At 33.8% G+C, this 72,089-nt stretch overlaps 6 protein-coding genes and 1 non-coding gene across 9 annotated transcripts; 2 read left to right on the forward strand and 5 right to left on the reverse strand.

Annotated features, from left to right (window-relative positions):
* Nucleotides 1-1,923: 1,923 nt before the first annotated feature.
* LOC131602570 (probable E3 ubiquitin ligase SUD1) lies at nt 1,924-8,253 on the reverse strand. 2 transcript variants are annotated; one of them, XM_058874717.1, is made up of 9 exons: nt 7,590-8,253; nt 6,755-7,447; nt 5,308-6,075; nt 5,006-5,217; nt 4,566-4,913; nt 4,135-4,292; nt 3,890-4,053; nt 3,644-3,790; nt 1,924-2,734 (listed from the first exon to the last, which is right to left on the reverse strand). In XM_058874717.1, exons 1-9 carry the CDS (start codon nt 7,926-7,928, stop codon nt 2,231-2,233), a joined length of 3,333 nt encoding a protein of 1,110 aa, XP_058730700.1. In that variant the 5' UTR covers nt 7,929-8,253; the 3' UTR covers nt 1,924-2,230. The 2 variants fall into 2 exon arrangements, with proteins under 2 accessions (XP_058730700.1, XP_058730699.1); XM_058874716.1 differs by having other exon boundaries at nt 4,135-4,295; nt 7,590-8,252.
* An 11,746-nt stretch (nt 8,254-19,999) lies between these two features.
* TRNAV-CAC (transfer RNA valine (anticodon CAC)) lies at nt 20,000-20,073 on the reverse strand. The gene has a single exon. It is a non-coding gene; the product is annotated as a tRNA-Val (tRNA).
* A 12,115-nt stretch (nt 20,074-32,188) lies between these two features.
* On the forward strand, nt 32,189-36,782 carry LOC131602571 (filament-like plant protein 7). 2 transcript variants are annotated; one of them, XM_058874719.1, is made up of 5 exons: nt 32,189-32,473; nt 33,203-33,306; nt 33,478-35,756; nt 35,874-35,934; nt 36,070-36,782. In XM_058874719.1, the coding sequence occupies exons 2-5, from the start codon at nt 33,208-33,210 to the stop codon at nt 36,535-36,537; spliced, it is 2,907 nt and encodes a 968-aa protein (XP_058730702.1). In that variant the 5' UTR covers nt 32,189-32,473; nt 33,203-33,207; the 3' UTR covers nt 36,538-36,782. The 2 variants fall into 2 exon arrangements, with proteins under 2 accessions (XP_058730702.1, XP_058730701.1); XM_058874718.1 differs by having other exon boundaries at nt 32,191-32,473; nt 33,197-33,306.
* A 727-nt stretch (nt 36,783-37,509) lies between these two features.
* Nucleotides 37,510-39,228, forward strand: LOC131605489 (protein MAIN-LIKE 1-like). Its single transcript, XM_058877836.1, has 3 exons — nt 37,510-37,677; nt 37,757-38,434; nt 38,566-39,228. Exons 1-3 carry the CDS (start codon nt 37,510-37,512, stop codon nt 39,226-39,228), a joined length of 1,509 nt encoding a protein of 502 aa, XP_058733819.1.
* An 857-nt stretch (nt 39,229-40,085) lies between these two features.
* On the reverse strand, nt 40,086-44,208 carry LOC131602572 (PKS-NRPS hybrid synthetase cheA-like). The gene is made up of 3 exons (XM_058874720.1): nt 41,647-44,208; nt 40,393-41,566; nt 40,086-40,271 (listed from the first exon to the last, which is right to left on the reverse strand). The coding sequence occupies exons 1-3, from the start codon at nt 42,885-42,887 to the stop codon at nt 40,113-40,115; spliced, it is 2,574 nt and encodes an 857-aa protein (XP_058730703.1). The 5' UTR covers nt 42,888-44,208; the 3' UTR covers nt 40,086-40,112.
* Nucleotides 44,209-44,336: 128 nt separating this feature from the next.
* LOC131602573 (small ribosomal subunit protein uS9-like) lies at nt 44,337-45,019 on the reverse strand. Its single transcript, XM_058874721.1, has one exon. The coding sequence runs from the start codon at nt 44,961-44,963 to the stop codon at nt 44,532-44,534; it is 432 nt and encodes a 143-aa protein (XP_058730704.1). The 5' UTR covers nt 44,964-45,019; the 3' UTR covers nt 44,337-44,531.
* A 9,760-nt stretch (nt 45,020-54,779) lies between these two features.
* Nucleotides 54,780-56,113, reverse strand: LOC131607412 (caffeoyl-CoA O-methyltransferase). The gene is made up of 4 exons (XM_058879420.1): nt 55,936-56,113; nt 55,607-55,831; nt 55,368-55,499; nt 54,780-55,266 (listed from the first exon to the last, which is right to left on the reverse strand). Exons 1-4 carry the CDS (start codon nt 56,011-56,013, stop codon nt 54,973-54,975), a joined length of 729 nt encoding a protein of 242 aa, XP_058735403.1. The 5' UTR covers nt 56,014-56,113; the 3' UTR covers nt 54,780-54,972.
* Between the last annotated feature and the right edge of the window lie 15,976 nt (nt 56,114-72,089).

Raw genomic sequence — 72,089 nt, forward strand, 5'->3', positions numbered from 1 at the left:
TTAGCAATTGAATTATTTTAATTTGACAACAAAATTGGTCTTTCAAGCTTATTTTCATTTTGAAAGCTTTGTTATTTTAGCAATTGAATTATTTTAATTTGACAACAAAATTGGTCTTTCAAGCTTATTTTCATTTTGAAACTACAACAATTTATCCTACAGTAACTTAGAATTTTAATAAAACATTTAAAGTTATTTATTATTAAAATATCACTTAAATATAATATTATTTTTTAAAAAAATTAATATTTTTGGATATATCATTTTTAAAAACTATATGATTTTAATTATAATATTATATTTAATGATAAAGATTTAAATAATTAGATATCAAAATTATTCTTTTAATTTATAAAAAATAATTATAATAATTTCTAATATTTTTTTCAAAAAATTTCTCATATAATATTTTAAGATATGTTAGAACTTTTTTGTCTCACAAATATGCAAGAGTTAAGAATTGGAATCAGAAATTTAATCTAATCCTTAAATCGAAAGATGAAATCAAACTCGTACAATTGAAAAATACAAGTTCTACAATGACCAAGCAAGTTAATCAAAAATTTTGTTCGTTTGTGTTTTTATATTTATATATAATCATTAACCTTTAATTTAAAAATAGAATAAAAAAATCAAAATTTAAAATTAGTTGCTCATTTTTTTCTCAGGGGTCCATTTTTATTATTCGCCCCAGGCCTCTAAAAAGTCAGGACCGGCCCTGCAAAACACATTACACTAGAATGAACATCGTTTGACATGTCGCAAATGTCCACATTAACGGTGTAAATTCCTCAATTGACTTTAAGAAAATGAGTACACCCCTTCTTAAAGATCTTAAACATACTACATAATCTCCTACCATACGGTGACAATTAAAAAATTGTGAAGATCGAGTTATCGTTCACTATCCTTTGACAACAAAAGAAAAAATGAGTTCAACAACTTTAAACTGAAGATAGATGTAAATTTAAGGATTATGTGAAACATTTTTCTGTTTAGAAACTAAAGTTTCAATGAGATGGATGCGACAATTTTGAAATCGGGCAAAAGATATTATGAAGACGTTGCAATGTCCACTTGAATATTGAAATGTAATGTTTGATCTATGCAACATCACCTATGTAATGTTTTTTTATATTCTCAATAAAATTTTGGGTTAATGAACTTTTTGGTCCCTCTAAATATTGCAGATTTCGTTTTTAGTCCCTCTAAAATTTTCCTTTAAGAAATCGTCCCTTCAAAATTTTTCATCTAAACTATTGGTCCCTAACGTCAAATTTGCTAGAGATTAGCTACGACTTTAGCCACCGATTAGCTACGAAATTTGACGTTAGGGACCAATAGTTCAGAAGAAAAATTTTGAAGGGACGATTTCTTGAAGGAAAATTTTGGAGGGCTAAAAACGAAATTTGAAATATTTAAAGGGACGAAAAAGTTCATTAACCCTAAAATTTTTATTTTGTCAACCTACACCTTTTATATTTCTTTTTGTTGTTCTGCCTCTATTTTAGTATAATACAAAAATACAACTTTGTATTGTTTACATATATGCATTTTTGGATGCAACACAACTAGACGTGTTTCAGTTTCAGGTTTAATTGTATGTTTTTGAATGTGTCCGAAGATGCATCTCTAAAATCTAGAAACATTTATTGTATTTTTACGTTATGTGTCAGTAATACATAGAATACATTAAAAAATTCCCTTACTTAAATAGACTTATAAAATAACCAAGACCTTTTCTATTTTAAAAAAAATCTAACATTGGCCTGTGTATGGGTTGGAAACCCTGATCAGGATACCTAAATTTTGTATGACAATTGTAATCCCAAAAAAAAACAACACAAATTTTGTTCTTAACATGAGGCACTGAAAATGCTCTAATACACTTAAAATATACGCTGTAAAACAATACACGGTGAATTAACGACATTAAATTTCTAATTAATTATCTTACCATCTATCTTGCATGCATTCTGTTTCTGTTCCAAAAAAAAAAAACTCTACATTTTTATTATCCTACTACTAGCTAAATTATTTAAGATGCACAAACTGTTTATCTCGACTTAAGTACAGTTGTCATGACAAGAAGAGTTAATACTATCCATCAACAAACACGTGTGTATAGAGTATTGTATACATTCATATAAGCTACTCATGAAGAACCATGCCAGCCCGAGACTTAACATATCCTAGAGTTTCTTTCCTTCCTACCTGAAATATAATTCACTCAGCCTGCCTGTTGATTTATGCGCCTCAACCGGAGTCCAACATCCGCATCGTGATCTTGTTGATTTAAATCTGTACCCAGTAAAATAGTATCCTGCACAACTGCAGAATCTTCTGCTTCATTTGCCTTCTCAACATGTTCTCCAAAGTTATGCAATCTCCGGCCAATAAGATATCGGTCATCACGTATTGAATTGTGGAGATTTGTGAACCAGACGTGAAATCTCTTGGCACAAAAGCATAAGAAACTGAAAGAGAGGCATCCCAACCATGCAAACCGGTAGACAGCAGAATTGACTACTAATGGGTACCCGAGTACTGGAAACATACCTCTGGCCAAAACGTAAGGTACACATAATGCTGTCAATAGTTTCATTATGATAGGTAGTACAATCTCTCGTAGGACCCAAAGGCCTTGAAGCCTGGAGAAACCATCATCTCTCACCCTCTCAAATTTTACTCGCCAACTTTCATCCATTAGAGGCATCATGTGGTCCAACATAACCTAATCAATAAACCAAGTCAGTACTAGAAAAACATAAATGAACACAGTTGATTGCTACCATACCAAACCTTGCAGAGACAGATAACGTAACACATTTATGAATAACCATTGACACATAAAACAAAGGAAGTTGGCAAATGATGGATAGAGTCTGAAAAAGAAACAAGCATTATAATATCCCAATTATTAGTTAGATGTGAAAACATTTTGACACTTTCTTTGGTTGATAATTCTCATCAGCTGAATGGAAATCCAACATCTAAAAACTTTAGAAGGTAAGAAACTAAGATCATAGCTCAACAAACTTTTCCCGGTCACATTTCCAAGTAGCATTTCCAGGTAGCGCACTCAGTGAGCCTTTATCCTGAAATAAAACTTCATATATCCAATCATATTCATTTTACTGATTTTATAGAAATTGGCATTCATGATTCATCAACCCTTGCCAATTTAATTCCCCGGAAAAATCATAATATCATTAGTAAAAAAATATCCTACTAAGATAGAAAAAATACATTATATATGGCAAAATAAATTATAGATTCTAACAAACAAGTCCTATGTCTCACCGAATGAGAGTACCACTGGGATAATATACTGCCTATTTCATGCTTTGATGTCAACCTTAACATAATTGGTCCCAAGCCCGTATTAAAGAGGAACCAATTCAAGAAATTTTCTTCACTACACAGGAATTTGTTGTATCAATATATTATGGTTATTACTTGAGTACAGTAGAAGACCATATATTCTAAACAAAATGGAGATCGGTAACATCATAACACTCATTAATTGAATGCATATACCATGAAGCATTTAAACAAGTTAATAAAGGTTTCATACATGAATTAAAACCAATCAACAGAAGATTAACAAGGGAAATGCTCATAATGAAGAAAACAAACTCACCAATCTAGTCCATATCTTGAGAAATATAAGGCCTAATGCCCAGTCTTGATAAAGGAGGAATACTGGACTTTCATCCACTGGAACTCTCATTGGCACAATGACCAAAAGCTCAAAGAGAAGCCCAATAAGAACAGGGATGACAAATATCTGAAACCAGGAAAAAGGTATTGATCATAAAAATGAAAATTTATGCGTTACAATAAAGTTAGGTTCAGTAACATGATCAGTAATAGAAGTCATCCTTACCCATATAGACAAAAGTGCAGAACTCTTCATAACAATACTACACCACTTCCATATTTGGTTCAACAAAACGGAAGTCCTCCTTTTTCTTACTTGCTCGATTGAGTATCTAACTCCAGCAACAGCAGTCCAGATCACATAACTTCCAATGATGAAGGCATACAGATCTATCAAACGAAATAAAATCACAAATATTTTCAGAGTTATGAAGCCCATAGCTAAAGAAATCAGTTCAATCAAATGCTTACCGTTGCACTTAATGCCATGAGTTATAGGAAGACGAGGAATGGAGTTAAAAAGCACCCTTCCCAGTGATATTGGTACAACTACCAGGGAAGAGTTGAAGACAAGGAGAGTCATCCAAGCAATGACAAGTAAAAGAACAATGCGAAGCACAAAGGCGTAACTGCTACAGTCATAGCAAATATCTAATCAGATGATAGCAGAGTAATACAAACACATGCTAATACAAAAAAAAAAAAAAAAAACTAATGACTCCAGTAGAATTCCATGCATTACATTACGCAAAGGCAAAAACCATGAAAAAAAAAAAAACCCATCCTGCCTTCTACTTCCACCCCCCAAAGACAAAATATACATAATTAAATAGATAGACACAAATGAAATATTGGATGATTCATAATCAAAGTTGTAGGATTTTGATTTGTAAGGAACTCACTCAGAATCAGAATGTTCATCATTTTCATACTCCTCTACATCTGCATTAGTGACTCTGTTCAAATCATCACCTGCAAATGGCATCATACCCTGATCGTGTACCCCTGCTTGTACTATCTGTAACCTTTCCTGCCTACCTCGCTCCCCATTTCCATTTTCTTGATTACCATCATCATCAGGTCTAGGCAGTAAGAAATCGGTTAAACCAAGTGCCCAACCAACTGCCGTAAACCAATAACGAAGTAGGGATTTAACAGTTGTCCTCAACTTAAAATGCTCAACAGCAAATGGTATACAAATCTGAAAGAGAAGCATGTTAGCTGGAATTTCGGTGAAGGGATCAGATAGCCTGCAAAAATACACATACTCAAGTTTAACAACTGTAACAGAAAACTTTGTAAATTGTGTCAACTGCTAAAATTGCCCAAGGGGCCAGCTTACGATATTTCAAGTGGAAAAATGGAAGGTGCCATCCTCATTGAAAGTTTAACTGGCAAAAATACCAGCATAACAATCAAACTCCCATAAACTGCAACAGATAACAAAACCCTGCGAGCATGTTTGTGCACAGGATCATCTATCAGATCACGGAATGGATTATAGTTTGGATCAGCGGGATCTCGAAGGAAGTACAAAACCCCATTCCGCAAAACCTGCCGTTCAAAACAAATTCATCATATGAAACAGTGCTTAAAAAAGTTTATCAAAGCTTTAAAGCATTATATCATGTGACAAGAAGTTACCCCTCTGAGAAGGCTGACAAATATGCTAATTTGTAGCATGTACACAATCCCTACAACCCAATGCATCAATGAGCTTGCTAAAGGAGAGGCAGAGAAGAACTGAGCTCTGTGAGCCATTGTTTTCCCAAACATATGTATTGTACAAACATCGAGCCACCACCCACACATCAGGGGAAACACCCCTAGTTCAATAACTAATAAGAAAGCAACCTTTACCATGGTCATCAAATGCCTCATTGCTGCCAAAAACTGCCTGAAGAGAGATGGAATCGTCTCTGCTATAGAAGCAATGCCATAAAATCTTCCTGCCGTCAAAGGCTCGCCCTTTGTGTAACGAATTAAAGCAACAATGCCAAAGTAGCAGAAAATTAGAGTCAATATGAAAATGTATCCAATAGCCAGAGTAGTAACATCAGAAATCCTGGAAGTTCCTACAGACCCTCCTTTTAAGATATCAGCTGAAACAGATGCACTTATATTGTTTGACATTTCACTCAAATCACTTGCATTCACTTTTAGCATTTCTGCAATCTGACCAATTGACCCACTTTCTTGAGTATCAGATGATAAATTTTTAACAGCTGTTAATGCATTTTTTAATGTGATATTTGCTAGGGAAAGAGAAGTGTCTGTAGATGGGACTACCACTGATAACACAGGGACACTGCCAGTTGAAAAGAACCATGATAAATAATGAAGAATGATGCGGCCTAATGAGAAGGGCACAAAGATTACAACCCCAAGGAAAATCATATTGCTTGCCAGCACCTGCATAATGAGCATAGCATTCAGTTCGCAAATAATAAACATAAATAGAAAATTTATTTCATTGGAGGAAGAAATACATTCAGGTTTTTCAAATAAAGCTAATCCAGAAGAAGTCACAATGCACAAAACGAAGAGATTATTGTATCAACGCAATGAGCAATTAAAATTGGAAAATGGTCACCCATAAAATACTTGCTTCAGTTGACGATTCGAGATTTTACACTATGAAACAAGCAATTGCATCAACAGAATGACCAATTAACTAGGACATATATTCAGAAAAGTGAATTAAACTTGTTGCAACAGTGAAAACTCAGCCACAATCAATTTCAGCAAACAGAAGATTGAGGTTTATACAACTACAAGCCCCTATTGAAGTTGGGTGTTAAAAGGTCCTTCAATATGCTCATCCAAACAGGGAAAATATGTTTTCTGAGTTCTATACGCAGTAGGGTGTAAATAACAACAAAAAAAACGTAAGTTTAAAAGGTGGCAAGTCAGGACCAGGATTAAATGGTCATTGAAAAATAACTCAACAAAGAATACCCATTTTCTATGAGTAACTATGAGTTAGATTTTAACCAGGGAAGATTACCGATTTTCTATAGACAAAATAGTATCAAGACTACCAACACTGTGATAAATGAGTACCAAACATTGAATTTTTTAATAGACTTACAGTAAATGCATTTTCAACCAAATGAAAAACAGGACCCTGCATGCCAACAAGTTCATCAAAGGGAACATCCTCTGCTCCATCAGCATCATCCAGACCATCAAACATCTGTTCAACATGAGCCTCAAGACGTGCTGCTTGCATCTCCCATCGTGCGGCGACATTTTCAGCATTTCTTCTAATTACTTGACCTGCTCCTGCAGCTCCTTGTGCTCCACCAGCATCTTCTCCATTTGCATCTCCATTAACATTACGGTTAGCTTGCCCGGGAGGCCTTCTAGCAACTCGAGCACCATTTCTGTCAACTTCTTCATCTCTATCAGCATCCTGTCCCCCCATTTCTCGCAAATGCCTAAAGTAATCTCTCAAAGAAGTGGCCCCAAGAAAAATGAAGACAATGCTTGCAGAAAGCAGGAAACCATGGAGACAATCAGTCAGAATAACAGCTGTCGACAAATGGCTTAAGAATAGCCTCTGGGCTTCACCAAAACTCCTCACAAAAGCTAACCGCCATATCCAGAATGTTATGAAAGGTATAATTAAGAGCCACACAGATAGCACAAAACTCAGACGCACAAAGAATTGCAAGACATGGCAAGCTTTCATCCCCATTCCAACCACAAATTCTTGAAAAGGCAGCCTAGCAGGAGCATTCTCTGCATACACAGGTGAGAAGGAGAATGGATGCTTGCAGACCTGCAGCACATGATAAGCACATTAAAAAAAAGAGTGGTTCATTTTCTTCACAATTAATTTCCACTGTCAAGTTCAAAACTGCTGGCTTTCATAAACAGTATCAAAGATAAGAACAAGAACAATTACGAAAAGAAATGGTAACCTCGCATTGACGAGCGTTGCTATGATTAAGCCACTGAAGAAGACAATCTTGATGCACAAACTTGATGCTACCACTACATGCGCAAGGATACCGGAGAGGATTATCGGCTTCGCCAGGGTTCCGGCATATTCGGCAAACATCCTCCTCATCTTCGTCATCGTCGTCATACTTAGAAGGTGGCGGCGCCGTCGATGTGGTGGCTTCGATCTCCTTTCCCTTGGAGCCGCGTGGAGACGAAGAGGAAGAGGATGTGGAGGAGGCAGACGGAGAATTCGCAAGCGTATTGGCGGCGGTAGGGCTACCGTCGAGGGAAGGCGGTGGTTCGTTAGCGATCTCCATCACGACCGGGGACCGAGTCCGCGGTGAGTCAGAGCGGAGCGGGTCAGAGACCGAGTCGGTGGAGGGTGATAAAAAAAGAATTAAAAAAAAAAGGGAAAAGAGAGAGTTGAGAAAATGATGCGAGATGAGAGGGTGATCGGAGATTGCCGTGAGAATTTTCGGTAATTCCGGGATTGCCCTCGTTCGGCGATTTATATTTGTGTGTTGGTGATGTATATGGTTATGGGGGATTTTGATGACGTGGAGATTTCTGATTAGTGTGTAGTTGTTAATTTTTATGTTAGGGAAGATGGTTATGGTGGTTATGCCATCGCCTGCGTGGAGCTTTTTTATTTTTATTCAAAGGCGGTGCTTTTATTCATAAACGCGTGTTTCTATTTATTTAACATAAATATTTTAAAAAGTAAAATATATTTCTTTAATCTTAATGGTTAAGTATTTTCTTGGTTTTTTAATCAATATTAATATTTAATTAATTTTAGAAAGAATTTATTACTATTAAATTTAATTTTAATATATTTTATTTTAATAAGTCGGTTTTTTTTTTCAGAATTTTATTTTAGACAAAAATTTATAATTAATTATAAGACTTTCCAAAGACTAGATAGTCCTCTCGACCTGACAATCTGTGTGGATGATAAGCAGAACTCAACTTCAGTTTAGTACCTATGGCTTCCTGCAAACTCTTCTAGAACCTCTATGTGAATCTCATATCTCAATCAAAAAGAATACTCGAAGGAATACCATGCAAGCTAACGATCCTTTCAATATACACTTCAACTAACTTCTACAATGAATAGTTGATCTTCATCGAAATAAAATGAGTTAATTTAGTCAATCAATCAACTACAACTCAAACCGAATTATTTCCCTTGGAAGTCTTAGGCAATCTATCCACTAGAAATACCGACAGTGTTCACAAACATGTCGCGCACACAAATATAGTCTCGCTTACAACCTAGGCCTAACGAACCGACCTACTCTAGTACCAACTATGTAACATCCTAAGTCCCTGACGCACATTTTATAAAATAATTAGAGTTTACCTTCACCAATAAGGTGTCACACATTCTCAGCATAAAATATTTTCACAACTTAAACACATCGTAATGGAATTTATAAAACATTTTAAACAACATCTCATAGTCTCAAATAGAATTAACTTCAAATTGAATTAAATATTAGTTTCATAAAAATTTAACAATAAGCTAAATAAATAATTATCTCATCCCTAGTGTTACACTATCAGAACGACACCAAGTACTAAATAGAATGGAGAAAATAATAAACGAATAAGGCACGAGCCATCTTACATACAACAACATCCAAGGCTCATTGGTCTCTACTTGAGTATCTGCATCATTGGCGTAAAGTCAACACAATAAGAAAATAGGGGGATGAGAATACGCTCAAAATATGTTAGTGGTTCAAAAGAATACAATGGTAGATATCATCAATAATAATCATTAACAATTGATTATTCACACAACACAATGATAATCAATTCATAATGCAAGTATGTATGCAATGTGATTCAACTCCTCGACTCTAAATGCATGTGGTACCAAATCTTTAGAATCTCATAGATATGTTACTGAAATCATCTCATCGTTAATCATATTTCTAGATCATGCGACACGCCACTAGTTCCATCTCTGAACTTGGAAACTTTAACACCTAAATCATATATGATCATGCTAGGACTAGAACCTTAATCTATGGAATGGAACTGAAAGTAAGTTATCTACTAAGCCAATTTTAGTTTATGGGATTTATTTGAAAAAAATTTAAAATGTTATATTTTTTTGGCACCCCAAAAAATTTCTCAAGACCCCTCACTGATTGCATCTACATCACTATGCCAAAATCTGAAAGAGATTGAAACATGCAAATTCAACCTCATGGTAGGATTATATGGCCAAAAGGCTTTGCCTCTCTTTTAAGTGAATCTATTCATTATGGCATTGATTGTTGTTGGGATTGTCTGGAGTGACCCCTTGCATGTGATGTTTTTCATGGTTTCCTTATAATCCTCATTTTTATCATTATTTGAATATATTTCCTTGCCTTTCTCATGCTTGTTGACATTTATGTTTTGCTGCATGTATCCTCTGAGATGTGTCTTGCATTGAATGTTATGTCTTTTCTAAGGTAAGTTTGATCTGGATATGTGTTTTTATAAACTATTTTTCTTATATCTTTGACCTTCTCTTTATTCTTCTCTGTGCTACCAGTTGTGTTGTTGTTCCTAGTGTATGTGTTGGATTCTTTTTCTCCATAGATGTTACTTTTGTCATCCTCTAAGTAATTCTCTTTGTATTCTCACTTTTCTTCATCTTTAATGTTGTTATTGACTTTACTAGTACCCTTACTATCATTGTCCTAGCTAATTTTTTGGAATGGTGATAGTCCTTTTGATTTCTCTTGGTGTTACTGCGAACCTTATAGTTGTTATTAGGTAGGTATTTATCCCATTGGTTCTTCGCCTCTATGTTGGTAATATTGATCTTCTTCTCACTGATAATGTTTTTACTATTATCTTGTTTGTGTTTGGTGCTAGGTTTGTTGTCTTTGATATAGTTATTGACTCCTTATTTTGCTTTGTTTATAATATTTTCCGCAAGTATGAATTTATTCTCATAGATCATGGTATTCCTGGTCATCCATATATTTTTCAATTATGAAGATGATGAGAGCAATATTATAATCATCCATATATGTTATAGTCTTGAGAAACCAGTCTTTGAAAGATTAGTTAAAATTATTATTAAATTTAGGGTTAATTGAGAGCCAAACCATACCTGAGGTGTTTATATGCATGTCATAAAACAATTGTCAATGGACTCTAATTTAGACACTAACATTTTGACTCTACGATTAATGCCTAATTTTGGGAGGTAAAAAACCATTCTCGTAGAGTGTAATAGACGATGGTTTTATATTCCTTTGGGTTAGCATTTTTTTTTCAAATGTGATATTACAGCTAAAACTGGTCTTATAGATAACAAATAGAACGGTTTTTATCATATTCTTTGGTAACATATAAAAACAATTCTCAAATAATTTTTAATTATTTCATCTTTTTTTATTACTTTTTTAAAATCGTCCTAAGATCGTTCTCTTATACGTAAAAACTTTTCTTATATATTTAAACTCATTTTTCTCATGGTTTCCCTTATAATCCTCATTTTTATCATTATTTGAATTTGAATATATTTTCTTGCCTTTCTCATGCTTATTAACATTTATGTTGTGCTGCATGTATCCTCTAAGATGTGTCTTGCAGTATTGATTTAATGTTATATCTTTTCTAAGGTAAGTTTGATATGGATTTATGTTTTTATCAATTATTTTTCTTTTATCTTTGACCTTCTCTTTATTCTTCTCCGTGCTACCAGTTGTGTTGTTGTTCCTGATGTATGTGTTGGATTCTTTTTCTCCAAAGATGTTACTTTTTTCATTCTCTAAGTAATTCTTTTTGTATTCTCACTTTTCTTCATCTTTAATGTTGTTATTGACTTTGCTAGTACCCTTACTATCATTATCCTAGGTAATTTTCTAGAATGTTGATAGTCCTTCTGATTTCTCTCGGTGTTATTGTGAACCTTATAGTTGTTGTTAATTAGGTAGGTATATATCCCATTGGTTATTCTCCTTTATGTTGATAATATTTTTATTATTGTCTTGTTTGCATTTGGTGCTAGGTTTGTTGTCTTTGATATAGTTATTGACTCCTTGTTTTGCTTTGTTGATAATATCTTATGCAAGTATGAATTTATTCTCATAGATCATGGTATTCCTGGCCATCTATATTTTTGTCAATTGTGTTGATGATGAGAGCAATATTATAATCATCCATATCTATTATAGTGTTAAGAAACCAGTCTTTGAAAGATTAGTTAAAATTATTATTAAATGTAGGGTTAATTGAGAGGCAAACCATACCTAAGCGATCTATATCTATAACTGTTGTAAATTTTGATGATATTTCAAAAGTTTTAAATAGTTTTTGTCTCAATTTTAAGTGAAAAATAAGATAAAATATTTTTAAAGAAAATTACTATTATCATTTTATTTATAATTTAAAGCAACAATTAATGTGGTCCATAATGAGTTTATTATAATATTGACTTAGTCTATTCTCTTATATGTATATATATGTCTACTCTCTTACTTTTAGATGTAGTAGAAAAAATAAAATACTTTAACGTGATAATCTAACAAAACCTCTATTATTCTTCCTTTTCTTTTGTTGCTCTTTTGTTTTTGGATTACATCTTCCGGTCATCTCAAAGAGTAGTTCTTGTTGTTCTGATACCTCAGATTGAAAATGAGAATCTGGGAAGAACCTGTTGAATCCTGGGGGATTTGCGCTTATGAGGCGGATAAATCCTTAAGGACAGTGTTTTTACACGCCTCAGGTTTATATAATTGTTTATTATTTTGCAGGTCAAAGATCAATGATTACAAGCAAATAGAATCAAACTACATGGGTGATCAAATTCTACAACAATCTTAAGGATTTATTTAATCAATTATATCAAAGTAATAATTTCGGTGAATAACAAATACAATGAGTAGTTGAGAGATTGCATGCATGCTTGAGCATGATACTTATTCTTTCAAGGTACACACATTATTCTCTTTATTTGATAGATATATTCAAAATGAAATTTCTTTGAAAATATAATCAATGCCGGTTAAATATTGACTTTTATCGTCTTGGATAGATAATTATATATTTGAATGATATTTTCTTTATATGAAATATGATTTCTTTACGTACCTATTGATTGGTTGTTGAGTACTTTTTTCGAATTTTTATAATTCAATACTATATTAAATATTAAATTTAATGAGACAAATTTGTCAACCCTTATAAATATTTTAGTTTTATAAAACAAGATAGAATAGAATTAATCAAATTAGTGTATTTGTGTGAGGATTTGAATAGTGGGAAAATGTTCCAACGCGATATTTTGTTAACAATTTATTTTCATCTTTAGAATAGAATAATAGATAGTCTATTTCTCACTTTTAATCGGACATGTCCTATATTAAAAATATTAATTTGAAATCAATAATATAATTGGTTACATAATTATTATAAATTATTATATTATGTTTAATTGTATATTATTGATTATTAATTATTATATTAATATTATATTATTAAATATAATTAATTTTTCTTTGTAATAAGTGACAATGTTTTCTACGAGATTGTGATATTAGTCTTGGGATATTATCAATGTTGGGATATTATTACACTAATACACATTGATTGTGTTTTTTTAGAAAACGTATTTCTCTTGTGATTTATATTGATTGTCCTTTTTAATATGTAACTGAAATTTAATTGCTTATAATGATTGAATAGAAACAAATATTTATAGTAATGAAGATTTATTAAATTACTTTTGTGATTTTGAAAAGTCAATATTTAGACTATATGTTTCTCATTCTCATTATTATATTATACTGACAATATATTTAATTACATGTGTCATAAATATTTGTGTTTAAATTCACAATAATTTTGTTATTAATACTTTATTTTTTTTAATCTCCACAAATAGTATTTGAAAATTATTTGAGTAATTGAACAGAATGATAGGAGACTTTTGTTTTACAAATATCTTTAACGCTTCATATCTGTGTTTGTTGACGTAAAGGTGTGTGTTGGCAGCCATATAAGTATTAACAATTCTTGTTATTAAAATTTTATCTGTATAGTGGGTCGATGTTATATTATTATGTTTAGTTTTTATTATATTAACAAATTGAATTTAATACTATTTACTCTTAATGATTAATTGTGGAAAAGTGTAGAAATATTTTGTTTTTGGTGAAATTTTTGTGATAACAAAATATATTGATATGAACAATATAATATACGTAAAATATAAATTATTGCAGGGACATATGATATTCATATTACAATAATAATAGTATTTTGCAAAAGAAAAAAAAATTAAATGTAGAAAATATTTTAACTAATAATATTTTCCTTTGTAATATTATTATTTTATTTAGAGGTTGAATAAAAAAATAGATTGTGGAGTAATACTTTCATGCCTATAATTTTTGAAGTGTATGTCCATTCTATTTTGTTGAAAAAGAATTTTAAAAGAGATCATCTATATCAGAATATATTTAGTATTATATTATTCTTTTTCAAATGGAGAAGTTGTCACTTAGAAATTATCTAAGCAGACCTGTGTAGTTTAATATGAAAATTTTAGAGATATTTAATGATTATTAAAATATTTAAAATCGTGGTAATACTTTGTGGTGTTACTTTTTATACTTAAGATTTTTAACTTATATTGCAGTATTAAAATTTTACAATGACATTATATGAATTAAATTTGTAAAAAAAAAAAAAAAAAACAAATTTATATGTGAGTATATTTAATTTTATCTAATGTGGGGGTTTTGTCATTTGAAAGTTATTCAAATAGACCTGTATAATAAATTCATAAATGAATTTATTTATATTGTGACGGTATGATATCCTTGTTGGAGTAGTTTTGCTTATATATTTAAGCAGGCATGTATAATATATATATATATATATATATATATATATATATATATATATATATATATATATTTTGTCGAGATCAAGTATAAAATATTATATATTTGAGTAAATATTTGAGATTTAATTGACTTAGAGACGTCTTGGTCAATATTTTTAGGGAAGAAAAATGTATCTTCTCCATTTGTGTATAAAGTAGCTACTTATAATGAGGCAATATATCCTCTATTATTGAGAATTCCAATTAAATTGATCCTAGTTGATCCTCTATTGAAGTCCTGGGAAGAAATTAATTTGTGACACATCGAGGGGAATTGGACTTAAGCCAATTGAAACTATCAAGTGATGGGAACCCAACCTTTGTGATTGGAGATCCCATGAAAAAGGTTCATATGGGTAAGAACAAGTCACTTGTTAGTTCTGCTAGCACCAAAAATTATTTGATTAATTTTTATCTGCGTCCTTTTCCTATGGTGTAATTGAGAAAGTGCTAGACACTGCATTATTGAGAGGATAAGCTTATGTAGCTTTTAATGAAATTCATATCCTTTATAGGTGGTGTATGATTTGCAGCATACACTTGATGAAATCACCTATGTGAGTGTTGAGTGGGGCCGCTTGTATGGGATCTTGGCGAAATCTCTAGAGCACTCATGAAATAACCAGGCACGCGCACGGCCTATTAGCGCACCACAGCGTCAACAACAGGAACCGTGGGGGTGTGATGTGAGTGGTAGACCTCTAACATACATAAAGTGTCTTTGGTTCATATAGCTTGCTACACCAATTTCACTGTATGTTAAGTACTATCATTCTAGGACTAGTTCATATAGCTTGCTACACTAGTTTGATGCATCACATCCATGATGTTAATCCATGAAATTCTTTTATATAACCTTTAATAACTTTTGAAATATGTGGGGGATTGTTGTAAATTTTGATGATATTTCAAAAGTTTTAAATAGTTTTTGTCTCAATTTTAAGTGAAAAATAAGATAAAATATTTTTAAAGAAAATTACTATTATCATTTTATTTATAATTTAAAGCAACAATTAATGTGGTCCATAATGAGTTTATTATAATATTGACTTAGTCTATTCTCTTATATGTATATATATGTCTACTCTCTTACTTTTAGATGTAGTAGAAAAAATAAAATACTTTAACGTGATAATCTAACAAAACCTCTATTATTCTTCCTTTTCTTTTGTTGCTCTTTTGTTTTTGGATTACATCTTCCGGTCATCTCAAAGAGTAGTTCTTGTTGTTCTGATACCTCAGATTGAAAATGAGAATCTGGGAAGAACCTGTTGAATCCTGGGGGATTTGCGCTTATGAGGCGGATAAATCCTTAAGGACAGTGTTTTTACACGCCTCAGGTTTATATAATTGTTTATTATTTTGCAGGTCAAAGATCAATGATTACAAGCAAATAGAATCAAACTACATGGGTGATCAAATTCTACAACAATAACAATATATAAAGGGAAAAAAATGTTTTGGTGTAGCCTATTTTCTTTCCTATTTACCCTCTATTAATTTTAAATATTTCAAAAAAAAATGATTAAAGGTGATAAATGAAAGTTGGTTAAGTGAAAGTTGGTTATCTTATTTTTAAATAAAAAAATAACTTCTATCTCACCCTTTCACTATTCATAATTTTTAAATTTGAAATTTTTTCACTTTTTTAAATCGTTAACAAATAGTATCTTATTATTTTACACATATGTGTGGATTAATAAAGAGCGGACAGACTGACACGTGAGTGTCCGTCTGAACATTAGTGCATGTCATAAAACAATTCCAATGAACTCTAATTTAGACATCCTAACATTTTGACTCTACGATAATGCCTAATTTTTGGGAGGCGAAAAACCATTTTCGTAGAGTGTAATAGACAATGGTTTTATATTCTTTTGGGTTAGCATATATATTTTTTGCAAATGTGATTCGACAATTGGAAATCGTTCTTATAGATAACAAATAGAATGTTTTTTTATCATCATCTTTGGGAACGTATAAAAACCATTTTCAAATAACTTGTAATTATTTCGTCTTTTTTTTTTCTCAATATCGTTATAAGATCGTTCTTATACGTAAAAACTTTTCTTTTATATTTAAGTCCATTTTCTACTTTTTTTTTAAATAATTTTTTATATTTATATATTTTAATTATTTCACTTTTTTTATGGACAAAACTTAGGTACAATTCTTTAGGTGTGGTTCTTACTATTTTCCAATGAAAACATGACAAATATATTTAAATATCATTTAGTGAGTGAGAATAGGAGAAATTTGCTTACGTGTTAGAGAAAATTATACATTTGTCATATTTTTATTGAAAAATAGTAAGAATCACACCTAAAGAATTGTACCTAAGTTTTGTTCTTTTTTTATTACTTTTTCAAATATTAAAAAAATTTAAAATCACTTATATTCAAAGTTATTTTAAATAATTTTTCATCAATATTTAATTTAAAAGAGTTCAAAATTATTACTTATTTTTTTAATTTATAAAATAAAATAATTTTTTGCAATTATTTTCTTATCTTTAAAAAAAATTATTTATAAAAAATTATTTTTGTTGGAAATATTAAAATATGCTATTGGTTTTTTAAGAGTCTCTTTGTAAGTTTATATGAAATATCAAAATTTATTTTATTTTCTAGTTTTATTAATTAAAAATGAATTGAATAACTTGATTTGTTTTACAAAAACTTAATCCCTTTTTAATTTATTTTCTTGAATGATAATTCCTTCCTAATTTAACTTATAAAAATCTAATTAAAATAATAAGAAAAACAAAAAATTGGAAAAACTCTTTTGAAAAACCACCCAAGCTCATTCTCCTATTTGAAGAATGATCTGATTCGATTATGACAATGATTGTTTTAGATTGTTTTTTGTGCTTTCTTATTTCAATCCTCTCTTGATTTATTATGTTGTTTCAATCAAAATGGATATTCATGTTTTCACATTACAAGTCTGAATATTTTTACCCTTAGAATTCGTTAACCTTATAATTCATTGTAGAGTTTTGAAAATCATTTATGTCTATGTTTCTTAAGTGTTGATATAGGTTCATCTGAATCCTTTCTACATGGATGCGAGCTTTTGACTCTCATTATTAAGTCCATAGGTCATGACGTTGATGTTTTCACTAATAGTCAACTTTGCAATATCTAAATTTACTTGCATTCTATTTATAGCTATTTCTAGCTGACTATTAAAAGTAAACAAATACATTTTTAAAACTAGGTTATACCTATGGAACAAGGGAGTATAAGAAATTGATGCATATCAGCAAGGTAAAGTACATATTGCCTCTACTCATGCTTTGTCTGCATTAGTTAATGATGACTACACGTTTCAAATCATGACAAAAAATATGATATCTTGTAGATAGTTGACAAAATATGTGTTCAAATGTGCTTTTATTAAGATGGATCCATGAAGCTACTATTGTTGTAATTCACACATTGGTAGTTGTAATACCTCAAACAATAGAACAACTTAGATATTATATCCTTAACTTTATTTTTTGGAAAATAATATTAAGAAGCATGTTTATAATTTCATAACTCAACGTTCTGTCTCATTTTCTATTGGCTTTCTCCTTTTCTTAATTTTCTATTTTTGTTACCTAAGTTTGATGCACATCTTTTGTCTGAGATTTAGCCTTTGCAGTTGCACAATTTGTAACTTAAGGGGGATCATTTGCAAACTACTACATGAATGGTCATAACTTGTTTAAAATGACTTCAAAAAATGCTTGCACTGCACATACTATTATAAGTGTAACTTGTCTAATCTGTCTTAATTTTACTTGTAGTATCATGGAGGAACATATTTTGGCTGAACCACGAGAGGCCTTCTTGTCGCCACTAGTTATGACTATGATGCTCTTTTAGATGAATATGAAAAAAATTCAATTGAAAACATATATTATGTCTTATGTATTGGTTGCCTCTAAATTATTTTTTTCTTAAATTTCTTAGAGGTAACTCGTTGGTGTTTAATTTTGTCCTCCTAGAATATATGTTTCCCTTTTTACTTATTATACAAGGTTCATAAAATAAATTGATTTACATAGCCACTATAGATGTCATAGGGTGTGTTTGTTTGAGAGATTAAAATTATAATCTGAGGAATGTTATTCCTAGGAATGTTAATCCTAGGAATTTTATTCCCATCAATTTGTTTGGGTAAATAATTAAGGTTCCTTGGAATAATTTTGAATTTTATTTTATTTATTATTTTAAAATTTTAAAAATAAAAAATAATGGGTTGAAATATTATGGAAGTGGGTAGTTATAGTTAGTTATTTTTTATTCCCATGGGAATAAAAGATTCCCACCCTTTGACATGGGAATAAATAATTACAATTTCATGAGTAACTTTTATTCGTGGGTATTATTTATTCCAAGACATTTTTTTCTTTTCCATCTACCAAACAAAGGAATAATTATTTCCAGCCTCAGATTTCCAGGAATTATTTTTCTAGCACCGAAACAAACACACCCTTATAGATACGAGTCTATCAGAAAGGTTTTAAAATAAGAAACATGACAAACTGTTATGAAAGCCCCTAGAAAATTGTTCCTTAAAATATCTCAATTGCAACTGTTATAAGCTAAGAACATGTATAAAATGTTGTTAGGAAATCTGAAAATCATGATCTAAATATACCTAAAACAACAGTTATCTACAAGGTGTTGTCGTCAGGTAGAAAAATTGCTATGAAAGACTAAGGCAACACCTCTGTTTGCCGAGACCTTAAAACCATTCTCTTATTTTAAGGCAACGATTTTTTCAAGTTTGGTAACAATTTTGTTTGTGTTTCCATAGGACAAAAATGTTGTAACGAGAGTTTTATCCACGGAAAATAGGATCACATCTATTACCTTTATTTCTCTTTGGTTGGTATAGGTTTTTTAATAATTCTCCATATGAGCATTTTTTGTTTGGGAGTGGTTTGAAATTTCTAGATTTTGTTCTAATTTTTTTATCTATGAGCTTTTTGGATCTCTATCTTTATGTTAATCCTTAATGCAGTGGCGATCCAACTAGCCATGTTTTCTTCTTCTATGTTAATTAAGGGAAATTCCAAGATTGCTTCTCTCTTAATTAATGGTCAAAAGGTAGAAAAAGATTGTTAATATGTTAAGATTTCAATAAATATTTCCTCATAAATGAAGTCTCATTCTTTTGCTTTGGATTGCTTTCCTCCAACATGTGACATATATATCACTTAGTTATATTAACCACTAAATACTTAATTTATGTTTTAATAATTTTTTAAAATAAATTTATTTATATCTTCAAATACTTGACAATTTTTTTATTTTTCAAAATTATTTTTATTTTTATTTGACATAAATACCCCAACAAATAATATAGATTACTTTGACATTAATACAAATTTTAATAATTTTTGTAGAATTAATTAATGTTTAAATTAATTTTAACATAATTTTTATTCAAAAAAGATGTCTTAATTTTAACATAATTTTTATTCAAAAAAGATGTCTGAGCCCAGGTTCGAACTGGGGACCTCTAGTGTGTGAGACTAGCGTGATAACCAACTACACCACCCAGACACATGTTATTATATTTTCATATTATAAACATGTTCTATTAAAACATTAATTTTTTAAAAACTGAAAATGCATTTTTTTTATATGTAGTAAAAATATCTCAATAATATACACAAGTGAATTTAATTATATCCAACCAAACATTTTAAATTTTAATTTCATATATTTTTTAATTTTAATAATTTTTTAAAAAAGAAATAATGGACATTTACAAACTTGCCATCAAACCAGAGCAGATTTTGTATATTTTATTTTATTTTTTAATTAAAATAAAAATAAGTTTGTATTAAGTTATGCTAATTTGTATCATTAGGAAACAAGTTAAAAAAAATTCAAAAATAAACATTTTATGTTAAAAAACACCAAAAATTTATATTCACAAACGTAAAGGCCTTCCTCGCGTCGCTCCCTATTATGAAAAGTGGTACTCAATTCACCATCTCCAATGTGACCAGTTTCTATCGCGACTTGGTGTATTGACAAAGTTTATCTTTGTTGTCCATCCACTGGTAAATGGGCAAGCCGAGTCAACAAATAAAGTAATACTCGGGGGAATAAATAAAAAAGTTGGATGAAGCCAAAGCACTCTAAGAGGAACAACTTCATGAGGTATTTTGCTCATATCATACCACCGTCATTCAACCACCAAAGAGACTTTATTCACAATGGTATAAGATGCTAACACCATGTTACCTACTGAAATTGACATGTGCATGTGACTGTGTTCTCAATTCAATGAAGAAGAGAATGAAGTATGGCTTAAAAGCGCAACCGACCTAATTGATGAGACTCGGACATCTCCCACATCAGGGAGTTTGCCGAGAGCAAAGGGCAGCCAAAATATAAAACTCAAAAGCGGTCCCGAGAGAAATGCATGAAGGAGACCTTGTACTCAGATAGTTTATCGTACCCATCTTGTAAGAGAAACTACAACCGAGCTAGGTGGGTCCATACCGCATATGTCAGAACTACCTCATGGAGTCTAACAGCTCAAAGAGTTGGATGAACAAATTATCCCATAGACATGCAACTCAGTTAACCTAAGATATTAATATTGTTAGCTATTTTTTGTTATTTGCTTTAAGGAAATTAGACAGCCAATGTACGAATCCCTTTGAATAGCTAGTAGTTATTGTATTTACATCAGATTATTCTATTGCTAAGTAAATCTAAATGTTAAACTTCCATTGGAAGATCATTGCTTCCCTCAAGAGGCAATCTAAATGTTGGTCTTCCATTGGAAGATCATTGTCGGCCTCAAGAGGCAATCTAAATGTTGGACTTCTATTGGAAGATCCTTCCCTCCCTCAAGAGGAAATCTAAATGTCAGGATTTTGTTAGAATATCCTTGCCTCCCTTAAGAGGCTACATAAGTATTGGGCTTCTATTGGAAGATCCTCGCAGAATAAGGAGCAATAAATCACCTTAAAGTCTTTCCTGGGGAACTTTCCTTAAATTCTCGTTTGAGGAAATTAACTTAAAGTCTCGCCTGAGAGACTGAACTTAAAGTCTCTCCTGAGAGACTCAAATTAAAGTTTCTCTTGAGGGACTCAACTTAAAGTCTCGCCCGAGTGACTCAACTTAAAGTATCATATAAGAGACTCAACTTAAAGTCTCGCCTAACGGACTCAACTTATAGTCTCTCATAAGGGATTCAACTTAAAGTATCACCCAAGGGACTTAGCTTAAAGTCTCGCTTGAGAGACTAAAATTAAAGTCTTGCCTAAGGGACTCAACTTAAAGTCTCGCATGAGAGTCTTTAATTAGAGTATCACCTAAGGGACTCAACTTAAAGTATCGCCTTAGGGAATCAACTTAAAGTCTCGTCTGAGAGACTCAACTTAAATTCTTGTGTGATGGGGTAGGAGACTAAATCACTTTACCTTCACAAAATATCATGCTTGAAGGGCTGTATATTTTCGAGGAATACATATGAGGCAACACAATGCCCACTAAAATCATGTGGGCTATGCCCTTTTCCCAAAGTATGGCCCCTAGATGCCCTTTGTTTCCATTGTTCCCTCATTTGTCATAATGAGTGCCTTTTTAATAGATTTCTCGCCCACTTGCGAAAATGTTGAATGCGATGTGTCCATGCTCAGTAACGGCATGAAAGGAAGTCAAATATAAGGGAAATTTTATCTAGAATAATGAGGGGATAATCGCTCATTCCCTATTTATCGTTGATTTATGTTATATTTGATTTATATTGTTAAGTGTTTTATTGCATTCTTTTCCATTTTATACTTTGGTTTGGTGTTTTAGTGTTTTTAGGCTCAGAGGAATAAATCAAGACAAATTGGTGCAAAAAAGTACAAAACGCGGAGTTTCGAAGGAATTGAAAATCATGACGGGCGTATGGTATTTTGATCATAACTAGAGCGTCATAACTCAGAATGACGTGGAACTGGCGGCAAAATTTCGCTAATGAAAATGGCTACAGCTTTGATGAAGACCTCAAAGCCAAATTCTGAAGTCAGGGGCTGGCACGGGCCGTGTCAAGAGACGCGTCGTGTCACGAGGCCTTGGACAAAAAACCAAATTTTAAGCTGACAGAAGCTAACACGGTCGTGTCAGCATATGACGCTGATTTCATGAATTTTTTTTCAAATTGTATCCATGGGTTACGCTGTGGGGGAGTTTAGGGTACTTCCAACCAACCTAAGTGCGTCTGTAGTATTTAGATGAGTTTTCACGATGGATTAGGCACTTTTTGGCAAGCAAAGAATATAACGAGAGAAGATTGAAGAAGACAAGGGTTTCGGCGAGAAGGAGATTTTCATGAACGAAAGCGATTGAAGATCAATTTCATCTCCAACACTTGTAATGTCTATGATTTATATTTTGAGTTCTTTAAACAGTATGAGTAGCTAAACCCCCAATGTTAGGGGGTGTCCCTGATTAACATTTTTAATGACTTTGATTTCCCAATTTCAGTAATTTATTTGTCTTTCAAGTTTAATTTAATTGTACAATGTTTCTAAACCTTTCCTCGTCAAACAAACAGGATTGATGTATGACTAGCAATTAGGCTGGACCGCCATTGTTAGAGTTTTTGTACAATTAGACTATAGTAGATATTACCTAGAAATAGGGATACCCTATAGTAACTGGAATATTCTTGATAATTCAAAGGCTTGATTTCATCATAATTCGCTAAAGAATTAGGATTTATGATGAATGTTCAAAGGTTTGCCCACTAAGGAATTAGGGGTAAACACCTTTAAGAACTAGTAGTTAATAATTTAAGATTTGTTATTGAAATAAGGATTCAGAGTTGTTACATATTAATGCACACACCTACCCTGGCGTGTCACTCATATTTGGCCAAGTCAATCTTTTAAGTTTATTTGCAATTTTATTCAGAACTCTCCAAACCAAAATCCCAAGGCTTTTGTTTAATTGAATTGAAACACAACTCTATAACACCACGCAGTCCTTGAGATTGATACTTTGGGATTTTCCATTATTATTACATTAGCAGATTAATGCACTTGCTAATTTACCGATCAAGTTTTTGGTGCCGTTGCCGGGGACTGCCGAAATATAGAGTTTTCTTTAGTTCAATAAAAAATCTGTTGCTCGTCAATTAAAATTTTACTTACTGTATTTTTATAATTTCTTTTTGTTATTACTTATGATATCTGCCTAATCTTTTATGCGAGGAAAGCCCTCAATTGAATTTCCTTTTGACGCAGAAATTGAAAGAACTTTGCACGTAAGACGCAACAAGCTCAATTAGCTAAACTGGGATCAGAAGATAAAGTTGTCTCAGTTCATTCATGTTCAGAATCTGAAAGAGAAGAAGAAGACATGGGCGAAAATCCCCCACCACCTGAGAGACTCATGGGTGATTATGGTGCAGCATATACACCGGGAGGTAGACTGACAATCATCAACCAACCGGTGAATCCCGACCTTCATGAGCGAGGGAGACATGCCCCTGAGATAAGGACCCCTGAGATAGAAGACTCCTAAAAGTCTATGCTTCCCTGTTAAGAGGGCTAGGGATGGTTCCCCGCTTAACCCTTTCCTGCTCACTCTGAAGTCTAGCCATCTCACGTTGACTGGACGCGTGTTGGATTTCATGACTGAGTCTAAATCTCTCACTATTGTGTGAAACCATTTTCCTGGAAAAATAATTAAATGATATCAGTTTGCATCTACGAAAAAATCATAACATTTTTGGATATGCATCTCCGAAAATCATTAGGATACAATTCAGAGAGGTATCTCCGAATAAGCTCATGTTTATAAAAATGGCAGAAACCCACGTCAGTCTTGCCCTAACCTATCAAAATGCAACCAAACAAAAGTGCATGTCTCGAACATCTACCTATTTTGAATGTGACTACTACCTAATGCATTTAAAACAATATATTTTACCTTATATGTTTATCAACACTCAAAATAAGTTAAATGAGAAACTTACTAAAAAAAGTGATGAGAATGAAAAATGTTGAATATGGTAAGTGGAGTGAGCTGGGATTGGAAAGCTTGAAATAGAGGTAGTGTTGATCCTTGAAAAATGGACTAGAAGAAAGTTGACCATGAGCTCCAATGAAGGAATCTCAAAAGTTTCATAATGAAGAAGAAGTGTTTGTCGCGCGCGTTATATATTAATTAAAGATGTTTGGAGATGCATCTCCGAAAAAACTTTAAATTTTAAAATAAAGGTTAATTAGATACGCATTTGTAGACATATCAAAAAACACATACAAAGATGCATCTCCGAATTAAATTTTGGCAAAGTGAGAGACTCTCACCCTTTTACGCTTCTTTTATGGGAAAATAATGTATCTTCAGATGTATCTCCAAAAATATCCTTTCTCTCATGATATTTTTTTTATTTTTTGCCACGGGTTAGGGAGAACCTATAAAAATGGGAAAAAAAATTTAATTTATTAATGAGCCACAATTATAAAAGATGAGACAAAGTGACATGTCCAAACATAGGCATACAAGTTATCATGAAGACACAAATCGGTCGAAAACATATCCAAGCATGGAATTGAAGACACAATATTTACATAAATGAGCCAAAAATGTCACAAAAATTCATGTATCTTTAGGATTTGTTACTGTTCTTCATATAAAAACATCAAAAAAAAAGTAGCTTTATTCCCTATTCCTTTTCTATATTGATTACTGCTCAACCCTCCCCACAATGTGAGTTTAAGTTTGGAATTTATGTATTTTAATTTTTTATTGTATTTTTGAGACCACGTGTTTCTATTTGTCCCTTAAGAGCATGGTTTTAAATTGTTTGATTGAATATTTTAATTTATTTTTCAATTAAATGATGTCGGAAGTAAACCTAGTTCGTCTATGAGTGTAAGAAAATCACATGCTAATAACATTTTTTTCTCTTTAATACATGATTTCATGAGTGTATAGTATACTGATATAACTTATGCATCTTGACATATACCTAAAGTTGTACAATGTAGTGTAAACTTTTATAATGCATGATCCATGTGAATTTTTTAATTTGAAATCATCTTGCATGAAAGGAATAAGATGTTCTAAATTTCCCAAAAGTGTATAGGAGAATTATTAAACAAAATCAAGTTAAAATTTTTAAATTACATTTGCTTTGATTAAAATAATGAGTTAAATTGAAGATTGGATTTACTTTAATTGAAAGATTGAGTTTAGATGAAGATTTGATTTGATTTAATTAAAAGGTTGAGTTTCGCTAAAGAATAGATTTAGTGTGATTGAATTATTGGGAAAATTTCTTTACCCACCTCTCTATGGGAGTCATCCCCTGCGAAAACCCAATTTTACTCCGCTTCGGAAATGCATTTCCGAAATATTTTTTTTTAAAAAATTTTTCAGACTTCGAAAGTGCATTTCCGAAAAAATCCCAAAAATTGAGATTTTGACAAATTCGGAGATGCATCTCCGAAACAACAAAAAAAAATCTAAAAAAATCCTAAAAATTAATTTTATGATATTAATTAATTCATATATCATAAATTTGATATAATTTATAAGTAATGAATAATAATAATTATATATTTTGATATAATTTATGAGTTATGAATAATAATAATTATATATTTCTATTCTGATTCATATTTTAAAATTTAAAATAATTTTAATTAAAATAATTTCACTTACAAAATGAGTTATAATTTTTTATTTATATATTTATAATAATTATTATATATTTACAAAAAAAATTAAAAAAATGAGTGTTTTAATTTATATATTTATATATTTATATAATAATTATAATAATTATTATATATTTATAAAAATTATTATATATTTATATATTTATATAATAATTATTATATATTAATTATAAATATATTTATATATTTATATAATAATTAAAAAAATTAAAAAAATAGTGTTTTAATTTATAATAATTATTATATTATTATATATTTATATAATAATTATTATATATTTATATATTTCTATTCTGATTCATAATTAAAAATGAGTTATAAATTTTTATTTAGTTTAAAAAAATTAAAAAAAGATTTTGTCTTAATTTTATTTAAAGAATAAATTTTATATTTAATTCTAAATATTCAAAATTTAATTATGAAATTAAAATGTTTTTGATTTATATAAGTTAGTAAAATAATTTTTAACTTTAAAATTGTTTAGGAAATTTTGATTCACCTTGATTTTATTGATTCACCTTGATTTTATACCTATTAATTGTATTGATTCACTTTGATTTTAATTTTTTAATAATTATTGAATTCTTTCGGAAGTGTATATCCGAAACATTCCAAGACCAATTTGGTCTTCGAATATTTCGGATATGCATCTCCGAACACACCCCCTTTCCCAAAAAGGGGATTTTTCGGAAATGCATCTCCGAAAACTCAAAAAAGGGGGTGTTTTCGGAAATGCATCTCCGAAAACACCTTTTTTTCGTGTTTTCGGAAGTGCACTTCCGAAATCACCCTTTTTTTTCAGAAAATAAGTGATTTCGGAGATGCATTTCCGAAATATAGGGGCATTCTGGGAATTTCGCCAGGGGTGGCCAAGAAGGTTAGGAGGTCTGTTAAGAAATTTCCATTATTGGGCTTTTTGGTTTGATTGATATCTCTAAATAAAGAGATTATACACCTTGTGGCATATATAGTTTTGAAAGAATACTTACGCCGTTTAAGAGTTTTGTGGAGTCGAGTTTTATATTGTTTTTCTTGTTTAAAACTATATCATTGTTATTTTTTTGTACTTGTGAAGTTTATCACATCCTAAATAATTCATTCTTGGAAATACTCATGTGGGTGTTTGAGTGAAAGTGAGGGGATATGAGATTTAGGGAGAACCTGAGTTGAAACTCACATGTAGTATTAGGAAAATGGAACTTAATAGGGAGAGTTTAGATGAGACCATTGCATAATATTGACTACTTGTAATCAGTGAATTTCCTTTTCTTTGGACTACATCCCTTCAGACGTTGGTGACAATTGCACCAATCTGAGTTACTTATTCTTGGTGCCTCTTATTTATTATTTGTTTATTTTTTATCTATTATTTCAGATCATCTTGTCTCTCATATTATTTTAAATTTGTGTGTGACATCTTATTATTGATCAAACAAAATTTTAATTGGTATCAAAGTAGGTATTTTGTTTTGGTTAGGTGTGTTTCAAGGTATCTACAATATTTTGTTTAAGATAGATCATACCAAAGAAGGAGGATTTGTTAATCATCCACTAATACTTGATTATACTAGTTATGACAATTGGAAGACCTACATGGTCACCTTTCTTAAGTCCATGGATAGCAAGACTTGGGAAAGGGTCATCAATGGATGGACTCCTCCTACGATCAAAGTTGATGATGATTATGAATTTGTGAAGCGTGAAAAATATTGGACACTTATCGAAGATGAAGATGCGCTTGGGAACTCTCATGCTATTTGTGCTATTTACAATGGATTTGAGTAAAATATCTTTAGGATCATTAACACATGCACTAGTACCAAAGAGGCATGTGAACCCCATGAAGTTGCTTATAAGATAATTTCCAAAGTTCGCATGTCAAGACTTCAACTCATTGCCACTAAAGTTAACAACTTGAAGATTCTTGAGGATGAAATTATTAGTTATTTCAATGTTCACCTTTGTGACATTGCTAATAACTCCTTCGCTCTTGGTGAAAAGATGTCATACAATAAGCTTGTAAGAAAAACTCTAAGATATTTGTCAAAGAGGTTTGACATGGAGGTTACCACCATTGAGAAAGCTCAAAATATATCCACATTGAATATTGATGAGTTGATTGACTCCTTTCTCGCTTTTGAGATGGCCATTGATGACATAATTGAGGAAAAAATGTAAAGATGTAGCATTCAAGGTTGACATTACTGATCATGAAGGCCATGCAGCCCATAAAACTTATGATAATTTAATTGAATATATTGTTATGCTCACTAATAATTTTAGAAAGATCGTGAGAAAATTTTATAGAATATTTAGGAACTATGTCACTTTATATATCAATGACAATCATTAATAGAGTCTGAAAAGTTGTAACTTTCAGCATTAAGGAGAAGATGGAAAAAGACAAAAATCCAGCAATCCCAACAAATATAAAGGAATCCAATGTCATGAATGTGAAGGATTTTGGGCATATTCAAACTGAATGTCCAAATTTTTTGAGAAAACAAAGAAAAATATATAATGTCGCCTTTTCAGATGACGAATCTAATGAAAAAGTGAGTATGATCAAACAAATAGTACTCTGGCTTGTACTACCCACTTCAAAGAGGTTCAAAATACTGAGTTACTTAATTCTAATGTATTTCCTAATGATAATGGGAATGAAAATAATGAAGATGAGCTATTAGATGATACCCTTCGTGAAGCATATAAAAATCTTAATTTAAAGTGGACTCAAGAATCCCAATTGATTTATATACAAAAGGAAATACTTAAAGTTCTTCTTTAATACATAACTCGACTCATGCTCACTACTACTGAGTTGAAGTAAGAAGTTGGGCGTCTCAATTCTAAATTTGAAGGAATGACCAAATCTGTATGCATGATAACTTCTAGAGTTGATAAACTTAATGACATTTTAAGTATGGGCAAACCTGTAAAAATATGAAGGGACTTGAATATACTAGTGGATCAACAGCCCCAAAGACTATGTTTATTCCTCCTACACATAAGAAATAAACCAAGATGGGTGGAATAATGTCATAACAACCTACCAAACACTATTAACAGCACATTAATGCCTCAGTCATTCCTCCCTGAGTTTGCCATTACTGTTGTCGATGTGGTCACAGTCGTCCTTTCTTCTATAAACTATATGGTAAAAATATGCATAAAAAACAAATATATCCCCAATGCAATGTAAAGGTTGGCCTGCATCCTCAACAAATTTGGCTTATTAAGCCTAAGCTTCAAGGTAATATTAATTGCACCTCTCTTAGAGTTTCATCTAGAGAATACTTGTACTTTGATAATGGTTGTTCAAGACTCATGATTGGTGAAAAAACTATCTATAAAACATCAAATCTTATTCCAACTTTTATGTTACTTTTGACGATGGTGTTAAAGGAAAAAATATTGGAAAGATTATATTGGACTATCCTAGTTTTCCTTGTCTTAAGGATGTGTTGTTGGTTGATGATCTTACTGACAATCTCATCAGCATCAGTCAACAATGTTATCAAGATTTAAGCATTAAGTTTAATAATGAAGAATGCATTGTTACAAATAAATAACACGCTCAACTCGTGAAGGATTTTATATTTATTGACAATTTCTACGTATGGTCACACATTAGTAGGAATCAGCCTCAATCCTATCTCATATCTAAAGTTGGAGAAACTAAGTTGTGGCATAGGAAGCTCTGGCTCCTAAATTCCATAAGCATGAGGAAGATTATTGAATAAAAATATATCATAGGCATACCTGATCTCAAGATCAAAGAAGGTAAAACCTGTGGAGATGTTCAGGTTAGGAAACAAACCAATATGTCATAAAATAAATTTCAACATCTCACCACTACTCGTGTTCTTGAATTACGTCACATGTATCTTATGGGACCTATGCAAGTTAAGAGACTTAAAGGTAAAAGAAATGTTTTTTGTGTGTTGATGAATACTCCAAATACACCTGGGTGGAATATATTCGTGAAAATTTTGACACCTGCGTTGTTTTTGAAACACTTTGTCATCGTCTACAATGTGAAAAAGGAGAAGAGATTGACAAAATCATTCACATTCGAAACAATCATGGCGGAGAATTTAAAACTCCAACTTTTCTTCTTTCTGCACTACTGAAGGCATTACTCATAAGTTCTATGCCCTCATCACTCCTTAGCGGAATGAGATTGTTGAAAGGAAGAAGTGTACCTTACAAGAAATGGCTAGGGTTATGATACATTCCAAACATATTCCATGTCACTTTTAGGCAAAAACAACGAATATTGCTTGTCATATTCACAATCGAGTAACACTTTGGTCAGGCACCAAGGTTACTCACTATGAGATATGGAGGGGAAGGAAGCCCAAAGTTAAATATTTTCATGTGTTTGTGAATACATGCTACATTCTTTTTGACCATGAACAAAGAAGGAAATTTGATCCAAAGAACATTGCGTATTGAATGTTTGACAATCATACAAAATATATAATGGAATCCATAAATGTTATTGTTAATGAAATCAAATGGAAATGATCCTCGACGAAGACGAAGATCCTGGTATCACTAGTCAAAATGATAAGCAACATGTTCTAGACAATATGGAGAACAACTGACAATTAGATGAGAAAGATGGAAATTCAAATGATGATGGAAATATTGATTCTGAAGAAAAGAACCATCATCAAGATAAAAAAGAATCATCGTATTAAAATATTATATAAATATAGACGAAGGAGTCACTACACAAAGAAAAGAACAAGTTAATTATAGAGAAGTGATATTTAATATATGCTTTATTTCAAAAATTTAACCAAGAATGTGAAAGAAGCCCTCAATGATGAATTTCGGGTCAATGTTATGCTGGAAGAGGATACTCAGTTTGAGAGAAATGAAGTATGATAACTTGTTTCTAGACCTATGATAAGACTTATGAGATTGAGTATATTACTAAAATGGATCTACAATAATAAGACTTATGAGATTGGGTATATTACTAAAAATAAAACTCATCTTGAGGCCCAAGAATATGCTCAAATCGAAGGGGTTGACATCGATGAAATATTTTCTTCATTTATTCGTCTTGAAACTATTAGACTATTACTTGACTTGTCATATCTCCTCAAGTTTAAAATTTATCAGATGGATGTGAAAAGTGTTTTTTTTTTTTAATGAATAGTTGAGTAAAACTTATATCTCGATATATTGAGAAAGAATAAATAAATTAAAAAAAAAAAAAACTAGTAATAAATCAAGGACTGCATTGACCATCATATTGTTTGGGAAATACACAACACTATTCCCCACTTTACAAAAATAAAACAAAAACTTATCCTATCAAATAAAGTATGCATTTTCTATTTTCTTATATATTTCATTTTTTTGTTGATCGATTTAATGCATTTTATGGTTTTCAAAGTCAAAAGTATCCTTGCATTATGCTTCTCACTTTTGTTAAAGCTGCCTATTGGAAGGTCATGTAGGGACACATGCCAAATAAATCAAACCATTCTCCAAATAGTTAACTATATTATATGATTAATCAAAACAGCCAATCACGCAAAGTGCTTTATTGGAACTTAGTTGCAAATTCACTAATAAGCAACAGCTTAGTTTAATCATATTATATGACTAACCAAGTAGCCATGGGCCTCATCCATAAATAAAAGGAAAAGAAAAAGCATCCATGTACAGATCTTTCATGATTAAAGATTTTATCTTGATAGCTATGTTTCTATTAAATTATTCTAATGATCTACATCCATGGAATTCTAAAGCATGTCAAATATCAATATTGTGATTTTAGCATAGCCTTTAGCATGCATGTTTAATGCCAAGCTTGTCAACATTTAACAGATAACCAAAAGAATCAATGTAGGCGTGTGTCTCACCTATACCACTACTAGTATACTACAACTGTTTCCATTAAAGAGTTATAGTCACTGTTACTAGCTTCTCTTTCACTCCATTACAACATGTTGATATAATAATAATATGTGAATATGATTTTTATTTTAACTTTATGGTAACATCTAAATAATTAATCTTAGGTGTATGGTGTGGAACTTTATATTAAAAAGCAGGTTTTGTAGTTGTCGGTGGAGATGTTCAGCATCCTATGATAAATGTCCGTTGGTAGTACTTTTTCTACCAGCCATTCCATTTTTCTCACTTCTTTTACTTTCATCTCCTAACACCATTTTAACACCAAAAGCCTTACAAAACCTGTTAAAAGTCTTCTTCTTCTTCATGCTACATTTTACAAGGTACAAACTCTAGCACTATCCTCCTCTCTTTACTCCTCTAGTGTACTTTTTCTTCTACTTGTTCTCTTCCATTTTGTAGAGTTAACTGTTGTAGCTGTTATAGCTTTTCACTGCAGAGCATTTTTTCTGTTTGCAACAGTGTTTTTCTTTCTTTCTTTGTGGCAGATTATAGCCTCTGTAAGTTTTAACTGAAAACAATGTTTCAATTGAAGTGCAACATACTAAAAATATGCATGGAAACATGGTGTATTTCTCTCTATTGCTCTAGGATCACTTGTAATAATAATTCTTTTATAAAGACTGAATATGACACCACAAGTTCAACCAAAACCTTCATGCTTCACTTGCATGGGTCATTTCCTTAGTATCATTTTTACCTAGTCCATTCTTTAGTAAGACTTCAAATTAAATCACAAATTAATATCCACCACTTGTTAAGAAGCCTCGCCGAGTACAACCGAAACACAGAGCCATGTGACTAGCCAGATACCCAGTCACATGGCTCTGCGTTGATAAAAGCGAACAAACGGGCACGTGTCTGTTTGCATGCTAGTAAATAATAAATTGACTATAAGATTCCCGATTCGTTAGTCTGCTTATATTTTTTAGATTGCATATTTTTTAGGACCAAATATAGAAGACACTAATGTAGGAAATAGAAATTCTCCTCATTGATAGTTATTGTACAATAGCATGAAGTTTTCTCTTTCTGGTCTTGAATAGCATCAGAAATCATGAGTCACAAGCCATGGCATTGGAGGAAAAAATCCATAGAGAAGATAATCTTTGCAGCTGAAAAAGTTGTCACTCCTTCTCAAGTCATTGAAAAAGAGGTACTTATAGCTTTATTTCACTCTTCTTTTTCTGCAAACCAGAAATCTATTAAGCCATTATTCTATGCTAAGTTTCAGCGAAGTGTTAATCGATCATATTACTCTTTTTAGAACTGAATTCACTGGAAAAATGTATGGTTTGATTAATATACCAACACTACATTTTATCAGGCAAAAGATCTTTCAACAGACAAGGAACGCGGATCGGGAAGATCGTCACGAAGAAGTCTAAACGAGAAGTTAGCAAAAGTCCTCCTTGATTCGCCCGTTGAAATAGAGTCTGGTGAAGATTTAGACAAAGAAGTGTCTTCTGAAGCTATTACTCCTACAGATGCAACATTGCAGAAGCAGAAACCTTTGCAGCCACTAACCTGTGTTCAAGAAGAACAAGAGCAAGCGCCTCGTGTTTCCATTTCAAAGATATCGAAAGAGCACGAGAAGGTTCAGAAAGAATTGGAAGAGAAGTTGAGGGAAGCAAATAAAAGGATAGATGAGTTAACTGATAAGAATACTTGTTTAACAAATGCGTTATTCTTCAAAGAGGAATCTGTCGCGGAGATTCTTCGATGTAAACAAGAAGCAGATGCTGAGTTTAACACACTGATGACAAGGTTAGATTCAACAGAAAAGGAAAATGCATTCTTGAGATACGAGTTTCACATGTTGGAGAAAGAACTTGAGATAAGGAAGGAGGAGATAGACTATAGTCGTCAGTATGCAGACGCATCACACAAACAATATCTCGAGAGTTCTCAGAAAGCCTCGGAGTTAGAATCCGAGTGTCAGAGACTCCGTCTCGTGATTCGGAAAAGGAAGAGTGAAACTGGAGTGATGAGAAGAGAGACAGATATGAGAAGAAAGAATTCAAATCCTACACGAGTATCCGAGGAGAGTATCGGTTTGATGAGCAAACGTTTACGAGATTTGGATGAGGAAAACAAGGCACTCAAAAGAGTTTTAGCCAAAAAAAACTCTGAACTAGATTCTTCGAGGTTTATGTATGGCGAAACAGCTTCCAGGTTATCACAGGCTGAGGTTCTGCTTAGAAAGTTTTCTGAAAATCACAAGTCCATGAAGCTAGCAAGGTATAACTCCGCGTCAAATGAACTTCCTTTAATGTCAAATTTCGACATTTCTAGTGATGATGAGGCTCTCTCTTCTGGATCTTGGGCGAACGCGCTTATTTCAGAACTCGAACATTTAAGAATCTCGGAGGCTAAAATTTACGAGAACAATAAGGCATTAGAAGTTCATCGTGACATGTATTCAATGGATGATTTTGTTGAGACGGAAAAAAGAGCTATAGTTTCGGTTGATACACCGGAAGGAGGAGGAGGATACTTATCTGAAGTAAGTGGAAGGGATATAGTACCAGTTGAACAAGATTTTGGCATTGATGAAAGGAATAAGAAACCATTTGATTGGCTTCAAATTGTTTTGAAAGCCATGTTGGAGGAGAAACGCATATCGAAACGAAGTCTCGATGAACTATTTGATGACATAAAAATCGCGCTCGGATGTATAAATCATTCAACTGCATGCAAATCCGATATAACTCAAAAGTCGTCGCATCCAGGAGAAGCCAATTCTTTTCATGTTAACAGTTTCAGTGGTTTTATTGAAGCAGTTCATCGAATCATCAAGCTCATCGAAGGAATTGCTCCGAATTCATTTGTCTGCAACAATAGTCAAGATTGCTTGGAGGAGAATCAAAATTCAGACGTACTGTCTCAATCACCTAAATCAAAAGATTACTTTGTTCATGTTTTCCAGTGGAAGGTTTCAGACTTGAGTCCACTTTTGCATCAACTTGTTCACACCTGCAAAAATTTATTAACAGGAAGAGCCGATTTCGAAAATTTTGTCGAGGAACTTGCATTTGCTTTGGAATGGAGCATTAATAATTGTGCTAACTCCACAAATGCTTCAATTGCAAGGGATAAGATAAAGAAGCACTTTAACTCTTTTCAGTCAGTAAATGAAAATCAAATTGATGTTAATGATAAACAATCATTCCACACACCTTCAGTTGCATATCCAGATGATCGGTCTGATGAGATTAGTCGGTGTGATTTCGTTGAAGAAATTAGAAAGTTAAAAGATGATCTGACGAATACAAAGTCGGCAAAGAAAGACTTGGAAGAAAAGGTGCTGTCAGTAATTGAAGAGAGTAAGAACTTGACCAATCAATGTCAAGAAGCGCAAAATAGCATTGAAGCTTTAGAATCAGAAATAGCGACATTGAAAGAATTGAAAGCCATGGCTGAAGAGAAGATTGAGACACAAATGATGATAAATGAAGATCTCGACATACAACTTACAATAGCTCAAGCAAAACTGAATAACATCTATCAAAAGTTTTCGTCGTTAGAATTTGAATTTGAGAATAAAAAGAACTCGTGCGAGGAATTAGAAGCAACATGTCTTGAGCTTCAACTCCAGCTGGAAAGGTAAACAGGAAGAGGGAAATTTCTTTTTACACCTTTCACCCTTTTCGATTTCAAGCATTTTACAATTTTCTTTTCCTTTAATGGTTAATGAATCTGATTTTGTAAACGTGGTAACAGCATCGCGAAGAAGGATTCTCCAACAAATGGCAAATGCGAAGTGGAAAAGATACATCAAACTGTAAGAAATTTGTATCTTCTTTAATCCATGAAATATAACAGCGATACCCGTGCTCTATAGCGCGAACAATTATCATTGACTCGTGATAATAACAAATATTTTTCTGCATGCTGCTATCATGCTATGTCATATCAGGGCTGGGAGATCACGACAGCTTCGTCAAAGTTAGCAGAGTGTCAAGAAAGTATCATCAACATTGGGAAGCAACTCAAAGCACTTGCTTCATCTACTGAAACTGCAGTTTTAGACAAAGTTAGCTCTGCAACTATGGACATTCCGTCTCAGAAGAAGAACTTGATCAAACGGTCTTCATTGCGGAACCATATGCTAGCCGAGGATGATGCTAAAGAAGGGAAACAAACCAGTCACGAAGATGAAGAAAGCAAACGTATTGAAGATGTGCAGAAGTCCCCCCTTGTTGAATCTGAAAAACCAAGTGCTTTGCAAACTCCTCGTGTGAAGGTTAATGGTTCAGAGCAAAACGATAAAAGCAATGGCACAAGATCGCTAGCAATTGTAGCGCATAAGAAATACGGAGGTTTTGATTTTCTGAGGAGACTGTTTACAAGAAGAAAGAAAGTGAGGAGTAAGGGAAGAAAGTGAGAATTAAGGGAAGCAAGTTGTTAGGCAAGGCATGACTGAGGATGGAAAATAAACCTTGCTCATTCTAGGAAAGGTTGTGTTGCATATATTGGTGGGGTTCATGTATATTGTTTGCTTTATTGAGATTTCAGATTTAACGCGTTGATAAATATTTTTACTGAGTTTGGTTTGTAATACAGTTTTTGTGTGATGCCGAAAATATAACAAAGAAATTAATTATCCATATCAGGTATGCTGTGGAGTATGAAGTTACTATTATTGAACACCAAATAACTAACCACTGTATTAGGAGCTCAAAATCATTCACACAAAATGACTTTCTCCTCTCCTCGTTGGATGGATTTGGCAGTGTGTGTTTGGATTCATGTTAAAAAACCAAATCACAATGGAAAAACCACATATTTTCATATGTTCATTTTTTTTCCATGATTTTAATCAAATTGATGGACATCTAAACACATCTAACTTTGGAAAATTTTACTTCCTACCCCTACATTTGCCCTTCTACCCCAACAATCATATTTTTTTGACGAAATTACCCTTACATAAATAGGAATTTTTTTTCTCATTTTTCACTTTTTACTGATCTTGAACAAACACTCTCCTTTTATCTGTACGAAACACAAACCGGAACACCTTGGAAAACTCTTCCGGTTCATTAATATTCCAAACCGGAACACATTTGGTAAGTGGTCCGGTTCAGAAAAATACTTCACGGAACACTTTTGGTTTCTGTTCCGGTGCGTTCGCTTCCAAACCGGAACACAATTTGAAACTCTTCCGGTTTGTTGCCTATGATACCGGAACGCTTTTGAAATCTGTTCCGGTTTGTTTTCATCTCCACCGGAACCCTTTTGAAAACTGTTCCGGTTTAGCTCAGTTGCAAACCGGAACCCTTTTTGGAACTGTTCCGGTTTGGTTTTTTTTATTTTTATTTTTATTTTTATTTTTTTAAATTTTTTTTTCAGGAAAATGCGTACACTTGGACCAGACGGGAGACCACATTCCCGCCGCCGCCGCGACGAAGCTGGTTCCTCTAACCCACCACCACAGCCAGTTGGATATCCTGGTGGACCATCAGATTTATCTTTACTTGTTCGATATCAAGACCATGTTGCTCGCCGGTTATGGTATGGAGAGGTAAGTAAAAATTATTTGATTTATTTTAAATAGAATTTATTATTATATCTTCTAATGTAGTTTTTTTATTTATTTTCAGGAAAGAGGCTCTAAAAAGGAGCTTAAAGTTGCTGGGCACGGGACGAAGCTCCAGGAGAGAGTGCCTCAGCAGCTCCCACCTGAGATTGAGGCTATCGTGTCTAGGTCAGGTCTGGCTTCTCTTCAGAGAACTAGCCTGACCAAGATAGACGTTAATCTCGTCTCAGCATTTGTGGAGAGGTGGCATGTTGAGACTTCGTCATTTCACATGCCATTTGGTGAAATGACGATTACTTTAGATGATGTTGCGTGCTTGCTCCATTTGCCTATCAATGGTATGTTCTGGTATCCTAATGAGCATGTCACAGAGCAGGTGGCTGTTGATCTTGGGTGTGAGTTATTGGGAGTGGATAGACATGCCATGGCTGTACATGTGCGTTCTTGCAGGGGAGCTTATTACTCACTGCAGTGGCTGTATGACAGATTCGTGCAGTACCGTGCTGCTGGTAGTTGGACTTACGCGACCAGGGCATATCTGATGATGTTGGTAGGTTCTACCATTTTTGCGGATAAGACATTTACCCTGGTTGAGGCCCGATATTTGCTATTGTTTAGAGATCTACGTGGGCTTAGTTCATACAGTTGGGCATCAGCGGCACTGGCCACTCTTTATCGCCACCTTGGGGATGCATCTATGTTTAGTTGCAAGCAGCTCGGTGGATATCCTACTCTTCTACAGGTATTTATGTTATTTTTAATTAATTATATGTTTATTCATATATTATAATTTATATATATATATATATATATATATATATATATATATAAACATTGGTATTAATGAATATCATTTAATTTATTTGTTAACAGTGTTGGATACATGAGTACTTTCCTACTCTGGGAAGGAAAGGAGAAAATTGGCGGTCAGACAGCCAAGGGCTTCCGAGGGCGATGAGATGGTTCTACAGACAGGGGGCTATCAAGGTGGATGCATATAGACCGATATTGGATGAGCTGACACCTACAGACGTCATATGGCGTCCATTCGAGGATCATCGACCTCATATTGCTTTTAACGAGCTATCTTTATACAGAGGTTTCCTTGTTTGGGGTGACATACATGTGTTGTACTTACCCGATAGGTGTCTTCGCCAGTTTGGTATTCGCCAGTATATCCCGCCTGCACCTCCTGCTGATACGCTCAGCAACGATGAGATTGCTGTGGAGTGGATTGGTTATCACCAGAGCGTGACAGATGTGATTAGAGGTACGGAGGCGGTGGGATACCCTCATGAGACGGTGGATGGATATTTAGAGTGGTATTACCGTGTGTCTCATCCTCAGGTTGTGCCGCCCCCACCTAGTGAGCGTAGAGAGGTTCCAGTTCCTGTCTTTGATGCAGGACCAGCTGATCCAGATTGGGCTCGTGCCTCCACACTGGTTCGCCGTTATCTCCGGCAGGTAGAGGCCGAGGAGGATGATGTCGCGTATGCTGACTTATTTGAGGTGTTGCGCATCGCCGATGAGCATTGACTATGTTATATTTTATTTTAGATATTACATTTTGGATAATTTTATGGTGCATTCTGGATTATATTTTGGATTCTATAGTTGATTTTAGTCTTTTGTTTTATTCTATATTTTATTGTATATTTTGGATTATATTTTATTCTATAGTTTAGATTCTATTTGGATAAGATATCTTATTTGGATAAGATATTATGTGGATAAGATATTGTGCGGATAAGATTGCCCTCATGGCCTATAAATAGGACCTCCTAGTGTTGACACAAAATATCATATTTTTCAGAATGTCTCTTGGTAATTTTATGGTTGACACAATTGTTTTCTATACTGGAACTAAGAAACCCATGAAGCTTTCAATACCTAACGATTGCGGGAGACTCGAGTCACTTAAAAGTTGGGTGAAAGAAGAGTTGCCAGAAACTGATAACCGAGTGGTGACTAAAATCTGGTATCGTGAAAATTGGAACATGGATGTTGATGGAAGGATAAGTTATAATATTGTGGAGTTGAAATGTGATGGTGATATGAAAGACATGTGGAAATCACACCGCCGTAAGATAACAAAGGGACCGATCGAGTTTGAGGTAAACCTAACAAGGTCTGCTGAGGATGTTCTGAAGATGCTGGTGCGCCCAGAATCGTCTGCAAGAGTCTAATGCTTTAATGTTTTATGTTATTGTTATCATGTTCTATGTTTTAATGTTCTATGTTATTGTTATCATGTTTTAATATTCTATGTTATTGTTATCATGTTTTAATGTTCTATATTCAATGTTATAATAATTTAGTGTTTTTTTGTAAATAAAATAAAAACTTCTAAGATGTAAATAAAATAACTCAATCTAAGACGTTTTTAGTTAAAATATTACATATAAATTAAAGTCACTTAATTAATCTATATTAACACGTGATGGTAACATAGGCGTAAGATGATGCCAATGTTGAAGACGTCCAGCAAATCCTAACATCCAAGATGTCGCCACTTGAAGACGAAACTTCATCCAATCTACCGTGACGGGTGGCAGCGGGAAGCCTTCTTTCATATTAACCTGATTTCATGACATAAAAATAATTAACAAAGTAATTTAATAAGTAATTATATAAGTAATTAAATAAGTAATTAAATAAGTAATTATATAAGTAATTAAATAAAATATATATAAAGGTTACCCGAAGATAATGATTCCTGTTGACAAGGCCAATGCAATATGTAGGAGCACTTGGAGAAAATGTTGTTGTCATAGGAAAAAAGGTCAAGCAAGGGTTACCAAGCAGCACAAGAATAATGTTATACCGATTCGCTATCAAATAACCCATCTCTGGTAATGTCAACCATTTCTCCGGTGGTTGAAAACCAACATGATCTATCAACAATCCATTTCTCACTTCGGATAAACTTAGACCGAACAATCTCTCATATAAGTCCTTCTTTTCTCTTAATTCCATGTCCAAGTCACGACGAACCATTGCCCAACCATCCTCACTATACCCATGCCACGAAGCAATTGCTCTAAATCCACAATTACCATCTGATACAACATTAACAATCTCGGTAATATATGGCCTAATATGACAAGGAAACTGAAGAGTGAAATCCTCATCCTTTGCTTGTGATTGCTTCTTTGATTGTGATTGCTTCCTGGAAGTTTGTGATGCTTGCGATTGTTTTTGTGAACATTGAGACGCCTGATCAGCATACTCAAAACCTGAAGGATCCCTATAAACATCATACCCAACTGGTTTCTTCCCTTTCCTCTTCACTCCGCCTTTAGTTTTTATTTTCTCAGGTGGTGGACACAATGAAGTTGTTGTGGGATATGCAATTTCACAAACCCTACTTTTCAATGCTCTTTTTCCAACAACATCTAGTGATTTAAACCTTCTCCACAATTCATCAATTGCATTATTCATATCAACCTCCGAACCAGCTTCCTCATCTAAAGGCAAGTCACCTTCCATAGATAGTATCCTCCATTGAAGATGAACACTTTCTATTTGTAATGGGATTCCAACAACAATCGATTTTCCCATCTCACAAGCACAAGGTAGCCCATAACTTGTTCTCATAGTACAACCACATTTTTCCCTACTATTTAACACATAATCAAGCCTCGATAACTCTTCTGCAATGCGTCTCAAAGCAGCTCTCGATACTGAACCACGCAAATTATCATAAAATGGACTAATGTGTGCGTGCTCAACCTCATAAAAACTTTTTTGAAACGAAGCTCGAATGTTACCTATTTGGATTTTTAGGTTAGAATTCATAGCTTCCCAAACTTTGACCATGTCACCAAGGCTGTTTCCTAACATCTGCTTTAGCTTCCAATGTGCAGATTCAACCCTAAAATAAACAAAGAAGGTATAAACATATAATATTCCAAAAATTAATACTAAATAAATATTTTAAGAATTATGACATACCGATTTGTCGTGGTGTTACCAAAATGAAGCACTAGATTAATCCATGCGCCTACAAATCTTTGCCTATGTGGGATCAACCAAGTGTTCTTCACGTAATCGAGGAAGTTAGTACAAGCAAAGCATGCTTGTTCAAGATATTGCAACCGTACACCATACTCAACCTCATTACTAGCCCATACAACATCTTTCCACAATGTGCCTATCGTCTCTCGCATGTCTTTCATCACATATTCCTTGCATTTCATCCCAACATTTTGGTTAATATGAAAGCGACATAGCAAGTTATGCGTCGTAGGAAAAACAACTTCAACTGCTTTCATCAAAGCAAGATCTCTATCCGTCAAAATCACTTGTGGAACCACATCTTTCTTCACAAACAATTGCTTCAGCTTATCCAAGACCCAAATATAACTCTCTGTCTGCTCACACTCCATATAAGCAAATGCAACCGCAAATGTCAACTCGGTCGATGTCATACCAACTATTTCAAACAGAGGTTGTCTATATTTGTTGGTCTTATAAGTGGCGTCCATAATCAAGACAGTAGGAAAAAGATTCAGCAACTTTACCGAATCTGGATGTGCCCAAAAAATATCTCTCACAACTTCACAATCATCCCGTTTCCTACTCCAATAAACATAGTTCGCCTCCTCTATAAGCTTAAGCAAATGTTGTATCTCACTTCTTGGACCTCTTATCTCCGCTTCAATCACACTTTTATGCTTGTATATTTGCGTGATCCGAGTGACGTTCTCAGGATCTCGCTCTTGCAAGGAAGTCAATATGTGTCTAGGCGGAACATGTCTCTTTGTCAAATCAGCAACATGCTGCTTCTCATCTGTTGTCAACCTACCAACAAATGAATGGCCTTCTAATCTATCTGGTAAACCATGATTATGAACTCCACATTTTACATCAACCTTCCATCCAGACCCATCTTTTGCCGGAGTCGATCTGATTTTGAATGGACATCCACATCTCTTAGTAGCACTTTGAGTCTCACTTTTATCCTTATATTTTCCACCTTTATCGCACGCAAATATAACTTTGTTACTTCTTCCTCTTTTGCCTGTTTCAGTGTCTGAACGCGCTATGATAACAGTCACTTTATTGTTGATTCCGGTCTCTTTAACCCAGCGGATAACTTCCTCCCGTGTGACAAATCTCTGTGAAGTTGTGAAAACATCAGTGGTATCTATAGCTGTCTCGTTTTTCCGACAAATTTGGAGCGGAACTTCCATACCTACAAAAAAAAAACCAAAAATTTAAAAATACAAAATGCGTTCCGGAACAGTTTTCCAATCTGTTCCGGTTTGATATCAAGTTCACCGGATCACTTTTCAAAACCGTTCCGGTTTGATTACAAATGCACCGGAACACTTTGCTTATCTGTTCCGGTTTGATTTTCGTATTACCGGAACAGTTTTAGAATGTCTTCCGGGAAGAAAAAAAAGCGAACCGGATGACTTGTATAATGTGTTCCGGTTTGTTAATTTGTGAACCGAATGACTTACCATAAGTGTTCCGAATTGAAGGTGCGTAGGGGTGCAGATTTGAATTTTTTTGACTTTCTAGATGAATGGTAAAAAGTAAAATGGTAAAATGGTTATTAACTATTGAGGGTAAAGTTGGCATTTTTACAAAATTGTAGGGGTAGAAGGGCAATTGTAGGGGTACGAAGTAAAATTTTCCTAACTTTGCATGAAAAGCAGGATGCACGTTCATACAGACATTAAGTGAGTTTTTGGTTGAGCTTCTGCCAAATAAAATGCACGCTCATTACAGAGATTTACTAACTCTGTTTTTTATTATAATAGCATAAACACGTATTCAAATATAAATACTGTAGTACGGAAAGAAAAATTACAAGAAATTTTACAAAATTATGAGAAAAACTAATTTAAACAACTGATAGAATAGAGAATAATACTAAGTGGTTAGAAAAAATAACATTCATGATTCATTAGTATTATTAATTGACTTATTCAGTGCAAAAATTTCTCAAAAATAATTTGCAGTACAACCATTAATTAATACTCAAAACGACATTCAGCAATAGGGTTATTCATAGAACTAAAACATATAAGTAATGAATGTAGCTACACTTCAATTTTTTAAGTAAAAAAAAAAAACAAAGCCCGGATTTGTTATGCTTCAGCCAGTTCAAAACATCTGCACTTGTAGCACTTGAAAGTGCTTAAAGAGTAATATTTCAGTATAAAGTTGAAATTTTGAACCATATTCCATATATATGAACATTGAGATTACATACAATACATGAGGTGATTTAAAATTCATGGAACCAAAGGTTGTGTTTTGAAACCCTTCTTTGAAGCCCTAATTACATCAACATAAATTTGACCCAAGATTCTGAAAACTCATAGCCAGGTTTCAAAAAGACTTGATTACAAAACACACAACAATACAAAATCATTTAAACTTTAGTTATACAAATACAAGTTGAAATATTTGATAACTTGTGAACAAGAACTCTAAATAGTACCCAATAACACCGGTGAAGAGATTGAATATTAAATAAAGGCTACAACAAACATCACTAAGAGCTAAGATTATGAAATGAGTAACTCACAGCTCAAAAGCGTGCACACATAAATCAAATCATAATCAAAATCAGAATAACCAAAAACACAACAATATACTAAACATAAGACATAATGAGATGTTCAGAATAAAATAAAAAACATAGATTTATGTGATTCTTATCATCGCATACAAAACCCTAAAAATAACAATTCAAACCATAATGTCAAAACAAAAGTACTAGGAACCAACAGAAAGGTTTTTCCACAGCATAAAACATGAACCGAAAACTTAAATATAAAAAAACCAAAAACACCTCTTGCTTTCTCCTCCAAAAAACCAATCTAACGGTAAGACTTCTGGAACCTTGCACGAGCACCACGTCCACCAAACTTCTTCGGCTCACAGCGCCTAGGATCAGCCACAAGCAAGGTCCTATCATACCTTACGAGAATATCCTTGATCTCCTTCTTGCTCTGCTCATCCACATACTTCTGGTAGAACGCCACAAGCGCCTTAGCAATGCTCTGCCTGATGGCGTAAATCTGAGAGGTGTGACCACCGCCCTTGACACGGATGCGCATATCCACTCCGGCGAATCGGCTCTTTCCTAGCAAGAGGATTGGTTCGAAGGCCTTGAAGCGAAGGATCTCTGGCTGGACCAACTCGATTGGGGCGCCGTTGATCTTGATCAAGCCACGGCCGCGCTTGCAGTAGGTGACAGCGACGGCGTTCTTCTTGCGGCCGAAACATTGGACTTGCTCGAGCTTTTCCATGGTTGCTGCTTCTTCTTCTCTCTTTCTCTCTCTGAATACACTAAACCCTAATTTGTGCGAGGTAGTGAAAGAGAGAACTTATATGATAATAGGGTTTTACCCAACATAACATGGCCCGGCCCAAATTCTTTAAACTTTGGGCTTTTGTGTTATTTACACACCCGCCGGAAAATTATCCATTTATAAATTGTTTTTTCTAAATTTTAAGAATAAATAAATTGTGTAATTATTTTAAGAAAATTACCTATTTACAAAGTGTAATGTACGGAGTGAAATTAAATTAATTAAGAAAATAATGTAGTAATAAATTATAGGAGTATTATTTTATATAAACTAAGTTAATGGAATAAAAATTAACGGTAATGATAAACTATAAGAAAAATGAGAAAATAGATAATTGTTTGAACGAGAAAGATGATTTTTTTTTGTTACAATGCTAAATAACGAAGTAGAAAAAATATCTATAAAGCAAAAAGGTCATTACATGGTTAAGACTCTAACACTCAATTCACTTTAAGGTTTAAGATAGTGGAGATTAGAGATTGTATATCTGAGAATCTTTTACGAGGGTATTTATACCTTGGACCTGACAGAGTATGTTGGATAATGTGTCTCGTGTTATTAGGCCTCTGGCCAGAGCGGAGCAGCGTGTATCGGGTCTTTAGCTAGCACAGAACAGCGGGTCTCACGTATTTGGCCTACACAAAATATTTTAGATTAATACTGCATGTTTCTGATACTTGTTCAATGTGGTTTTGATAAGGATGATATTGAGGAATAACTTTGTGTAACACAACTAATCAATCATTCCCATATTTTTGGCTACTGAGTGCCCTTTATGGATGACACATAGTTTTGTATGAACTATATCTAAAGAGATCGGGATGAATCCAACGAAGTCACATTGGCATGTTCCAAATGAGGTGTTAATGGTACCACTAAAGTCAGTGTGAGTTGGTGTTCCATTACAACTTCTATTGACATTAATAATAATACATGAGTAATTCATGGAGTTCAACTTTATGTATTGATTTTATGTGTGCTCAACTTGAGTTTTAATGAATTGAGTGGGCAGTTAGGACTTATGGAGAGGCGATACAAAATAATTCTCCAAGCCCGTCGGATTCCTGAAAAAAAGATTATGAAAGGCAGTGTGAATCTCATTTTTTTATCCAAACATTTCCATCACGAGTCGAGAAAAAAATTAGGTGATTAAACCTGTTCTGGATCGGTTGCAAGCTCAATACTGCATAAGCCCAATTATTACCCATCGGTAAAAAGAAGCGATTGTATTCATAATTCACTCTACTCCTCATTATTCACTCATTGACTTGGATGTTGGAGTGATAACCTTGCAGGTCCACCTCGTGCAATCACACCATAACAACCTCCACCACTAGATCAACAATTTACATCACCAGATTTGGTTCCCAAACAAAATAGTGACCTCGTATGTGGGAATTAACTTCTGATTCCTGCTAATTTTAACAATAAGATCTCTATTGGTTCCATCAGATATCTCCTAATTCCATCAAACCTCTCTTTATTCCATCGATTTCATCCAATTTAAACCTTAACCGCTTAGACAGATACACTAAGATGAAAGTAGTTTCAAATTTCATTCCCAAAGATTCTTGGAAATTCACTAACTCAAAATCATATTCATTCTTCGCCATAGACACGATTGGTGGAGATCCGTTCTAGCAGTAAGAGTTTACGTCGTAATGTTCTATTAAAGCAGCATCGCTAATTGAGAAGCAAACAAGCTACTAACCAATCTCAGGGTTCCAAAACTATGAGAAGGTGATGTTCAATAATAAAAAATAAGTATTTATCATATTCTATCGACATGGACTGGTGTGATATCACTGTCGTTCAATAATTAATAGGTTTTTAGTAGAGAATCACAAGTTGTTTTGATCGAAAAAGTAACGTAATGTAAAATTGGTAATAGATAAATAAAGTTTCAATGATATAACAACTTGTTGGGATTAAGTTTCATCCACCGAATGCGTATGTATTTTACTAATCACTTATACACTACCTGGATATTAATAATTATCCTCATGTATTGCTTCCCAATAGTGTGCATGCCTAAACTCTTGATGAGATTTCTACCAGATTGTTTAATCAACGATTTTTCAATCTATTAAACAATCTAGTAGCATTAAGATTTTGATAATTTAAGTGAATGTTTAACCCTAAATATATGTCTAGCAATTAGAGTTTAACAAATTGTTATCTTAGATCAAGATTCAAACCGTATTTCTTAATAAAAATTCTAATATATGAAGTTAAACGGTAAACAAAGATAAACATAAATAATCATGAATAACTAGACTATGTATAATACTGTGAACGATAAATTTACATACGGTTATGATGAATTACATCCAGTCCCAACAGGAGAGGAGAATTAGCTATCCATTGTCATGGTAGCTTGATACACGATAAAATAATATAGATGAATGAGCATCAATAGTGATTTCCTAACAATTGATGTGTATCAGGCTCGTACTCCTCAAGTTTCACAGTTACTCTCTGTCTATCTCTGTGGTAATGCATGTGAACAAGTGAATCCCCTTTCTGTGTATTTTTTAACCTATTTATAGTGGTTGTTCACTATTGATCTCGCTTGGCAAGCAGTATCCTCGCCTGGCGAGCAGTATCATCACGAGGTATGAGGTTTATTCAATTTTTTAAGGGGGGCAAAGGTATGATTTTGATTCATTTTTATCGAGATTTAATAAATCCCGAACATTTAAATCTGAGTATTTGGTTCTTTTATGCTTATTCTGCTTACTTATTTTTGTTGATGACAAAATGGGGAGTAGTATAAAAGTATTTAAGCATCTGAATCTTATATGTTGAGAATTTTTTATTGCTTAAAATCTGAAGATTTGTTCTTGTGCTTTAAACATAAATTTAATTAACCTGGATATGACTTAGGGCGAGCTTACAAACCTCACTCTTATGACTATTATGCTCAGGGGGGGATTACAATCCTTAGACCCTGAAGTCAACTTGTTGATTAAATCAACAAACATTGTTCTTAAAAACTTGTGTTTGTCATCATTAAAAAGGGAGATTATTGGAACAAAATTGGCTTGAACCATATGCTTTAGGTTTTGATGATAATAAAGTATTTAAAGAAAAATTAGATATACTATCATATATTCAAGTGTGCAGGAACATAGATTAAAATTACAATTAAAAGTTTATTCTGACACTATATTGAACATCCAAAGAGAAGCCTTAAGATACTGATTCTGAAGATCAGACTCTAAAGAATCAGCTTCTAAAAGAGGTCATCCTCTAAAGGATCAGAACCTGGAGACCCAGACTTTAAACCTAGTCAAGGATCAAAACCTAAAGATCCCAGATTCTGAATAAAGTCAACTTCTAACGATTCAAAAGCTAAAGCCAATCAAAGCACAAGGATCAAGAAACTTTGATAGGTCACTATCAGTCTCTGAAGACATTTCGTCTTCTTCTAATCACGTGAAGACTTAACAGAAAATTGTATAACACAAATGGAATGCAACTGATAATTCCTCTTGTAGCAAAAGATTTTCAAATGGCCTTTTAACGAGATTAATGATATAATGAAGCTTTCTAACGTCTCTAATGTTGATTCTCTCAAAGACACCTTGCATGAAGTCTTCTCCAACGACTCTTTTGTGTTCTGCTATAAAAGGAGTTGAAAACTTGGAGAAACAACAACACTGCGTCTTGACAAACAAAGAGTTGTTACTTTGTCAAAACTATTGGACAATCTTAAACTTAAAACTTTTTAACAATTTTATATTCTTAGAAGTTCTTTAAGTTTTAAAGTCTTTTAGTGTTGTATTTGTTTATACATCTGATTGTATATTGCATGTAAGTCTTAAACTATCATTAATCTATAAGATATGGTGTTAGAAGTCTCTTGCTTGTTGCTTGAGCATCTGGAATCTCTTGCTTGTGCGCTTGAGCATATGTAATCAAAATTGATTATCGTGGAAATACCTTGGAAGTGCAATAGATCTGGACTACTCTTGTTTTATGGGAGGAACCAATATAATTGCTCGTATCTTTCTTTCTCTCTTTTTTACCTTTGAACCTTTATTCCATGTTATCATTAGACTCTAACTCAAATTCTAACCTTGTGTTCTTAATCTGATAAGAGATTTTTAAGAGAAAAAGTTAACACAATTCAACCCCTTTTCTCGTGTTGTTCCCACCTTCAGGGGATACTCAGAGACCTTAGTTGTTTTATGATGGTTAGTGCTTGCTCACAGTGACGAAAAGCTTTCTATGGTGATGTTTATGGTGGTATAAGAGGTTTAGCTCATGTGAAGCAATATGCTTTATATGTAAGTGTTGTGCTTAGGGTGTAATGATTTCTCTATCTTTGCATAAGGGAGAAGTATTTATATACGCCCTTGGGCCTAGGGTTTAGGAAACCCTAAGAAGTAGTAATTATTCCCCATTGACTGGGGAAACTGTTGAAACCCTATTTTCCAAGAACTCGTGGTATGACTCGTACTATATGACTAGTGGAGGGATATTGGTATCTTACACATGTACTATTCACAAGGAAAGACCCCATGTTATGCAAAGGCAGTGCCCAAGCGACACCTGACGAGGCGAGGACCCTTTTGTCACCATTATTTGGGACTCTTTCAAATATAACCCTACATTGTTCTTAAAAGCATCATAGAATCCTTTGATACCTTTGTCAACATCATCATTGCGTTCCTTCTTCAATTTCCCCACCTATTCATTATGGACTTCTTTCTCATTCTCTAAATCATCCCAGACTGCAATAACCCGATAGGACAACATCTTCCATGAAGTCTTCTATTTTTCAAGGGCATTCTGTTTATCATACAAATACCTCTGCAGACTGGTGACTTTGACAACTAAGTAATAATAAGTATTATGGGTGTCCATTACCTTTTAAAGAATAGACAATCTCTCCACCTTCTTCAGTAGCCTCTCCACCCCCCCCCCAGAGGCTGGACACAGTCTCTTAATTTTGGGTCAACACATTGTTACCATTTTCATACTTTCCCCCCATTAATCATTTTCCTTTGAAGGGTTACATGGAGCAAGTATTTCCCTACGACCAACAACTACCAGAGTCATTAAGGAAGAACCCAAAAATATATGGAAGGCGGACTCCTATATATATATATATATATATATATATATAGGGAGCATATCAAGTGAGAGCATTTTTAAATGAGAGATGAGAGAAAGAAATATCAACCATTGGATTCATCAAGAGAGAGAATGTTAATACATTAATGAGACTATTAATTTCTCTCTCTTGATGAATCCAATGATTGATATTTCTTTCTCTCATCTCTCATTTAAAAATGCTCTCACTTGATATGCTCCATATATATATATATATATATATATATATATATATATATATATATATATATATATATATATATATATATATATATATATATATATATATATATATATATATATATATATATATATATATATATATATATATATATATATGGGTTAAATACTATTTACCCCCTGCCAAATTAGCGAGATTCGGTTTTCCCCCTTATTAAAAAAAAATTTAGCCTTCGCCCCTTAGAAAACAAGATTCTGTTTCCAGGAACCCCCTATCACCTGTTTGGCTGGCTGTGCTGGGAGAATCTTGCTGACTGGGCGGAATCTGCATACGTGGATGTTGACACGCTGGACTTATGCTTGGATGCTTGTAGAAATAGCAGAAAAATTAAGATGCAAAAGCAAGAATTCGAACCCCTCTCCTAAAGGAGAACAAGCACAACACCAACCACTGGGCCATGAAGCCTTTCTTGTTCAATACGAGGGAGGATTTCAATATGTAGCATACTTTATGTCTTTTTTTTCTTTTACAATAATACTACTAGTATATATTAATACTTATAATGTATTATTTTATTTATTTATTATTAATATTATCAATATGTTTTTTAATATTTATATATTACTTTATTTATTTACTTTATTTTTTATTAATATTATTAATATATTTATTACTTTATTACTTTATTTATTAGTATTATTAATATTAGTTATTTATTTATTTATTAGTATTATTAATATGTTCATTAATATTTATATATTACTGAATTTATTTACTTTATTTATTTATTAGTATTATTAATATGTTCATTAATATTTATTTATTACTGAATTTATTTACTTTATTAAATAAATAAATAACTAATATTAATAATAAATAAATAAAATAATACATAAAGTAATATATAAACATTTAAAAACGTTAAAACATAAATAAATAAATAACTAACATATTAATGTTTTTTAGTTACAGTTTATAAAAATGAAAATTAATATGTACAAAATGAAGTGTTAATATATATACTTTTAAAAATGAATATTTTTAAAAAAAACTGAACAATAACTAGAAAGTGTTATTAAAAACATTTTTGTTTGTTTATAAAAAAAACTGTATATATTAGAACCATTATAAAAAAAATATAAAATGATTTATAATTAATATAAAGATAATGCAATAATTATAAAAACTGAGCAAATTCCTAACAAATATTTAAGAAGTTAATTAAAAAACTAAATAAAATTATTTAAAAAAAACGTTAATTAAAAAAATTATTAAAAAATTATTTAAATAAAATTATTAAAAAAACGTTTATATAAACGTTTTTAAAATACATTTAAATATTTTATTAAAAAAAACGTTATAAAACTATGCATTTATATAATTATATAATTATAAAATACATTTAAAAATGTTATAAAATAATGCATTAAAATATATTTTATAATTGTATTCAGCAATGTATTTAATTATTGTATTCAGCCATGTATTTTATAATTATATTTTATAATATATTGAACTCCATTACAATTCTAAGCAACTAAACATGCATGGTCTGGTGGTAAGCTTGCAGCAATTTAGCCTTGGTGACCTGGGTTCGAATCCCAGGTTTTGCAACTTATTAATTTGCAATTTTTCAAGCTTTCCAAATGCAGCAGCCACGTCTTCCAAACAAGGAAATCAGGCGCCCAGTCAGCAAGATTCTCCCAGGGGCGAAATATATATATATATATATATATATATATAGGAAACTAGTGGACCCATGATCTGTTGTCGATAATTAAATAAGCATTAAAAGTATGATCAACGGTCAAAATATAACCTCAGTTCTATAATGACACCCAAGCACTCTAAAACAAACACATTACTCCATATCCTAAAGGTCCAAAAACGCGTGAAAGGCTCCCGATGTGAAACATTACAAGACAATCATTTAATGCGTATGATATTTATACCACATACTCCCATTCAATATGCCACTGAACTTTTCCACAACACGAAATACCACCTGGAGGCCTCGAAACAATAAAGAAGAACTTTCTAGAGGCATGTCTCAATAATTCTATAAAAATCCTAACTCTTCGCCTGGTAGTAAGAACTCGAGGGAGACTGACGTGGCTCTGCCAAATGACCTAATAAGACAGGCCCAATTTAGAGGTCCAATCTAGATTTTCGCCTGCTTAAAGGTAGTAAACATGTATACCTTCACCAAGATGTCGCGTATTGGAACCAAACAACATGCTCATTGTAGTCGTTAAAGTCAATCCAACGGTCTCCTGCATTCCACGTTGCTTTCACTAGGGATTCTTTTAACTGTCGCCCGTATATAAAATTGAATCGGCTCTATATCCAGGGATGATTCATTCATTCTTGAAAAGGTACACTTTTTCGACCTCATTGAAATTGGGAGTTAGAGTGCTTACCTTGCGTGTACACCATTATGGTTCTATGTGTTGTGCGCGTTAAATTCTTCTAAAGGTTTTGGGATGACAAGTGAAGAAGAAAAAGTTAAATCATAAGTTTCATTAGTCAATAAGCAAGCTAAAATCAAAGTTTTCAAGTTCATCTATGAAAATCTAAAAAGAGTTAAATAAATCAAACAAATGGAACTGTAGTTGTGAAAAAATTTTTCATACCACACTTAGTGCTTTAATCTTGTATTGTTCAATTGTTTATAATTTAAGCATGAATAAGTTTTAAAGTATTAAGGAAATGCACATACGCAATAAAACTATTGTAAACTATTTATCTTTTTCTCTTTACTTATAAAAACCAACATTGGCAAGCGCTTGATCGATTAAGAAACAATTTTCATCAATTAGGAAAGCTAAACTCAATGTATTATTGATTAGCGCTTTCATCTTATCTATTAAGGAACGAGTTCGGTTCCTAATCGATTAAAATGCGAAGTAGAATAAGGTTTCCTTTTCTGGCTTAGCATAATTTGAACTATCTACTCTCTTATCTCGCTCATTTTCCTTCTGCTATAAATTTTATTTACTAAAAATTGTCTTAGTGCTAAGAGAGTGAAAAACTTAATTAGAGAGTCGTGTTTTTGTACTGTTGTGCTGAATTTCTTTACTTAATAACCTAGTCCTCTTGTGCTTTTTTAATAGACTTGAACATTGCAAGATAAATCTGTAAAAAAACTTTGTGTAAGGTTGTGGAGCTAAACATATGCAAAAGCTCAAGCTATTAATAATGAACATTTTATGAGGAAACTCTTGGAGACTAGAGCAGATCGTGTGGTTTAAGGTCGAGTCAAGATGATTTTACGGTGTGATCTCTCTAGACATTTTCTCTTTATTTTGTCTTTTATCTCTTCCGCGGCTTAATATCTACCTTTACCCCTTTCTTAAAATCAATCAACCTTTTATAAAAAAGTTTTTGAAAACTAAATATCACAATTTACCCATATTATGTTGGAAGTCGCTCGATCAACATCCATCTCCATCCACCTGAGACTTTCATTGTCATACCAAAGAGATTCTCCGACAAATTATATTAACATGTAATCAATTTCTTATTCCTCGTCCGAATACTATTATTTCAAAGTAGATCATGACACACTCATGATAAACTCATATTAATTAATTATTTAATAAAAAATATAATTAATTTTATTATTTAGTTAATTATTTAATCAGTTAAAACTCCTAATCAATAATTAACTAATATAATTAAATACATATATATATATATATATATATATATATTCATATTTATTAAAATATATAGAACTTTGTCAACTTGTGATCCTATTCGACTCGACAGATTAATCTATCCAATTGCGTGCAAAATATAATTTACTTCATAATTAAATTAAATATTCCAACACCCATAAATTTAGTAATATCATAGAAAATGGGTGCAGTTACCGTGCATAGATAAAAATCTATGCACCATGCATAGATTATTATGGATCCTTGGATCATTGGATCAAATTCTAGACATCAATTGTTATTACTCAATACTCTATACTCACCACTCAATACTCAATACTGGATTAAAAACATGATTCAATGGCTTATATAGGCTTATGCATGGTGCATAAGTAAAATCCTTATGCATATTAGCCAAAGCCACAGAAAAGTGTCCAAGATATTACCTCCCACATCGAGGTTCTCCGAATCTAATATTTCATATAAAAAACAGATGTGAAGTGGGAGCAGTTGACAAGTCTTTGTGGACCAAATTGAACTTTGGTGGGTGGGATTCAGCGGAGGCAAAGCAACCATGATAGAAGAAGAAAATAAAGGTAGAAATTTGTTAGCACAAAAGAGGTTACCAATTTGTTGCAACCACTACAGAACAATATCATCACATCACACTTACAATTTTTAAGTTGTATTTGTCACATTTTCCTCTATTTTATGGCAATAGCAAAATTTACAATGTAACATTAGAACTGAACTGCAACGCAATTTAAAAGTTAAAACTATGTTTTTGGAAAATGAGTCAAGTAGCATATAAAATGCCAAACATATATATATAATTCCAATTATTCACCATCTCAATGTCAAAGACAAGAGAAAATTACAAACACAAATATTTTGAAGAAAAATAAAAAAGAAAAGAAATGCATAAACTCCCACATAATAATGGTCAATAATGTGGAGCGGTACATAACATGCACACGCAAATCAATCACTTGATCCGACGGCAGATAGTGATTCCATCACCAACCGGAAGCATACAGATTTCAATCCTAGGGTCCACAGCCAATGCCTTGTTAAGCTCCAAAACAAAATCCCTGTAATACCTAACATACTTCCTGAGAGGAGCATCAGGAGGTGCCACCACAGATCCATTCCATAGGGTGTTGTCGTACCCGATCACACCTCCCACTTTCACAAGGTCAATCAATCTCTTATGGTAGTTGATGTAATTGTCCTTGTCGGCATCCACAAAAATGAAATCGTAACTCCCATGATTCTTTTCCTAAAATTTATACAAACACAAATAATTAAATTAGTCATGTTCATTAATCATTATTTTTTCCATAAATGTTTTTTTTTTTTTAATTTCATGGTAAAACTTACATCTTTAACCAATTCATCAAGAACTGGTAGAGCAGGACCTTCTCTGAAATCAATTTTGTGTTCAACACCAGCTTTTTTTATCACAGGAAGACCCAGTTCGTAATTCTCCTTGTTAATGTCCATAGCCAAAATCTGTTTAAAAATAAATATTTAAATTTTGGAATAAATCAGACATCCTCCTCTGCGCGCGCAATTGCATAGACTAATTCATCGAGTTAGAGACCAGAGAGGACTACTACCTTTCCATCTTCAGGAATGGCGAGGGCAGTGGCAAGGAGGGAGTAGCCAGTGTAGACACCGATTTCCATGGTGTTTTTGGCATTGATGAGTTTAAGGAGCATGCTCAAAAATTGTCCTTCGTCTGCAGAGGTTGTCATGATGTTCCATGGGTGTTTTGCTGTGACCTCTCTCAATTCTTTCATGGCTTCATGTTCTCTTGGGAAAACACTGGTCTCTAGAATATACTGTTCACCATTTAAAAAACGAATTAATTTTTTAAGAACTTAAATTTTAATCCATTCTAGATAATCAATTATTTAGGGTTAAAAAGAAGTGAAATTGGGTGTACCTGATATAGAGCATCACTTTGGAGAAGACTCTTGTGACCAACCTCTTGGTGTCTTCCAGATTCCTCGTTGGTTGCCATTGTTATGTTCTTGTACTGTTTTCTTTACTTTTCTTCTTTACTCTTTTCAGCTTCTGCTATGTGTTGAAGTCTGAAGTGATGATTGGAGCCTGTTTGAGAAGGAGGTAAGAAGTTGGGTTATATAAGGGAGAAAAAAACCGGTTCGAACCGGTTTGGTTAAGGGAAAATGCTGTGATGTTTGGTTGAACCGGTTGGCGTGCGGTCCGTGGTTGGTGAGGAATGAGTGTGGGCCAGACTACTAGTGATGTATTATTTGATTTTTTTTTTTGACATATGTTTTTTCATTTATTAGTAATTTTCTTTTCTTCTTTTGGCATACCAGGGGTTTTGTCATTTGTGTATTTGTTTTTTCATTTTTTAGTAGGAATTTTATTTTATTTTTTAGTAAAATTAATAGGAATTTTGTGTATTTATAGAAATATGTTTTTTTTACTGGGTAGAAAAATATGAATATTTTTCTTATATGGATTCTTATATTTTTATTTTTAAATAGTTTATTTATATTATTAACTTTTGTAACTCTTTGACACACTAGCATGCACAATACACGAACGGATTGGACGGTGAGATGTTGGTGATCTACAAAAGGTTGTTGAATGACAAGGTCCCACAGATGTGGTTGGAAATTACCGAAATAGGTTTGGGGTTGGTGAAGTCAGGTGAGTGAGGGTCTTTGTGTCTAGACATTAACTTTAGGCGTGTGAGAGATGGTTATCCCTAACGTTTAGATTTCAGTTTACTAAAGTTGTGAAAATGAAATTAAATGCATTATTTTATTTTTGGATGAGTCTGAATTAATCTTTAAAATGTAGAAATTTTTACGTGTTTTGATATTTTAACTTAATTACAGTTTACTCTTCAATTTTAATTTTTTTCAAATTTTTTGTTTGATTACTATAACTAAAAGAGAAAAAAATATACAATGTAAAATAATTTTATAAAATAATTTTATACTGTCAATTAATCACAATCATGTTAAGTGTTAAATCATATTGTTATTACTAAAAAAAATTATGTGAGATGATTTATAGATGAATCCAATTAAATAGTGCACTACCTTTAACCTTTAACTAAAATTACTTATTCTCTTTTAATTTAAATTATTTTTAGTCACTCTCATATTTTTACATTCAAAATTGATAACATATAATTTTGTAAGAAAAATTACAGTAATATATTAATAATATAAATGTCATGTTATTAAAAAATAATATGTTTTTTTTAATATAAAAATGTAAAAATGAAATAAAAAAAGTTTAAATTTAAAAATTGAAGACTAATTTTGTGAATAAATTGAAATAGGAAAACTAAAAATATAATTAAACTATATATTTCCAGATGGAGGTTGTATCAAATGGTTGTATGTAAAAAGAGTACTTAGGATTGTTGAGTTAATGCATCTTTTACCACAATTAAGAAATATTTAGAGTGAGTTTCTTCTACTTCGATCCTGCATGGATATCACCAAACTGTTGTTTGACCTACGAACATGCCAGTCTAATTATATGGAGAAATCAACTATTTGATTTGATAAAGAGTTGCGAAGGACGATTGAAAACATTATGGTTGGGTGGAATTCCTCTTTTTTTGGGACGATCAATAGAGGGTGGCTTCTTTGTCCATTAGAATTGAGGGAATTAGGTTTGTACTCGGTAGTAGAGGTTGTCTCACACGCTTTTGTGACTTCTAGGATTCAATTTTGGGTGTTACATGATCATATATAGAGAGGCATTAGAATATATGACATTACTCTAATTTCGATAGAGTAACATATTATCCTTAGATATTTCCTTATGATTCCCTTATTTCTTATCGATGAGAGTTGTCATGTTTGTCGCAAAACGTGTTTGGATACATTTGAGAAACACATGATTCATTGTACAAAGTTTTTACAATTAAATATCGAGATAACTTTGTTAAGGATGTCTTATTTGATATATTTTGATGGGTCGGAGTATCTGTGAAGAAATGAGTGTCTGTGAATTTCTTAACTAACTCACTGTAGGAGATATCGACACTTAGGCCAACATATTTTCTTGCGTAATGTTAGGTATGAGGTAAACATGCATGTGTGAACTTGAGTGAGGTTACTCCACATGTGGGGTTGAGAATGAAAAGTTTTATTATGGAATAAACAACCCTCAAAATCGTTTCAATTGAAATAGTCAAACATGAAAAAACGTGTTCTGACAATTAATATGTTTTTATATCATTTGTCTTTGACACTTTTAATTTTGTAACACTTGAGGCGATAGATATTTTCCAGAGAGTTCGAAAGTTGATTCATAGCAATGGTGTGTCTCTTAGATTAATGAATATAATTTTTAAGAGTATTGATTTTGCTATTTAAAAAAAGTTGTTTTTATTTTTAAAATTGATTTTAATTTTTTTAAATAATTGATTCTTAATCTCAAATTTACTGTTGAATTTACTTTTATATAAATATATTTAAACATAAATTAATATACAATTCACTTTAATTAAAATTAATTTATTAAATTTAAATTTATATTATTATAAACTCAAATAGTAAAATATTTTTATTTTCTCATACAACTAAGTCAAATATATGGTTGAGTTGAACTATGTTGACTCTAATGGAATGCATATGTAAGCAAGACTTAACAGTTCTTTTGTGTGGATAAAGTAGTGTATTTTAATTGGTATATTAGTATATGCCCTATTACGATATATCTTTAGTATACTCACTGATTAAGAATGGGATAAACAAGTTTCTCACCTAAATTATTTAAGAAGAAAATCAAAGACTAGAGTTGTACAAAGCTTCGATCCTAGTAATTGATGGGTTTAATATGTGATTTTATTCCATAATATTAGAGTTAGCAAATATATAAATTAATACAATTAGATATAATTACTTTCCTTTGTTAGGTGTAGACTAATGGAAAGGAAATGTCAATTACTTTCAAGTTAAAGTGATGTAGGAACATAGTTAGTGGAAATCAGAAGAGGAGTTGTTGTGAGAGGGAAAGGGACTATGTGGAGAGTTGGTGTAGAACGAAAGGACAAAAAACTTCAAAACCAAGTTTCCAACAAGCCTATTCCTTAATTAGGTTCGCATGTTTTTTTTTTTGTGGCTAGGTAATTCTGTTAACGTAGTAGGTGGACTATTCGGTGCATCTATGTTCTAAACCGTTTGATGTAATGTTTATTTAATGAATGGTTTTGATTAATCAATTGCAACATACGTTGTAGCAATTTCCAGCGATTGCAACTCTATCATTTTATTTTGTTCTTACATTCAATTCAATTGTTTACATGAAACAGTGTTGTATGCTCTAGGGGTTAGGATCATCACTATTTAATGAAGAAATCGATGCTTTAAAAGAGAAAAGATTAGCGCTATGAGATAGTATCGAAGAGATGGTGGTTCTTTATAAAATTTCGTGAGAATCAAAAGTTAATTTCTAGAGACGGGGCCACTGATCAGTACGAGATTCATAAATATGTGAAAATTGAATAAACTTGAGTTCTGATGTAGTGAAGTGAACTTCTGATATAGAGGAAGAAGGTGAATCTCCAAGGTTAGCATTCCAATTCCAAATCAGTAAATGATTGAGAAAGTAACTTGAGTGTGTGAAATCGAGAAGACATAGAATGGCACATGTTGTGCTTTATATAAGGCTGATAGTTAAAATCATCTTCATAAGATTCGTCGCCTCATGCAAGTGGTCGTCTGATCCGTTCCAACGGTAAGGAGAGTGCTAGAGATCAAAATCACATATCCTCTATAAGGATGAGGTCTCTCTTATTTTGCATATTTACCCATTTGATCTTTGTTATCGAGCCTTGCGGCCCAGAACATTTGTTATTATACTTTTTTAATTGTACTTTGAATAACATATAACAAAAACATAATATTTTTTTAAACAGTTAGTTTCATACACCTTAATTCAATATTCAAATGTCATTGAATCCCTCCCATTACAGCATGCATCTTCATTTTAACAGATAATACTAATTAGGGAAAATAAATTTTTCGTCCTTAAACTTTACCTCGGGGTCCAGTCTGGTCCCTTAACTTTTAAAAATTTCAAATCAATTCTTTAAGTCTTAAAAACGGAGCACATTTGTCCTTCCGTCTGTCTCCGTTGGTGAGGGTTCAGATTAAGTGCATATGTAGCATGGTTGATGTCTTAAGTGGCATTTAAATGTTATATTCTTAACATTTATGAACAAAGCCCTCATTCTTATCATTTGAAGAACTATCTTTTGTAAAGGAAAACCTCGTGCAGTGAAGAACTTTGAAGGCGAACATCATCGTGCAGTGAGGAACGTTGAAGGCCAACCTCGAAGCATTTGCAAATAGGTTAGAAACTTCATGATATGTATCAGTTTGACTATGGTAGAAATTAGGGTTTTTTGCTAAATCAATCAAATTCATGTTTTTCCATCTGATAAATTAGGGTTTTCTTATAAATCGTTTGTTTGCATGTATTTAATTTGAGTAATTAGGCTTTTGCGTATTTTTGATGTTAGGTGAAATGGACGAGTGTATCGTACTCAAAATTCACCATAGTAGTGAATTTGTTGATGGTGATCTTAAGGTGTATGAAGGAGGGGAAGTTTTTGAAATGAAAATAGATGTTGACACATAGAGTTACTTTGAGCTGACAGGTTCACTCAAGTGTTTAGGGTATAGGGATTTTGAGAAAATCTATTACAGAAACCTAACATTTGGGATGCAACAACTCATTAATGCTGCAGGAGCATTAGAATTAGCTGATCTTTATAAGGTTCACTTAGGTGTAGACATTTATATTAAACACACAATTGGGCAACCTGAGTTTGTAGATGTAGAGTTAGAAAATTTTGACAATGTCAATTAGGAGCATGGTATTAATGAGGAGCATGAAAGGAATGAGGAGGATGATGTAGTTAAAGAAATGCTTTCTAAGTTGCGTGAAGAAGCAATCAATGAAAATGGTAAGTCTAATGAAGCTAAGTTGGAGGCTGAGAATGTTGTGTTGGAGGCTGAGAAACTAGGTATGGAGGCTGAACAGGCTGAACATGTTGTGTTGGAGGCTGAGAAGGTTGTGGTGGACGCTGAGAAAGATGGTATGGATAATGAGAAAGAATATATGGATGTTGAGAATGATGGTATTGATGTTGAGAAAGATTGTATGGATAATGAGAAAGATGGCATGGAAAGTGGTGAGGTGGATGGTGGCATAAGTAGTGATGATAGTGAGTACAAATATGACAGCGCTCTTGATGTTGAGTTTAATGATTCTTCTGATGGATATGAAGATATATATGAAGATGAATTGGACAATCTAGTTGAACAACACGAAGAAAGAGATGAGTTAGTGAACCATTCCTAGGGGATTACACCAAAATCTATGATTATTGTCATGAGTTGTTAAGAACAAATCCAGGTTCCACATTGAAGTTTGGTGTTGAACCATCTCAAGAAGGTTCAGATGGTCATATGCCATACTTCAAAAGGATGTATATATGCCTTGCAGCATGTAAGGAAAGTTTCAAGTTTTCTAGGCATGTAATAGGGTTGGATGGTTGTTTTCTAAATGGGCTATGTGAAGGGCAAATATTGGTTGCTATAGGTACAAATACAAATGATCAAATGATACCTATAGCATTTGTAGTGGTAGAAAGAGAAAATATGGACAGTTGGACATGGTTCTTGGAGTTATTGATTGATGACCTTGGTGGAAAAAATGAGTGCCTTACATACACCTTCATGTCAGATCAGAAAAAGGTCATATGAACATAAGTCTTTTAATTTCTATTGGTTTTTATTGAATTGATGTGATTTGATTTATGTTGCAGGGATTACGTCCAGCCATGGATTAACTTTTTCCCAATGTTGAGCAAAGGTTATGTGTCAGACACTTGTACAACAATTTCAGGAAAAGATATCTTGGGAAGATGCGGAAGGAAATAATTTGGAGGGATGCTAAGGCTACTTATGCTCAAGCCTAGGAAAGAGATATGAAGAGGATGAGGCTGATAAATGAAGAAGCATACCTCCATATGATAAAAACACCTCCAAGATTTTGGAGTAGATCATATTTTAGAGGGACTAATAAATGTGATGTTGTAGTGAATAACATGTCTGAGTATTTCAACAGTGTTATTCTTGAGTCAATGTCCAAACCCTTAGTGACCATGGTGGAAGAGATCAGGACATATTGTATGGAAAAATGGGCAACAAATAGAATGAGGTTTCAGAAACTGGCTGATGGTGATGTCTTGCCTAACATCAGAAAGAAGGTTGATAAAATAAGTACTTACATAAACTCATGGATTGTGAGGTATGCATTATGCTTTGTAATATGTAACTTAAATATTTGCTTTAAATTATGTCTCTAAGGCTATTGTTATTGTGTAGGATGTCTGCTGAATGTAACACCTCAAATTTAATTAATTATTTAATGAAATTAATCAGGGATTTATTCGTTGGAATTAGTCGAAGTCGGGATTCATCGGTATTATTCTAAAGGCGTAATCGGGTTATTATGTTGATTTGAGCAGTTAAGCTTATGGTCGGATTAATTAGTCGGATTAGTCGGAGAAATACAAATTGTGAGTTGGTACTATTTAAGTTATGAATCGATTGTAATTGTGGAATATTATTGGAAATAATATTCGTTTATGTTATGTGACAATTTAATTATTTCATGGTGCGTTTTGTGATTTATTTGATATAATGTAATGAAGTTATTAGTATTGGTCTTAACTTAGAGTTACTAGTAGCAAGTGAGAGGCGTTAACTTAAGCCCCTTAGTAATAATAAGAAAGTTAGTAAGAGTAATCAAAACAAGGGAAATTGAGAAAATAGGAAATTAGAAGATCATTTGGTGAAAGAAGAGAAGAGAAGAGAAAGAAGGGAAGAGGAGAGAAAGCTAGGTCAAATCCCAAATTGGAGCATAGAGTTGTCTTCAATCCAAAACCCAAGGTAAGGGTGAGATTCTTTCATGATAAGGGATTGTATGATAGTAGTTTATGGTGATGATTGATTGTATGTTTGTTATCTATGAATGTGTGAATTGAAATTGTTAGGGTTTGTGATAGATTTCCATGAAATTGTACCTTTAATCATGTTGTGATGAGGATTATTGATGAATGATGTTAGATGCTGGTTATATGTGCCTTAAATTGTTGTTTTAGAATGGTTTTGGTTAGTGGAATAGTGATTTCGCAGGTCTGTTATCGCTGTTGTTTTTCTGCAAAATCGTGCGTCCGCTAAGCGGCCCCTGGTCCGCTAGGCAAAGTCTGGTAACAAATCTTGAAAATCGCGAGTCCGCTAAGCGAGCTTGGCCCACTAAGCGGAGCTGTGAAAAGTGATCACTTCTATTTTTAGTTCTGCAAAGCGCGCTTGAAGCCCGCTAAGCGAACTTTGCTGTCAAAAACTTTTTGAAACTTCTAATTGTTGTATCTTTTGATCCGTAACTCCTTTTTACGCACTGTTTGAACCTCCGTAAAGTTGTTAGGTGCCAAATTGTGTTTATATTTAGTTTAATTAATGGCACCTTTCGACCGTTTTTATCGGATATTCGTACAATTCCCTGAAGTTTTAGATAATTATTTATAGTTTATAATATTAAGCTTTCATTTTATGTTAATATGTGTTTTAGTTATGATTTTTGTAGGTTTTAGCCAATTTTGGGGAAGTTTGGAGCTTGTTTTGAGCTTTGCAAGAGAGTTCCAGGCAGAGAGTTGCGCGCGTCGCGCGGAGATGTGGGCGCGTCGCGCCCTGGGCGAGATATTTTGGAGCTTCCAGGCAGAGAGTTGCGCGCGTCGCGCGCATGGGCGGTTTATAATTTTAAGTGTATTGGCGCGAAGCGCGCTGGAGGGCGCGACGCGCCCTGGACAGAATTCAGAATTGCTATATAAAGGGGTTTTCAGATATTTTGTAGGGGTTGGTTGATCTTGAGAGCTAAAGAACACTTGTGCACTGTAGCAAACAAAGAATCGAAGATTGGAAGCTTTGATCGTCGATTAATCGCCTTTGATGCTTGTTGATCTTCATCCTTTACTTCTTGTGCAAGCTACCATTCTCATGGATAGCTAAATCACTTTTGTATCAAGATAAGATGTAATCTTCCTAGCCTTTTGTATGTTTTTCTTGTGAATATATGTGTATGAACAAGTGATGATCAATATAGATGGTTTAGTTTGTTTATTAAAGCTTTTTCTTTGGTATAAGTGTTTGAGACATCAATGTTTGTATCTAGACCTAACTAATCATCTTTCAAACTATAAGTTGCAGACATGGATTTAGAGTTTGATGTTTACTAAGTATCGGTTCTTAAAACGTTATTTGTATTGTTTAAACGGTGGAGAAATCGTCGGTTAAACAATACGGTAAATCTAACTATATCGTTGCGGACACGGACGATATAGGTGTCGATACGTAATTATATTGATCGTTAGCAAGTTCATATGCATCTATTTATAAGGAGACATACAAATTTAGGTCGATGAAATCGAATCTTGATACATTTTCTTTAACTTAGAACTTTCATTAATTTACTCTTTGCTACTAAAAGAATTGAATGATCTTTTGCAAACCCAAATTTAAAGTAACCATAACTCAAGACAAAATAGGCTATAGAACGGCGGTGATATCGCAATAATCCCTGTGGATACGATAATAGCGAAAAGTACACCACAATACTCTTTCAACAAAATGGCGCCGTTGCCGGGGATTGTTGTTTAGATATTGCAAGCATTGCAATAGTTTGTTTTGTATTGAGTCTTATAATTAATATCTTGTTTCTAAATTTATTTTCCTTGTGTTTGTTAATTTGCTTGGTTAGTTTTTCAGATTACAGTTTATGCGAGGACGTGTACCTGCAGATCAACTCCTTTTTGATCCTGAGATTGAGAGGACTGCTCGTAGAGAGAATAGCAAAACTCGTAGGAGGAGACAACTAGCTAGGGAAAGAAGACAGCAACAAGAGGCATCTTCTTCTTCAACTCCTGTTGAAAACTTGGTTGAGGAAGAAATGGCTGCGGATCCACCACCTCGAGGGCCATGTGTTAACAGCCCTCGTCTCAATGCACAATTTGCTCGTGATCAGGCCAATGGAAGAAACTCCGAAATGAAGACGGGGTTACTTCAATTATTATACCAAAATCCGTTCACAGGGGCAGATCACGAGGATCCATTTACTCATCTAACAAAGTTCTACGAGATTGCCGGAACAATTGGTGCTCCGGAAGACCAAGAAGAACAGGTGTTCAGGAGACTTTTTCCTCATTCCTTAATTGGAAAAGCTAAGGAATGGTACCTTGATCAACCTAATAATGTCATGACAAATTGGAACGAGTTAGAAGAGAAATTCTTGGATCGGTTCTTTCCTCACAATAGGTTCATGGAAGCGAAAACTTCTATTGCGGTGTTCTCTCAAGGTTCGAATGAATCTCTCAATGAAGCATGGGAGAGGTTCAAGTCCATGGTTAGAAAGTGCAAAGGTCATGGGTTTGATGAGTTGTCTCAAATCCATATCTTTAGAAATGGACTCCAACCTCAACCAAAAACTCTTTTAGATGCTACCGCGGGTGGTTCATTGATGTCAAAAACTGCTGCAGAAGCGATTGCTATCATTGATAGAATGGCTTTGAATGATCATCAAGGGCAACACAACCGTAGTGCATTGCAAAGAAAACCGGGAGTTCTTGAATTGAATACTAGTGATGCAATACTTGCTCAAAACAAGTTATTGACACAACAAGTAGAATTGCTCACTCAACAAATGTCAAAACTCCCTCAACAAATCAAAGAGATAAATGGGAGCCCTTCTAAAAATCAACATGTGATGTGTTGTGAATTGTGTAGGGGTGACCATCAAACAGGTTTTTGTCCTCCACCGGGTGAAGAGGTGAATTATGTGTCTAATCCTAATCAAGGATATGGTGGAAGACAACAACAACAACCTTACAACAATAACCAAAGTTACCAACAAAGAGGTAATCAAGGTTATCAACAAGGATGGAGGCCGGAAGCGGGCCCATCGAATCGTCAAAATCCTTATCAAGGCGGTTACAATCAACAACCTCAACAAACAAAGCTTTCTATCGAGGACACTCTTAGCCAATTCATGCAATTGCAAATTGCAAGCCAAAAGAGTACGGATGCCGCAATTAAGAACCTTGAAACTCAAGTCGGGCAATTGTCAAAGCAACTTGCCGATCAAAACAAAGGTCCTTTTCCGGCTACTACACAAGAAAATCCTCGTGAGCATTGTAAGTCAATTCTAACTCGTAGCGGTAGAAATATTGATATGGGTGTAGGAGAAATAGTTGAGGAGGAAATTGTTGAGAGTGAAAAAGATAGGGTGATTGAAGTAGAAAAAAATGTTGAGGGTGATTTAGTTGAAAATGAGAAAGAGAAAGAATTAGTGGAAAAAGAAACTCTTGAGAAAGTTGTAGAAAAAGAGAGAAAAAAATTGAGTGTGAGTGAAAAGGGAAAGAAGAAGGTGGATGATTCTATACAAGTGAAGAAATTACCTTACCCTCCTGGTCCGTCAAAGAAAGAAGATGCAAAGCACTATGCTCGGTTCTTGGACATTTTTAGCAAGTTGCAAATCAATGTCCCTTTTTCCGAAGCATTAGAGCAAATGCCGATGTATGCAAAATTCATCAAAGACATCATCACTAAGAAGAGAAGATTCTTGGATCCGGAGGTAGTAACGGTGAGCTCTTGTTGTAATGCGTTAATTCAACGCACTACTCCGATAAAATCAAATGATCCTGGGCGGGTAACCTTACCGGTGTCTATTGGAAATGTTCACATAGGCAAAGGTTTGGTAGATACCGGTTCTAGCATTAATTTGATCCCATTGTCTATGGTGAGAAGATTAGGAATCAATGATTTGAAGCCGACAAGAATGACGTTATCATTAGCAGATAAATCCACAGCTCATCCTCATGGAGTTGCGGAAGACTTGCTTGTCAAGGTTGACAAATTTTGGTATCCTGTTGATTTTATCGTCATAGACATGGAAGAAGATCCTGAGATTCCATTGATCTTAGGAAGGCCTTTTATGAAGACGGCCCGAATGATGATCGATATTGATGATGGCTTAATGAAATTAAGGTACCAAGATGAAGAATTATGTCTTGATCTCTTTGAAGCCATCAAGCATCCTAATGATGAGGATGATTGTTTTAGAATCGATGCTACCGAAAGGGCTATTATGAAAGTGGAGAATCAAATGCACTTGTCGAATCCTCTTGAGAAGACTTTAATGGAAGCTCTCGAAGTTCTCACCAAAGATCAAGAGAAGGAAATTGAAGATTGCTTGAGAAACTTAGAGGCTTGTGAGGAGATGAATCCATTTGAAACTCAAATTGAAGAGTTGAAGGATGAACCTAAAGTTGAAGAGCAAAAGGTGGAGTTGAATGTGTTACCATCTCACTTGAAATACGTGTTTCTCGGTGACAATTCTACTAAGCCGGTTATCATTAATAGTGGTTTGTCTAACAAGGAAGAGCATCGATTGAAGGAAGTGTTGACGAAGAATCAAGAAGCAATAGGATGGGTTTTATCCGACTTGAAGGGTATTAGTCCGGCCTATTGTATGCATAAGATTATGTTAGAAGATGATTTTCGGCCCGTGGCACAACCTCAAAGGCGATTGAATCCAACCATGAAAGAAGTTGTTAGAAAAGAGGTTGTGAAGTTATTAGAGGCGGGGATGATTTATCCCATCTCCGATAGTGAATGGGTGAGCCCGGTGCATGTGGTTCCTAAGAAGGGTGGATTGACAGTTGTGAGAAATGAGAAGAACGAGTTGATTCCTTCGAGAGCGGTGACCGGGTGGCGTATGTGTATTGACTATAGGAGGTTGAACCAAGCAACAAGAAAAGATCACTTTCCATTGCCTTTTATGGATCAAATGTTAGAGAGGTTAGCCGGAAGAAATTTCTATTGTTTCTTGGATGGTTATTCGGGATACAATCAAATATCAGTGAATCCGGCGGACCACGAGAAAACTGCTTTTACATGTCCTTTTGGCGTTTTCGCTTACCGAAGAATGCCATTTGGACTATGTAATGCTCCTGCAACATTTCAAAGGTGCATGCAAGCTATCTTCTCTGATTTGATTGAGAAAAGCATCGAGGTGTTCATGGATGATTTTTCTGTGTACGGGTCGTCATTTGACTTGTGCTTAAAGAACCTTGATGTGGTAATGGAGAGATGCATTGAAACAAATTTGGTTCTCAACTGGGAGAAATGCACTTTCATGGTGACAGATGGGATTGTTCTTGGCCACAAGGTTTCTTCAAAGGGTCTTGAGGTCGATCCGGCAAAAATTGAAGTTATTGAAAAACTTCCCCCTCCGGTGAATGTGAAAGGCATAAGGAGCTTCTTGGGACATGCTGGGTTCTATAGAAGATTCATCAAGGATTTCTCCAAGGTCGCAAAGCCTTTGAGTAATTTGCTCAACAAAGGTATGGAATTTAATTTTGATGAATCATGTCTAAAAGCTTTCCTAGAACTTAAAGCAAATTTGACCACCACACCCATAATTGTCGCTCCTAATTGGTCGCTTGAGTTTGAACTCATGTGCGATGCGAGTGACTATGCGGTTGGTGCGGTCTTAGGCCAAAGGAAGAACAAACAATTCCATGCTATACATTATGCGAGCAAAGTTTTAAATGAGGCACAGGTTAACTATGCCACTACCGAAAAAGAATTGCTCGCAATTGTATTTGCATTGGAAAAGTTTCGCTCTTACCTCATTGGTTCTAAAGTTGTGTGTTATACTGATCATGCCGCAATCAAATATCTTCTCACCAAGCCTGATTCAAAACAGAGGCTTATTCGGTGGATTCTTTTGCTTCAAGAATTTGATCTTGAAGTGAAAGATAAGAAAGGTACAGAAAATTTGATTGCGGATCATTTGTCTCGGTTAGTGAATACCGAGGTGACAAACAATGAAAAAGAGGTGAGGGAAGAATTCCCCGATGAAAAACTGTACATGGTACAAGAAGTTAGACCCTGGTTCGCAGATATGGCTAATCACAAAGCATCTGGCTGGATACCGGAGGATCTAACTTGGAATCAAAGAAAAAAGTTTTTAAACGATGCTAATTTTTATGTTTGGGACGATCCTCACTTGTTTAAGTTGAGTAGTGACAATCTTTTGAGAAGATGTGTCGCGGATGAGGAGGCAAAAAGCATTTTGTGGCATTGCCACAATTCGCCTTATGGTGGTCATTTTAATGGTTTGCGTACGGCCACAAAAGTCCTTCAATCGGGATTTTGGTGGCCTACTTTGTTTAAAGATGCTTACCACCATGTTGCCTCATGCGACAGTTGTCAAAGAACTGGTGGAATAGGGAAAAGAGAGGAAATGCCCCTCCAAAGTATTGTAGAAGTTGAGGTATTCGATTGTTGGGGCATTGATTTTGTTGGACCATTCCCTTCCTCAATGTCAAATGAATACATCTTGGTAGCTGTTGATTATGTGTCTAAGTGGGTGGAAGCGATTGCTTCACCCAAAGCAGATGGTAAGACCGTGATAAAGTTTTTGAAGAAAAATATATTTTCGCGGTTTGGCTCGCCAAGAGTGATAATTAGTGATGGTGGATCTCATTTTTGTAATGCTCCGCTTGAAAAAGTGTTGGAGCAATATGGAGTCAAGCACAAGGTAGCTACTCCATATCATCCACAAACAAATGGGCAAGTTGAGAGGACCAATCGAGAGATTAAGAGAATTCTTGAGAAAACTGTGTCTAGTTCTAGGAAGGATTGGTCAATGAAGTTAGATGAAACCTTGTGGGCGTATCGGACCGCTTTCAAAGCACCGATCGGTCTTACACCATTCCAAATGGTGTATGGTAAAAGTTGCCACCTTCCCGTAGAACTAGAGCATAAGGCATATTGGGCCTTGAAGCTTTTGAATTTTGACCACAAGTTGTGTGGAGAGAGAAGAAAAATCCAACTTAATGAGTTGGAAGAGATGAGATTGCATGCCTATAAGTCCAATTCGATTTACAAGGAAAAGACCAAATTCTATCATGATAGTAAGGTTAGAATGAAGGACTTTAAGGTAGGGCAATTAGTTTTACTCTTCAATTCCCGGTTAAGACTTTTTCCGGGAAAGTTGAAGTCTAAATGGTCCGGACCGTTTTTGGTCAAAGAAGTGAGAAGCCAAGGGGCTATTGTGATAGAGGACCAAAAATCAAACCAAGAGTGGGTAGTAAATGGTCAGAGGTTGAAGGTGTATCGAGGAAGCGATTTTAATCGTGAAACTTGCGTTTTATCGTTTGGCGATCCTTGATTGCCTTTGACCGTCGAGCTGACCGACGTTAAACAAAGCGCTCTTGGGAGGCACCCCAAGTTGTATATATTCACTTGTATTTGTGTTATTTTTGCAGGTGGGATTTTTGAGTTGTCGTCGAGCCAGAATCGATCTACCGGTATTTTTGGGCGTGCTGAAACAATGCAGTTTTTCTGCTGTTTCTGGTGTAGCGCGCGTCGCACCCATATGCGCGCGTCGCGCGCTATGTGTACTCAGGGACCCCTTCCAGGCAGAGATGAGGGCGCGTCGCGCCGAGTCTGCGCGCGTCGCGCGCTGTACGTATTTTTGAAAAAAAAAATAATTTTGTTTGGGCCCACCCCTGCTGGGCCCGACCCAGTTTCGTGTTCAGAAGTTAGTTTTAGGGTTTTTGGAGGTCATAGCCTCCATTCCTCTTTGTGCCAAGAAACCAAACACACACACACAACCAAAATTTTCGATTCTTGCATTTATCCTCACTATTACTCGTCTCTCTACTGTCATCAATCATCTGAGGTATGTTCTTCTTCTTCTTTCTTTCCATTAAATTAGTTTTAGTTATTAGGTTTTTAGATTTAGGAATTTCTTGATAATTTTGAAAAATTAGGGTAGAAAACATGTTATTGCTGTATATAATGCCTGCTGGGACCCTTAGAAGGGAGGAGAAGCTTGTTCTCCTCTTCTGTTTTGCAAAAAATTGAAGAATTTTTCTGGGTTTCGCAGCGCGCGCGTCGCGCCCTGTTCAGCGCGCGTCGCGCCCTGGGTCAAATTTTGAATTTTTTTTTATGCATTCTGTGAAGTTGTTTAGGGTCTGTTTTGTGATTGATGATGAATGTGGATTGATGTAGGCTATTAAAATTGAGGTTATGCTAACTTTGTTTCAATTTGTGTGTGTTTTGTTTGATTTTAAATTTGTGCAGGAATGGCACCCTTTTTAAAGAGAAAGAAGACTGGTTCTGGTGAGGGATCTTCCTCACAAGCTGGAAGGTTTGATCGGACGAGGTTTCTAGGTCCGGAGCAAGAGGCGAGGTACCATGAGCTTGAAAGCCGCGTTGTGTGGAGTGAACGCACGGTGGTTCCTATTGACCACGGCCTCTTCCAAAGGGCGTGGACTGCTTTGTCTGAAACATGCTGGGACAAGTTGTTCACTCCACCACAATTCTATCAGGTGGAGATTGTTAGAGAGTTTTATGCAAATGCCTTGCCTCCGAGCAGTTGGACAGGTACTGAAGCCTACCCGTTTAAAACATGGGTGAGAGGTAAGGCCATTGATTTTAGCAAAGAGGCTATTTTTGATTTTCTGGATAACCCTCTTGCTTTGGTAGAAGAGTGTCAGTACCATCCCAGGTTGAATAGAGGAAATTGGGATGCAGACAGCATTAGGGACAGGATTTGCAGGACTGGTTTCACCTATACTCTGACTAAAGCTGGGCTGCCAAAGACTTTTACTCGTAGTCAGTTGACGGAGGAGGCTCAGTTGGTGGCTTCGGTGGTCCTTTACAACATTAGGCCACGGAGTCACACTTCTTCTCTCACCATTGATACGGCAGGTTTGGTTCAGGGTATTCTGAATAGTGATAACATTGATGTGTCCAGGATTGTGGCGAATGAGCTGAAAAGAGTCGCCCTGAATGGGACTCTTCATGGAGATGGGGTGAAATGTAGGTTGATTTTTCCTGGTTTAATAATGGGTTTGTGCAGGAAGGCTGGTGTCCGGTTCCCAACTGGTGGGATGATCCCCATGGATGGTATTATCGATGATATTTTTGCTAACAGGTACTGTTTGCCTGGAGGTCGTCC

The sequence above is a fragment of the Vicia villosa genome, linkage group LG5 (genome assembly GCF_029867415.1).
Source record: "Vicia villosa cultivar HV-30 ecotype Madison, WI linkage group LG5, Vvil1.0, whole genome shotgun sequence".
Taxonomy (NCBI): domain Eukaryota; kingdom Viridiplantae; phylum Streptophyta; class Magnoliopsida; order Fabales; family Fabaceae; genus Vicia; species Vicia villosa.

Bases quoted from the DNA above. Each gene is read 5' to 3' on its own strand.
- LOC131602572 (XM_058874720.1), bottom strand. From the start codon at position 42,887: ATGGAAGTTCCGCTCCAAATTTGTCGGAAAAACGAGACAGCTATAGAT. The intron at 41,567-41,646 runs GTATGTCATAAT...TGTTTATTTTAG, and splicing joins GGTAACACCACGACAAATCG to GGTTGAATCTGCACATTGGA. The intron at 40,272-40,392 runs GTAACCTTTATA...TCATGAAATCAG, and splicing joins ACAGGAATCATTATCTTCGG to GTTAATATGAAAGAAGGCTT.
- LOC131602570 (XM_058874716.1), bottom strand. From the start codon at position 7,928: ATGGAGATCGCTAACGAACCACCGCCTTCCCTCGACGGTAGCCCTACC. The intron at 5,218-5,307 runs GTAACTTCTTGT...TTTGAACGGCAG, and splicing joins TTGTCAGCCTTCTCAGAGGG to GTTTTGCGGAATGGGGTTTT. The intron at 4,914-5,005 runs GTAAGCTGGCCC...GTATTTTTGCAG, and splicing joins ATTTTTCCACTTGAAATATC to GCTATCTGATCCCTTCACCG.
- LOC131605489 (XM_058877836.1), top strand. From the start codon at position 37,510: ATGCGTACACTTGGACCAGACGGGAGACCACATTCCCGCCGCCGCCGC. The intron at 37,678-37,756 runs GTAAGTAAAAAT...ATTTATTTTCAG, and splicing joins GCCGGTTATGGTATGGAGAG to GAAAGAGGCTCTAAAAAGGA. The intron at 38,435-38,565 runs GTATTTATGTTA...ATTTGTTAACAG, and splicing joins GATATCCTACTCTTCTACAG to TGTTGGATACATGAGTACTT.
- LOC131602573 (XM_058874721.1), bottom strand. From the start codon at position 44,963: ATGGAAAAGCTCGAGCAAGTCCAATGTTTCGGCCGCAAGAAGAACGCC.
- LOC131607412 (XM_058879420.1), bottom strand. From the start codon at position 56,013: ATGGCAACCAACGAGGAATCTGGAAGACACCAAGAGGTTGGTCACAAG. The intron at 55,500-55,606 runs GTAGTAGTCCTC...ATTTTTAAACAG, and splicing joins CCATTCCTGAAGATGGAAAG to ATTTTGGCTATGGACATTAA. The intron at 55,267-55,367 runs GTAAGTTTTACC...TATAAATTTTAG, and splicing joins TTGATGAATTGGTTAAAGAT to GAAAAGAATCATGGGAGTTA.
- LOC131602571 (XM_058874719.1), top strand. From the start codon at position 33,208: ATGAGTCACAAGCCATGGCATTGGAGGAAAAAATCCATAGAGAAGATA. The intron at 35,757-35,873 runs GTAAACAGGAAG...ACGTGGTAACAG, and splicing joins CTTCAACTCCAGCTGGAAAG to CATCGCGAAGAAGGATTCTC. The intron at 35,935-36,069 runs GTAAGAAATTTG...ATGTCATATCAG, and splicing joins TGGAAAAGATACATCAAACT to GGCTGGGAGATCACGACAGC.